At 48.5% G+C, this 71,661-nt stretch overlaps 1 protein-coding gene and 1 long non-coding RNA gene across 2 annotated transcripts; one reads left to right on the forward strand and one right to left on the reverse strand.

Annotated features, from left to right (window-relative positions):
• Positions 1–29,881: 29,881 nt before the first annotated feature.
• Positions 29,882–47,128, reverse strand: LOC121271092. The gene is made up of 5 exons (XR_005941669.1): positions 47,079–47,128; positions 43,063–43,186; positions 35,794–35,897; positions 31,895–31,963; positions 29,882–31,162 (listed from the first exon to the last, which is right to left on the reverse strand). It is a non-coding gene; the product is annotated as an uncharacterized LOC121271092 (long non-coding RNA).
• A 900-nt stretch (positions 47,129–48,028) lies between these two features.
• Positions 48,029–53,953, forward strand: LOC121271065 (claudin domain-containing protein 1-like). The gene is made up of 5 exons (XM_041176768.1): positions 48,029–48,108; positions 49,897–50,220; positions 50,777–50,884; positions 51,487–51,624; positions 52,884–53,953. Exons 2-5 carry the CDS (start codon positions 49,923–49,925, stop codon positions 53,105–53,107), a joined length of 768 nt encoding a protein of 255 aa, XP_041032702.1. The 5' UTR covers positions 48,029–48,108; positions 49,897–49,922; the 3' UTR covers positions 53,108–53,953.
• The last annotated feature ends 17,708 nt before the right edge of the window (positions 53,954–71,661 follow it).

The raw sequence follows: 71,661 nt of genomic DNA on the forward strand, positions 1-71,661 counted from the left end.
TGAGGGAGTGCTGCACTGTCGGAGGGTCAGTACTGAGGGAGTGCTGCACTGTCGGTGGGTCAGTACTGAGGGAGTGATGCACTGTTGAAGGGTCAGTACTGAGGGAGTGCTGCACCGTCGGAGCGTCAATACTGAGGGAGTGCTGCCCTGTTGGAGGGTCAGTACTGAGGGAGTGCTGCCCTGTCGGAGGGTCAGTACTGAGGGAGTGCTGCACTGTCAGATGTCCGCACTGAGGGAGCGATGTGCTGTCAAAGGGTCAGTGCGGAGGGAGTGCTGCACTGTCAGAAGGTCAGTACTGAGGGAGTGCTGCACTGTCAGAGGGTCAGTACTGAGGGAGCGCTGCACAGTCAGAAGGTCAGTACTGAGGGAGTGCTGCACTGTCGGAGGGTCAGTACTGAGGGAATGCTGCACTGTCAGAGGTCCGCACTGAGGGAGCGATGCGCTGTCAAAGGGTCAGTGCTGAGGGAGTGCCGCACAGTCAGAAGGTCAGTACTGAGGGTGTTGCACTGTCGGAGTGCCATGTTTCGAGCGGGAAGTTAAACTGAGATCCCAACTGCTCTCTCAGGTGGATGCAAAAGATCCCATGGCACTCATTTCGAAGAGGAGCGAAGGAGGTGTCCCTCCAGTAAACGTCACAAAAAGAAACAGATTTTCTGGGTCACTATCAGATTGCTGTTTTGTGGGATTTTACCGTGTGCAAATAGGAGGCTATATTTTTCCATGTTGCAAAAATGACAACATTTTAAGTACTTCACTGACTGTAAAGCACATTAGGATATCCTGAGGCTGTGGGGGATTTTATATAACTGGAAATCCACCATTCTTCTGATCTGAGAGATTAATTCATTTTAACAAACCATTTTCAAGAAATGTATTTTTATTCATTCACCAGGATTTGGGCATCATTGGCAATGCCAGCATTTGCTGCCCAACACTGACTGTCCTTGTGAATTTGGCAGTGAGCCACCTTCTGGGATACAACTGCGAAACTTGCTTGGCTACTTCCCATGCGGACATTGGGGATAGGACAGAATATTTGACTTGCAAGCTCTACAGCCTTCCCTATCCCTGTAACCTCCTTTGATCCTACAACACCCTATCTCTGCAACTTCCAATAGCCTCAACAACTCTCCCCATCTCTGTAACTTCCTCCAGCCCCAACAACCCTCCTTTTCCCTGTAACTATCTCTAGCCACTCCAATCATCACTATCTCTGTAACATTCCACAGCTTCTAAAACATTCCCTATCTCTGTGTCTTTTCCAGCCAATTACTGACTCTCCAACAGTATGAGGTTCCCTCAGTGCTGACTCCCTCAGTGCTGGCTCTCCAACAGTGCAGCACTCCCTCAGTACTGACCCTCCAACAGTGCAGCACTCCCTCAGTGCTGGCTCTCCAACAGTGCAGCACTCCCTCAGTACTGACCCTCCAACAGTGCAGCGCCTCCTCAGTGCTGACTCTCCAACACTGCTGTGCACCTTCAGGACTGCCCTGTCGACAGTGCAGCAATCCCTCAGTACTGACCCTCCAACAGTGCAGCACTCCCTCAGTGCTGACCCTCCAACAGTGCAGCACTCCCTCAGTACTGACCCTCCAACAGTGCAGCACTCCCTCAGTGCTGACCCTCCAACAGTGCAGCACTCCCTCAGTGCTAACCCTCCAACACTGCCGTGCACCTTCAGGACTGCCCTGTCGACAGTGCAGCACTCCGTCAGTACTGACACTCCAACAGTGCAGCGCTCCCTCAGTTCTGACTGACAGTAAAACGCTCCCTCATGTACTGACCATTTTGACGGTGCCATGCTCCCTCAGTACTGACCCTCTGACAGGGTAGCAATGCGGGTATTGATAACCAGAATGCCACAGGAAAAGAGAGAGCACGGAACAAAAGCAGAGTAGGAAAAAATGGTAAAGAATTAAAAGTTCTCTATCTGAATGCACACAGCATTCGTAACAAGATGGATTAATTGATAGCACAAATATAAGAGATATACGAGTATGATATGACAGTCATTACAGAGACAGGGTTGCAAAATGACCATAGCTGAGACATAAATATACATTTTTTATATATTCTTTATTTCAGAGAACAGGAAGGAAAAAAGACATTGGGTAGCTTTGTTAATAAAGGCTGAGATCGTTGCAACAGTGATCTTGGTTCACAATATCAAAGTTTAGACTCGGTTTGGACACAAATAAGAAATAGCAAAGGAAAGAAGTCACTGTTGGGAGTGGTTGGTTGACCTCCCCCCCACCCTGACAGTTGTTACAGTGGGGCGGAATATAAATGAAGAAATAATGGGGCTTGTAAGAAAGGTACTGCAATAATCTTGGGACATTTTAATCTTCATGTAGATTGGACAAATCAAATTGGCAATGGCAGCCGGGAGGATGTGTTCATAGAGTGTATTTGGGGCAGTTTCTTCGAACGATATGTCCTGGAACCAACCAGCAAACAAGCTATTTTACATGATTTGGTAATGTGTAATGAGACAGGATCAATTAATAACCTCTTTCTAAAGGATCTTCCAGGTAAGAAAGATCATAATGTGTATGGAATTTAATATTCAGTTTGATGGCATGGGAATATACATACAAATTAGGAACAGGAGTAGGCCATTTGGCTCCTTGACCCTGCTCCGCCATCTGATTTTCCATATTACTGCCTAAATCCTATAACTTTCCACCCCTTATCACCTACCTCTGCCTTAAAAATATTCAAAGACTCTCCATCCACTACCTTTTGAGGAAGGGTGTAGCAAAGGCTCATGACCCTCTGTGAGAAAAAAAATCTCATTTCTGTCTTAAATGGGCGATCCCTCATTTTTAAACAGTGACCCCTAGTTTTAGATTCTTCCATGAGAGGAAAAATCCTCTCCACATCCACCCTGTCAAAAGCCCTCAAGATCTTATGTGTTTCAATCAAGTCACCTCTTACTCTTCTAAACTCCCGTGAATACAAGCACATGTCCAATCTTCCTTCATAAGATAATCCACCCATTACAGATGTTAATCTAGTAAATTTTCTCTGATCTGCTTCCAATGCATTTACATCCTTCCGTAAATAAGGAGACCAAAACTGTACATGGAATTCCAGATGTGGTCTCACCAATGTCTTGCATAGCTGAAGTATAACATCCCTATCTTTGTGTTCAATTCCCCTCACAATAAACAATAACATTCTATTAGCCTTCTTAATTACTTGCTGTACTTTTTGTGATTCATGCACTAGGACACCCAGATCCCCCTGCATCTTACAGCTCTGCAATCTTTCACCATTTGGATAATAAGATTCTTTTCTATTCTTCCTGCCAAAATGGACAATTTCACATTTTTGCCAGAACTTTGCCAATTCACTTAATCTATTAATATCTCTTTGTAGCCTCCTGAGGTAATCTTCACTTACTTTCCAACTTCTCTTTGTGTCATTGTCAAAATAAAAGCAATCATATCTTCAGACCCACCATCCAAGTCATTTATAGCAATTGTAAAAAAAAGTTCAGGCCCCAGGACTAATCCCTGTGGCACACCACTCGTTACATCTTGCCAAGCAGAAAATGATCCATTTATGTCCACTCTGTTTCCTCTTAGCTAGCCAATCTTCTATCCATGTCAATACGTTACCCCCACACCATGAGCTTTTATTTTCCTGAATAACGTTTGATTCTGAAGGAGAGAATCTATCTCCACTTGAAGAGGCAAGGTTTGATCAGGGAGAGTCAGCATGGCTTTGTCAGAGGGAGGTCATGCCTAACAACTTTGATTGAATTTCTTGAGGAGGTGACCAGTTGTGTGGATGAGGGTAGTGCAGTTGATGTTGTTTATATGGATTTCAGCAAAGCCTTTGACAAGGTCCCACATGGGAGACTTATAAGAAAGGAAATTGCACTTGGGATACAGAATAATTTGATAAGGTGGATTTAAAATTGGCTTAGTTGTAGAAGGCAGAGGGTGATGACAGAAGGATGCTTTAGTGACGGAAAGCCAGTGTCCAGTGGCATACCACAGGGATCTGTGCTGGGTCCCCTATTACTCATCATTTATATAAATGACATAGATGACTATGTGGGGGGTAGGATTAGTAAGTTTGCGGATGACACAACCGGGTGGTTAGCAGTGAGGTTGAGTGTCTTGGGCCACAGCAAGATATAGACGGGATGGTCAAATGGCAAATGGAATTTAACCCTGAAAAGTGTGAGGTGATACACTTTGGAAGGAGTAATTTGACAAGGAAGTATTCAATGAACGGCATGGCACTAGGAAGTTCTGAGGAACAAAGGGACCTTGGAGTGATCTCTGAAGGCGGAGAGGCATGTTAGTGGGGTGATGAAAATGGCATGTGGGACACTTGCCTTTATCAATCGAGGCATAGATTACAAAGGTAGGGAGGTCATGTTGGAATTGCACAGAATCTTAGCGAGGCCACAGCTGAAGTACTGTGTGCAGTTCTGGTCGCCACATTATAGGAAGGATGTGGTTTCACTGGAGGGGGTGCAGAGGAGATTCACCAGGATGTTGCCTGGGAGGAAACATTTAAGTTATGAAGAGAGCTTGGATAGACTTGGGTTGTTTTCGCTGGAGCAGAGAAGACTGAGGGGTGACCTGATCGAGGTGTACAAGATTATGAGGGACATGGACAGGGTGGATAGGGAGCAGCTGTTCCCCTTAGTTGAACGGTCAGTCACGAGGGGACACAAGGTCAAGGTGAGGGGCAGGAAGTTTAGAGGGGATGTGAGGAAAAACTTTTTTACCCAGAGGGTGGTGACAGTCTGGAATGTGCTGCCTGGGAGGCTGGTGGAGGCGGGTTGCCTCATACCCATTAAAGAGTACCTGGATGAGCACTTGGCAAGTCATAACATTCAAGGCTATGGGATTAGGTAGGTAGGTCAGGCGTTTCTCATGTGTCGGTACAGACTCGATGGGCTGAAGGGCCTCTTCTGCACTGTGTGATTCTGTGGTATGGCACCTTATCAAAAACCTTCTGGAAATCTAAGTACAGTACATTCACCGATTCCCCCTTATCCACAGCACATGCTACTTCCTCAAAAAAAATGCCAATAAATTGGTTAAACGTGACTTCCCCTTCACAAAACCATGCTGACTCTGCCTGATTATCCTGAAATTTTACAAAGTGTCCTGCTATCATGCCTTTAATAATAGCTTCCAACATTTTCCCTGTGACAAATATTAAGCCAACTGGCCTATAGTTCGCTGCTTTCTGTCTCCCTCCCCTTTTTGAATTCTGTAACTCATTATTTTCCAACCTAAAGGAATCTTCCCTGAATCTAGGAAATTTTGGTCAATTAAAACCAATGCATTAACTATCTCACTCACCACTTCTTTTAAGACCTGAGGATGAAATCCATGAGGACCCCAGGACTTTTCAGAACAGAGCTCCAACAATTTGCGCACTACCAGTTCCCAGGTGAATATAATTTTATTGAGTTCCTCTCCCTTCCATGTCTTGTTTTACAGCTATTTCTGAGATGTTACTTTTAGCCTCTATGGTGAAGACTGGTGCAAAATTCCTGTTAAATTCCTCTGCCATACCCTTATTTTCCATTATTAATTCCCAAGCCCCACTTTCTATAGGACCAACAATCACTTTGCTAACTCTTCTTTTGTAAATATCTATAGAAACTCTTACTAGCTATTTCTATGTTTCTAGCTACCTTTCTCTAATTTTTCTTTCCTTGTTAATATTTTAGTCATTCTTTACCTTTTTTTATGTTCTGTCCAATCTTCTGACCTGCCACCCATTAGAACCATAGAAAAGGTACAGCACAGAAGGAGGCCATTCGGCCCATCTTGTCCATACCAGCCCAAGGACACCCAGGTGCCCTTTCTAATCCCACCTTCTTGCACCCGGCCCATAGCCCTGCAGCTTACAGGGCTTAAGGTGCAGATCCAGGTGCTTTTTAAAAGAGTTTAGAGTTTCTGCCTCTACCACCAACTTGGGCAGCGAATCCCAGACACCCACTACTCTCTGGGTAAAAAGGTTCTTCCTCATGTCCCCCCTACACCATCTGCAACTTATCTTGAATCTATGTCCCCTGGTTCTAGAATTCTCCACCAAAGGAAACAATTTTATCCTGTCCAGTCTGTCTATTCCCCTCATAATTTTGTACATCTCAGTCAACTCACCTCTCAGCCTTCTTTGTCCTAAGGAAAATAACCCTAAACTATCCAATCTCTCCTCGTAGCTACACTTTTCTAACCCTGGCACCATTTTTGTAAACCTCCTCTGCATTCTCTCCACAGCTATTACATCCTTCCTGTAATGTGGTGACCAGAACTGCACACAATGCTCTAGTTGTGGCCTCACCAGTGTTTTATACAATTCTTGCATAATCATATGGTTTTTCTTTAAATTTGTTACTATCTTTAACTTTTTTAGTTAATCACGGTTGGTGGATTCTCCCCTTGGAAATTTTTATTTTTGTTATATCTATTCTAATATCTAATGTATCTCTTCTGAGTATTCTGAAATATCCCCTTAAGTGTCTGCCAATGCATCTCTATTCACCTATCCCGTAACCTAATTTGTCAGTTCATTTTAGTCAGCTCTGCTTTCATGCCCTCATAATTGCCCTTATTTAAGTTTAAAGTACTAGTTTTGCCTTTATCATTCCTCATCCTGACCCAAACTGCTTCTACATCCTGGTTTTATGAATTTAGGTCATCCCTCTCTATTGTATTAATATCATTTGCCTTCTTTACCGCCTGCTGCACCTGTACACTTACCTTCAGCAATTGGTGTATGAGGACATCCAGGTCTCGTTGCACATTCCCCTCTCTCAATTTATAGCCATTCAGATAATAATCCGCCTTCCTGCTTTTGCTACCAAATTGGATAACCTCACATTTATCCACATTATACTGCATCTGCCATGCATTTGCCCTCTCACTCAGCTTGTCCAAATCACACTGAAGCATCTCTGCATCCTCCTCACAGCTCACCCTCCCACCCAGCTTTGAGTCATCTGCAAATTTGGAGATATTACATTTAGTTCCCTCATCTAAATCATTAAATATATTGTGAATAGCTGGGGTCCCAGCACCGATTCCTGCGGTACCCCACCAGTCACTACCTGCCATTTGGAAAAAGACCTACTCTTTGTTTCCTGTCTGCCAACCAGTTTTCTATCCATTCAGTACACTACCCCCAATCCCATGCGCTTTAATTTAACATGCTAATCTCTTACTTCGAAAGCCTTCTGAAAGTCCAAATAAACCACATCCACTGGCTCCTCCTCATCAACTCTACTAGTTACATTCTCGAAAAATTCTAGTAGATTTGACAAGCATGATTTCCCTTTCATAAATCCATGCTGACTCTGTCCAATTCAGCCACTGTTTTCCATGTGCTCAGCCATTAAACCTTTTATAATGGACTCTAGAATTTTCCCCACTACCGACGTCAGGCTGACTGGTCTATAATTCCCTGTTTTCTCTCTGCCTCCCTTTTTAAATAGTGGGGTTACATTAGCTACCCTCCAATATGTAGGAGCTGTTCCAGAGTCTATAGAATCTTGGAAGATGACTACCAATGCATCCACTATTTCTAGGGCCACTTCCTTAAGTACTTTGGGATGTAGGTTATCTTGCCCTGGGGAATTATCGGCCTTCAATCCTATAATTTCCCCAACACCATTTCCTTACTAATACTGATTTTTTTCAGTTCCTCCCTCTCACCAAACCTTGTGTTCCCCAACATTTAGCTAGATACGTTAATGACCCCTTCCATTTCTTTACTGATGTTGAAGAGTAGACTGATGGGGCGGTAATTGGCAGGGTTGGATTTGTCCTGCTTTTTGTGTACAGGACATACCTTGGCAATTTTCCACATTGCCAGATAGGTGCCAGTGTTGTAGCTGTACTGGAGCAGCTTGGCTAGGGGCGCGGCAAGTTCTGGAGCACAAATCTTCAGTGCTATTGCCGGAATATTGTAAGGCCCCACAGCCTCTGCAGTACCCAGTGCCTTCTGCCATTGCTTGATATCATGTGGAGTGAATCGAATTGGCTGAAGACTGGCATCTGTGATGCTGGGGGACCTGTGGAGGAGGCTGAGATGGATCATCCACTCGGCACTTCTGGCTGAAGATTGTAGCAAATGTTTCAGCCTTATCTTTTGCACTGATGTGCTGGGCTCCCACATCACTGAGGATGGGGATATTTGTGGAGCCTCCTCCTCCAGTGAGTTGTTTAAATGTCCACCACCATTCACAACTGGATGTGGCAGGACTGCAGAGCTTAGATCTGATCCGTTGGTTGTGGGATCGCTTAGCCTTGTCTATCACTTGCTGCTTATGCTGTTTGGCACGCAAGTATTCTTGTGTTATAGCTTCACCAGGTTGACACCTCATGTTTAGGTATGTCTGGTGCTACTCCTGGCATGCCCTCCTGCACTCTTCACTGAATCAGGGTTGATCCCCTGGCTTTTTGATGGTAATGGTGGAGTGGGGGATATGCCGGGCTATGAGGTTACAGATTGTGTTCGAGTACAATTCTGCTGTTGCTGATGGTCACCAGCGCCTCATGGATGCCCAGTCTTGAGCTGCTAGATCTGTTCAAAATCTCTCCCATTTAGCACGGTGGTAATGCCACACAACAGACTAACTAACAGGAGAAACAGAGTCGGAATAAATAGGTCATTTTCAGGTTGGGTTGGCAAACTGTGGAGCGCCACAGGAATCAGTGCTGGGGCCGCAAATATTTTCGATCCATATTAATGACTTAGCTGAAGAGACTGACTGCATTGTAGTTAAATTTGCTAATGGTACAAAGATAGGTAAGAAAGGAAGCTGTGAGGAGGTTATGAAGAGTCTGCAAAGGGAATAGAGATAGGTTAAGTGAGTGGGCAAACGTTTGAGAGATTGAATATAATGGGGATATAAGATTCTGAGGGGGCTTGACAGGGTAGTTACAGAGATGATTTCTCTCGTGGGAGAAACCAGAAATAGGGACCACAGTTTAAAAATAAGGGTCTCCCATTTAAGTTGGAGATGAGGAGGAATATCCTCTCTTTGGATATTCAGTAATCTTTGGAATTCTTTTTCACAGAGCAGCGATGGATGGGTCATTGAATATATTCAAGGCTGAGTTAGGCAAATGTTTGATCGACAACAGTTATAGGGGATGGGCAGAAAAATGGAGTTAAGACCACAGTCAGATCAGCTATGAACTTACCTAATGGCAGAGAAGTATTGATGGGCCGAATGGCCTACTCCTACTCTTATTTCTCATGACCTTTCGGGGACGGTTAGCTCAGTTGGCTGAATGGCTGATTTATGATGCAGAAAGATGCCAACAGCAGGGGTTCAATTCCTGAACTGGCTGAGATCATCCATGAAAGCCTGTGTCCTGAGGTGTGGTGACCCTCAGGTTAAACTTGCCACCAGTTGTCTCTCTGATCGGCTGACAGTGCAGCACTCCCCCAGGACTGATCGGCTGACAGTGCAGCACTCCCTCAGTACTGACCCTCCGACAGTGCAGCTCTCCCTCAGTACTGACCCTCTGACAGTGCAGCACTCCCTCAGTACTGACCCTCTGACAGTGCAGCACTCCCTCAGTACTGACCCTCCGACAGTGCAGCACTCCCTCAGCACTGACCCTCTGACAGTGCAGCGCTCCCTCAGTACTGACCCTCCGACAGTGCAGCTCTCCCTCAGTGCTGACCCTCCGACAGTGCAGCACTCCCTCAGTACTGACCCTCTGACAGTGCAGCACTCCCTCAGTACTGACCCTCTGACAGTGCAGCTCTCCCTCAGTGCTGACCCTCCGACACTGCAATGCTCACTCAGTCCTGAGTTATGGGGTTTGTGTCTCTTAAAGGTGGGAGGTTTGAAGCCACAAACATTTGGCTCAAAATAGTTTCTCTCTCTCTCTCTCTCTACAGATATATATATAATATATATATAGAGAGAGAGGCTGGTTAGATGTAGCAAGGTTGAATTGAGCAGATTCAGGCTGATTTTCAAATTAAAAGCTGCAAAGCAGCACTAGTCCAGGAAAACAGAACAAGCAGCTCTTTGGCGTGGCCTTTAACCTGTAATAACCTCAGCAACAGTAAGACGCTGAAAAGAAATCTGTTCAGTTAAGATTTTTGCCATTGGCAAGGATTGATCAGCATCTGAATAAGTTTGCATGAGGTGACGCAGGTTGTGGTTAACCTGAAGTGAATTGTGAGTGGGGCCTTTCTATCCTGACATTAATCACAAGTCCCGCTGAGGCCTCTGTGTGGGAGTTTTGAAAGAATTCAAAATTAGATGTGAAAGTTCACAACCGAGGTCGCCATCCTGTCATTAGGGGCAACAGAAGTAGGGCGAGAATGGACCCTGCACGTCACACACCACCCCGCCCCCCCACCCCCCCCAACCCTGACCCCCGACCCTGCCCCATCATTCCATGGGCCTCAACTGGACCTCAGGGCTACTTTCCCACTCGGTCTCCCCCCCCCCCCACCCACTTCTTGATTCGCAAGGAGTCCAAAAACCTGTCTGTCCCGGTCTGAAAGATACTCGACAGCGGAGCACCCACAATCCACCGGGATAGGGAATTCGAAATATTCGCCATCCTTTGAGCAAAGAAGTTTCTCCTCGTCCCAATCCTAAGTGATTATTCCTTATCCTGAGACTATGTCCCCGTGTTCTGGATTCCCCAGCCAGGAGAAACATCCTCTCAGTGTCTACCCTTTCATGCCCCTTCGGAATATTGTTTGCTACAATGAGATCACCTCTCATTTTTCTGAATGTCAGAGAACATAGGCCCGATTTACCCAGCCTCTTATCTTAGAAGAGCCCTCTCATTCCAGGGACTAATCTTGTGAAGATTCACTTCAACACGCAGATGAAAGCTTAGCACAGCGCTCTCTCTATACGCTGTCTCACCATGGCCCTGTAAGATATTAGTTACTCTTTTACTTCAATTCCCTCGCCATTGTGTTCCTGAACCAAATACAGACAAGTCCTTCTGAACATCAATATATCGAAGTTTTCTTCTGTTCTGCTTTTCTATTCCAACTACCAAAGTGGATAACCTCACACTTCCCCACGTTATAGTCCATCTGCCACCTTTTTGTCCACTCCTGTACCTATCTATATGTCTATGCAGTGTCTTTGTGTCCTCCACACAACCTATACAGAGCTTTGTTCTGTCAGCAATACATTACTCTTTGTCTTTTTGTCTAAGTCATCAATAGAAATCGAAAAGAGCGGGGATTCCAGCACTGATCTTTGCTGGAAGGGTCATGAGGACTCTTTTCTTCTCTGCCGATGCTGCCAGACCTGCTGAGTTTTTCCAGGTAGTTCTGTTTTTGTTTCACTGCACTCCTGTCAGTCACAGACTGCAAACTTGAATATGCCTCATTTGCCCAAACTCACTGCTCACTGTCCATTAACCAGTTCACTATCCACGCTATAGTATTATCCCAAAATCCATGAGTCCTTATTTTGTGTATTAACCTTTCGTGTGGCACCTTGTCAAATGCTTTTCTGAAATGCAAGAAAACGACATCCTCTGCTTTGCCTTGATCCACACAACTGATCACCTCAAGGTGCTCAGGCTGTACTGAGGGAGCACTGCCTGGTCAAAGCTTCAGTGCTGAGGGAGCGCCGCACTGTCGGAGGGTCAGTACTGAGGGAGCGCCGCACAGTTGGAGGCTCAAAGCTGAGGGAGCGCCGCACTGCCGGAGGGTCAGTGTTGAGGGAGTGCTGCACTGTCGGAGGGCCAGTGCTGAGGGAGTGCCGCAATGTCGGAGGGTCAGCACTGAGGGAGTGTCGCACTGTCGGAGGCTCAAGGCTGAGGGAGAGTTGCATGTCGGAGGGTCAGCACTGAGGGAACGCTGCACTGTCGGAAGGTCAGCACTAAGGGAGTGTCGCACTGTCGCAGGCTCAAGGCTGAGGGAGCGTTGCATGTCGGAGGGTCAGTACTGAGTGAGTGTTGCACTGTCGGATGGTCAGCACTGAGGGAGTGCTGCACTGTCAGAGGGTCAGCACTGAGGGAGCGCCGCACTGTTGGAGGGTCAGCACTGAGGGAGCGCTGCACTGTCGGAGGGTCAGCACTGAGGGAGCGCTGAGAAGCACTTTCTGTTCAATGACCTGTCAGGTCATTGTGAAATATCCTGACTTGAAAGAGGAGCAGAGAATACCTCCTCGATGTCCTGGGGTCAATCCTTCGCCACCAACTAATATCAATTAAATCAATGGGCTAGCCATTATCTCACCGTTGTTTCTGGGAGCTTGCTGTGCGCAAATTGGCTGCAATGTTTCCTTCACCACAACAGTGATGATGCTTTAGAATTACTTTATTGACTGCAAGGCGCTTTGAGACATCCTGAAATGGTTGAAGGCGCTCATGTGTCTGGCTCCTGTAAGTCCTTGAGTTCATTAGGTCTGGGTTCATTAGGTCTGGGTTATAAATACCTGTCACTGTGGCCCACATCACAGAATCAATGTATAGCTGCTGACCCTCCGGAGAGGGAGGGATACACACCGAGTAGAGGATGGCCTTCAGGACAAGTTCATGGGGTCTTCTGAAGACCATGGATTCTCCCCTCCTCTTTGAATTCCACCCCCACCCCAACCCTTCCCATGTGCCAGTCTGTATCTTGTTTCAGGTTTCTGCTTTCAGACAGGGCTCACCTTTACTCTGATATCAACGCATTCTGCTATTTCGCTTTCAGACAGTGCAAACCGTTATTCTGCTTCCAACACCTACTCTAAAGGCTCAGTGCTTTGTGCCTTCAACGCCATCACTACCACTTCCTTTGCCCTGTTCCAAGACATCTTTGTCACTTAATCTCCCCCCTGCCCTCTAACCTATCCCTGACCTTCTCTCTTGCTCCACCTGCCCCTCTCCACTTTATTCAACAGCATAAAATCCATCACATCCCACCTCTCTTCAGCTCTGAAGAGGAGTCCTGTTGGACTCAAAACATTAACTCTGTTTCTCTCTCTGCAGATGCTGTCAGACCCGCCGAGCTTTTCCGGCACTTTCTATGTTTTTATTTCACGTGGCCTTCTCCCGTTTCTCTGCTCCTAACGATGAGATAGTTAAGCCAGGACTCCTGTCTATCCTATTCAGGTCTACCTTATGCAAAGGGGACTCACATCTGTACAATGCTTTCACAACATCAGGACATTCCAAAGAGCTTCTCATTCTCCGACCTTAAGGATCCTGCAGCCACAAGGACATTCAGGAAACGGTTTCCTCACAGGCCAACTACCCTCCTTCAATCACCAAAACAAACCAGGTTTTAACTGCTGTTTGTGAGATCTTGCTGTGCCGTGTTCAGTTACCCTTACGGCAAATCAAGAGCGAGCCCCTGGGCCCAAAGTGCTTTTGACCACACCTTGATGCGTCTTTTTAAAATTCATTTATGGGATGTGGGCTTCGCTGGCTGGGCCAGCATCTACTGCCCATCCCTAGCTGCCCCTTGAGAAGGTGGTGGGTGAGCTGCCTTCTTGAACCGCTGCAGTCCCCGTGCGGTGTAGGTACACACACGGCGCTGTTAGGGAGGGAGTTCCAGGATTTTGACCCAGTGACAGTGAAGGAACGGCCAATATATTTCCAAGTCAGGATGGTGAGTGACTTGGAGGGAACTTCCAAGCAGTGGTGTTCCCCATGCGTCTCCTGCCTTTGTCCTTCTAGATGATAGAGGTCGCAGGTTTGGAAGGTGCTGTGAGTATGGGGCTGTGTTGGCTCCCCCCAATAATGTGAAATTTAAACGGCAAATGCCGGAAATATTCCGCAGGTCAGGCAGCACCTGTGGACAGAAAAACAGGGTTAACGTTTCAAGTGGGTGACCTGTCATCAGGATCGGGAAAGGTTGCAGAGATGTAAGTCTAAATCCTAGCATTGATTAGGGGACACTGAACAGATCTCCCTTTTCTCTAGGAGAGAGAAGGATAAGGGCTGACATGATGGAGTCTTTAGCATTACGAACTGGTTTAATAGGGTAGATGGAGAGAAGATGTTTCCACTGGTGGACAAGACCAGAAACGGGGTCATCAATATAAGAGAGTCACTAGTAAATCCAATCGGGAATTCAGGAGAAACTTCTTTACCAAGGGAGTGGTGAGGATATGGAACTCATTACCATAGGGAGTGGTTGAGGTGAATAGTATTTAAGGGGAAGCTGGATAAGCACATGAGGGAGAAAGGAATAGAAGGATATGATGATGGGGTGAGATGAACAGCGGGAGAGAGGAGGCTTGTGTAGAGGATAAACACCAGCATTGACTAATTGGGCCTGGCTTCCTGTATAAATACTTAAGTACAGAGGTGGGTATGGGGGAAAGGAACAATAGCTCTGTGAAAGGGTGAAAGGTGGGAGTGATTAACTGACAGAGGGGATGATGGTACAAGGTGAAAAGGGATGGCGATGGGGCAATTAAAGAATAACACCCAGGGTGCTAGGGTGGTGGATGCAGCACAAGAGGCATTAGTGGTGAAGGTGGGCAGGAGGAGAGACACCTGGGCTCCACAGACTGGGTAGGGGAACCACAAGGAGCTCCCTCAGGAGGGAGTGGGAGCAGGCTGTTACACGTTGGAACCCTGTACAATGAAGTCCATGCTTCGGTTTGTAAGTGTGAGAGTGTAAGTGTGGAAAAGATTAGGTATTTTTCTTAGGTGTATAAGAACTGGTTTACACCAGTGTAGCGGGGAGGAAATGGGGAGTCTGCCCTCTTGTGAATCAACCTGCGTTGAGGAAAAGAGTGGATCCAAATTCGTCCTTTACTCAATGAACGGATAGAGACTTTAACACAGGCGACCAGCGAAGTCAGCTCCTGGAGTCTGGACCCCAGGCCCCAGTGGCAGCACCTGGAAGACTAATAATCTCATGCTAGTGGTCAAGGTCAGCGAACATCTCTCCACACGACCTCTCCGACCCACTGCACACCAACCTCTCACACGGCTCATTGTACCACAGCCCCCGCTGCTCGCCCAGCAGCACTCCCCGGCTCACACACCCACCACCCTCGCGCATCTACCAACACTGCCTCCGCTTCCCTACAAGTTTTCAGCTATGGCAGGTAGTTCAGCCAAACGCAATACCCACACAGTCACTGGCCTTCCATCCTCAACTCCTGAAGGACAAGGTGGCAAGAGGAGATCTTACAGTGGTTGCTGCCAGCGATGGAGAATTTTGGCGATGAGGAAAGATCGGATAAGCTGGGGTTGTTTTCCCTTGGAAACGAGGCTGAGGGTAGTTTGGTTGAGGTGCATAAAATTACATGGAGCCCAGAGAGAATGGACAGGAAGAAGCTATTTCCCTCAGCATGGAGGCCAATAACCAGGGTCCATAGATTTAAAGTAAATGGTGGGAGGATTAAAAGGGAGCTGAGGATATAATTTTTGGATTTCCAAAATGCATTTGACAAGTGCCAGGTAAAAGCTTTGTCTGACAAGGACTCATGGGGGTTGGAGAGGGCCGATGGCGCAGGGTGTGATATATTAACGTGGAGAGAGAAGCTTGGCCAACTCAGGAAACAGGGAGTCGGGATAACCCGGTCACTTTCAGCGCGAGAAGCTTTAACTGGTGGAGTCACACCGGGGGGTCATTGCTCAGGCCTCAACTACTTACCATCGATATTAGCGATTCGAATGGAGGGTCCAGGTGTATTGGAGCCAAATTTGCTGACAACACGGAGGTAGGCAGGAAAGCAAGTTGTGAAGGGGATGCAAGGACTCCGCAAAGGGATATAGACAGGTTAGGTGAGTGGGCAAAAAAAAATGGCAGATGGAGTGTGATGTGGCAAAACGTGAGCTCATCCACTTTGGCAGGAAGAATAGAAAAAGTAGACGATTATTTAAATAAATAGAGTCTGCAGGATGCTGTGACACAGGGATCTCAGTGGCCTTGTACATGAATCCCTTCATGTTAGCATGCAGGAATAGCAAGTCATAAGGGAAGAAAATCCTTTTGATGCAAGGGGGATAGAGCATAAAAGTAGGGATGTCCTGCTATGACAGTCAGGACTTGGCATTAGTGAGACCATGCAGAGAGGAATGTGTACAGTTTTGGTCTCCTTATTTAGGAGGATTAGGCTTGCATTGAAGGCAATTCAGCGAAGGTTCACTAAGTTAATACAAAATCAAAAATTGCTAGAAAAACTCAGCAGGCCTGACAGCATCTGTGGAGAGGAATACAGAGTCAATGTTTTGAGTCCATAAAACTCTTCATCAGAACTCAAGAGAAATAGAAATGTGGTGAAGTATAAGCTGTTTAAGGGGTGGGGGGGGGGGGGGGGGGGGGGGGGGGAACAGGTGGAGCTGGATAGGGGGCCAGTGATAGGTGGAGGCAAAGGAGAGATTGTCATATACAAAAGGTCGAAGGGGTGTTGACAGTGGTGATATTCGCTAAAGGATGTGCTAATGGGGACAGTAAGGGTAGAAAACAGGATGAACAAAGTACAGATAGCCCTAGTGGGGGTGGGGTGGGGGGAAGGGATCGAAATAGGCTAAAAGGTGGAGATAAAACAATGGATGGAAATAAATTTTAAAAATAATAATAGAAATAAGCAGGAAAAGAAAAAAAGAAATTTAAAAATACATAATAATTATTTGAAAAAGGGGGATCGGAAAGGGGGTGGGGATGGAGGAGAGAGTTCATGATCTAAAATTGTTAAACTCAATATTCAGTCCGGAAGGCTGTAAAGTGCCTAGTCGGAAGATGAGGTGCTGTTCCTCCAGCTTGCGTTGACCTTCACTGGAACAATGCAGCAAGCCAAGGACAGACATGTGGGCGTGAGATCAGGTGGAGTGTTGAAATGGCAAGCGACAGGGAGCTCTGGGTCATTCTTGCGGACAGACCGAAGGTGTTCTGCAAAGCGGTCACCCAGTCTACGTTTGGTCTCTCCAATGTAGAGGAAACCGCATTGGGAGCAACGATTGCAGAGGCCAAATTCAGGGAAGTGCAAGTGAAATGCTGCTTCACTTGAAAGGAGTGTTTGGGCCCTTGGACGGTGAGGAGAGGGGAAGTAAAGGGACAGGTGTTGCACCTTCTGTGGTTGCATGGGAAGGTGCCATGGGAGGGGATTGAGGTGTCAGGGGTGATGGAGGAGTGGACCAGGGTGTCCTGGAGGGAATCCGTGGAGGCTGGATCATTGATTATATTCAAGGTTGAGTTGACAGATTTTTGATAGACAAGGGAGTTGAGGGTTATGGGAGGCAGATGGGAAAGTGGATTTGAGACACAACCAGATCAGCTGGCAGAGCAGGCTCCAGAGGCTAAATCCTGCTCCTAAGTCCTGTGTTCCTAACTGTTCGCAGTACTCTTAAGTTGGTCTTCATAGGTTACAGGTTCATAGGACTTCCCTACTTTTCAATCCTATCTCTCTAGAAATAAAAAAAAGTGCTTGGTTTACTTTTTTAATGGTTTTGCTAACCAGTGGCATAATGTTTAGTAAAAGCAAAACACTGGGGTGCTGGAAACCTGAAATAAAAGCAGAACGTGCTGGAAAAAACTCAGCAAGTCTGGCAGCATCCGTCGAGTGAGAAGCGGATTTAATGTTTCGAGACTAAGATCCAAAGAAGAGTCATTTTGGACGCGAAATGCCCAAATTTTAGTGACTGATGTATTTATGCTTTGTGAATCCTTGTTCTTTGACTCCACTTCCATTTGCACCTTTCAGGTAATAAGAAACCTCGCTATTCTTCCAAAACGCGCTGCCCGATAGTTATCTGTGCTGAACTTTTTTGGCCAATGAATCCCCATTCTGCAAGTTTATTAACGTCCTCCTGTAGCTTGATGCATTCGTCCTCCTCAGTATTGACTATCCTTCCTCCCTCCCTTCCTTCATCATCTGCAAATTTAGAAATGGTGTTTTTGACTCCAGAGTCCAAATCTTTAATGTGAACTGTGAATAGCAGTGATCCCAATACTGATCCACGGGGAACACCACTTCCCACCTTCTGCCACTCTGAATAACTACCCTTCACTCACTCAGCTTTCTGTCCTGTAGCCAGCTTGCTATCCATTCTGCTGCTTGTCCCCTGGCTCCACAGACTCTCAACTTACACCCGTAGTCCACTGTTACATACCAGGCCTTTCAGAGTGCAGTCAGAGGGTCAGTGGAGTCAGGGGGTCAGTGAAATTAGGGGTCAGTGGAGTCGGGGGTCAGTGAAGTTAGGGGTCAGTGGGGTTAGGGGTCAGTGGAGTTAGGGGGCCAGTGGAGTTAGGGGTCAGTGGAGTTAGGGGCCAGTGGAGTTAGGGGGTCAGTGGGATTAGGGGTCAGTGGAGTTAGGGGCCAGTGGAGTTAGGGGGTCAGTGGGATTAGGGGCCAGTGGAGTCAGGGGGCCAGTGGAGTCAGGGGTCAGTGGGGTTAGGGGGTCAGTGGACTCAGGGATCAGTGGAGTTAGGGGGTCAGTGGGGTTAGGGGCCAGTGGAGTCAGGGGGCCAGTGGAGTCAGGGGTCAGTGGGGTTAGGGGTCAGTGGAGTTAGGGGCCAGTGGAGTTAGGGGGTCAGTGGGGTTAGGGGTCAGTGGAGTTAGGGGCCAGTGGAGTTAGGGGGTCAGTGGGGTTAGGGGTCAGTGGGGTCAGGGGTTAGTAAAGGGGGTGGGGTTAGTGGAGTCAGAGGTCAGTGAGGTCAGGAGTCAGCGGGGTCCGGGGTCAGTGGGGAGCCCTAATCAGCAACATTGTCGGTTACAACATGAACGTAATACTCGGCCCGAAGATGATCAAAGAGGCGGGGCCTGTGGCCGGCTCCATTCAGAGAGCCGGGGGGGGGATCATTCCTAGCTCTCCCCCCCCCCACCCTGCCGGGTGGGGATTTATGTGAACAGTTTCCCGGGACCCGACATTAGGATTGTTGACTTACTCCAAGTCCTTCAGGGGGAAAAAAACAGCTTTTGACCCGGCTTTTCCTGGCAGTCATTATTCCTCACACCCTCCCCGCTAATTCACTGTGACAGTGGGACAGTCCAGCCCCGCCCCCTAACTCACGGTGACAGTACAGCCCCGCCCCCAACTCACTGTGACAGTCCAGCCCGCTCCCCCCCCCCGCCACACCTTTATTTGAATATTGTAAATTTTTCATCATTAAAGATCGATTCTCGGGGGCCAAAGAGAAAAACTTATTCACATTTCAAATGGTTTCATTGAGAATAAAGCCAGAGTGTGGTTCCTGTATTAAAGGGGTTCAGACAGTGTCTAGACCCCTGGGGCTGTACAGCTCACAATAAATGTATCATAACTGTATTGAAGCACCTCAGAGAGCAACATGACGTTTGTCGATAGCTCCAATCCCATTGCACTGTCTGCAAGGACCACATTGAAATGACTGGAACATTCATTCATTGTATTGAAGCTCCTCGTCATCCATGTGTAAAAGTTGAATCTGATTGTACTTTTTGTGATGGCCATTTAGAGATGTTTTGTAATGTTCTTCCAGAGATTTTATGAATGAAAGATGTATCTAAAGTACCCACTGACCCGGGGGGGGGGAGTTGGATCACTTCCGATTTCTCCTCCTCTTGGCGGGGGTCGGGGGAAGGAGGGGCTTCAGATCCCTCTCAGAAAATACTGCAAATATTCAGCAGTTCCGGCAGCATCTGTGGAGAGAGAAACAGTTGACGTTTCGAGTCCGTGTGCATCTTCTTCAGAGCTTTCCTGACAGAGGCTGGGTCGTTATTCCCACCTCCCCCCATTCTAACTCAGTGCCACAATGGGACAGCCCAAACTCGCCCACAACCTGGAGATTTCCAGCATCCCCAGCATTTTGCCTCGACGATCTGCAGATTTTGTGCCGATCATGTCAGATGGTATCGAAAGCACGTGACTGTCTTTCCGCGGCTCAGTCCCAGTTCACATCCATGTCTCATTGAAAAGGCAGCACCTCCCACAACACAAACAAAAGTAGCTGGAAAAGCTCCGCGGGTCTCACAGCATTGGCGGAGAGGCGGACAGAGTTGACGTTTCGAGCCCGTATGACTCTTCATCGGAACTAAGGGAAAATAGAAATGAGATGACAGAGATGGGGTTGTAAGGGCTGGAGGATGTTACAAACACAGGGAGGGTTGGAGGAGGTTACAGAGTTCGGGAGGGTTCCAGGGGCTCATACAAATAGGGAGGGGATGAGGAAGGATTTGAAAACAAGGATGAAATTTATTCTATAAACGGAGGAGTTGCTGGACCGGGAGCCAGTGTAGGTCAGTGAGCGACAGGACGGTGATGGGTGAACGGGACTGAATGTGAGTTAGTTTCCAGGGGTAGTAGGTGGGAGATCGGCCTGGAAAGCATTGGAATCGTCCACTCCGACCCCTCCCGGCACCGGGTGCTCAATGTTCTCTTCGCCTTGCGAGTAGCTTCAGCTGTTTTTGCTGCGGTTTCCCCCACTGTTTGACCTTTGGCGCGTTCCTCTTCGCCTGGCGATGTGTCTGAGTGGGAGTCGGATGTGCTGCACTCCGAGGATGCGCTGCCTTGCTCGGAGTCTGACGATGCCACCATCCTGGAGTCTTGTCCAAACTGAGAGACAGTGAAAAGCTGACTCCCCTCACCAGACCTGCAGGGATTTCAAACCAGGATGTAGTGGGAATCGGATAAGGCAGCAACGAATGAGACACTGCCACTAACAATCTGGCAAAAACAACAAACACCTACATAAACTGGCAGAACACAGCCGAGGGAAGGTCTGCTGTGCAGCGAAGGACAGACAGAGCACACGAGCGAGAAAGAAAGACAGAGACAGACACAACTTCCCTTTTGAAAGTTCCCATTGAATCTGCCTCCACCGCCCTTTCAGGCAGCACCTTCCAGAACACAACAACTCACTGAGTGAAAAAAATTCTCCACATCTCCCCCACTCTGGTTCAATTACTGATTCTCTTCAATTTTTGTCCCTCTGGTTACCGAACCTCCTGCCACTGGAAACAGTTTCTCCTCATTTACTCAATCGAAACCCCTCATGATTTTGAACACCTCGATTCAATCTCCCCCTTAACCTTCTCTGCTCTAAGGAGAACAATCCCAGCTTCTCCAGATTCTCCATGTTCTGAAGACCCTCATCTGCCCTGCACCCTCCCTAAGGCCTTGACATCCCTCCTAAAATGTGTGGCAGTCGGAATTGGAGACAATTTTCCAGCTGGGGTGGATTGTGGATTAGATGAGACTGCTTTGCTAAACCATCCAGGTGAAGACTTACCTGCAGCACACCTCCTGGGGATCAATCCACAACAAAATCTCTTTGGGAAGTCTCAACTGGTTATATTTTAGGTCACAGTTTTGCCAAGCAACAAGGATGGGTCTGTTTTCTAATACAAAAATAAAAATACCTGGAAAAACTCAGCAGGTCTGGCAGCATCTGCAGAGAGGAACACAGTTAACGTTTAGAGTCCGTATGACTCTTCAACAGAACGAAGTAAAAATAGAAAAGAGGTGAAATATAAGCTGGTTTAAGGGGAGGGTGGGATAGGTAGAGCTGGATAAAGGGCCAGTGATAGGTGAAGATAACCAAAAGATGTCATAGATAAAAGGACAAAGAGGTGTTAAAGTTGGTGATATTATCTAAGGAATGTGCTAATAGGTGACATTAAGGGTAGAAAGCAGGACGAGCAAGGTACAGATAGCCCTAGTGGGGGTGGAGTGGGGGGAAGGGATAGGCTAAAAGGTAGAAATAAAACAATGGATGGAAAAACATTTAAAAATAATGGAAATAGGTGGGAAAACAAAAATCTATATAAATTATTGGAAAAAAGGGGGATCGGAAAGGGAGTGGGGATGGAGGAGAGAGTTTACAATCTGAAGTTGTTGAACTCAATATTCAGTCCGGAAAGCTGTAAAGTGCCTCGTCGGAAGATGATGTGCTGTTCCTCCAGATAAGAACAAAAAAATTGCGGATGCTGGAAATCCAAAACAAAAACAGAATTACCTGGAAAAACTCAGCAGGTCTGGCAGCATCGGCGGAGAAGAAAAGAGTTGACGTTTCGAGTCCTCATGACCCTTCGACAGAACTTGAGTTCGAGTCCAAGAAGAGTTGAAATATAAGCTGGTTTAAGGTGTGTGTGGGGCGGGGGGGGCGGAGAGAGATGGAGAGAAGTGGAGGGGGTTGGTGTGGTTGTAGGGACAAACAAGCAGTGATAGAAGCAGATCATCAAAAGATGTCACCAACGATAGAACAAAAGAACACATAGGTGTTAAAGTTGGTGATATTATCTAAACGAATGTGCTAGTTAAGACTGGATGGTAGGACACTCAAGGTATAGCTCTAGTGGGGGTGGGGAGAGCATAAAAGATTTAAAAATATTTTAAAATAATGGAAATAGGTGGGAAAAGAAAAATCTATATAATTTATTGGAAAAAAACAAAAGGAAGGGGGAAACAGAAAGGGGGTGGGGATGGAGGGGGGAGCTCAAGACCTAAAGTTGTTGAATTCAATATTCAGTCCGGAAGGCTGTAAAGTGCCTAGTCGGAAGATGAGGTGCTGTTCCTCCAGTTTGCCTTGGGCTTCACTGGAACAATGCAGCAAGCCAAGAACAGACATGTGGGCAAGAGAGCAGGGTGGAGTGTTAAAATGGCAAGCGACAGGGAGGTTTGGGTCATTCTTGCGGACAGACCGCAGGTGTTCTGCAAAGCGGTCACCCAGTTTACGTTTGGTCTCTCCAATGTAAAGGAGACCGCATTGGGAGCAATGAATGCAGTAGACTAAGTTGGGGGAAATGCAAGTGAAATGCTGCTTCACTTGAAAGGAGTGTTTGGGCCCTTGGACGGTGAGGAGAGAGGAAGTGAAGGGGCAGGTGTTGCATCTTTTGCGTGGGCATGGGGTTGTGCCATAGGAGGGGATTGAGGAGTAGGGGGTGATGGTGGAGTGGACCAGGGTGTCCCGGAGGGACCGATCCCTACGGAATGCCGATAGGGGGGGTGAAGGGAAGATGTGTTTGGTGGTGGCATCATGCTGGAGTTGGCGGAAATGGTGGAGGATGATCCTTTGAATGCGGAGGCTGGTGGGGTGGTAAGTGAGGACAAGGCGGACCCTATCATGTTTCTGGGAGGGAGGAGAAGGCGTGAGGGCGGATGCGCGGGAGATGGGCCGGACACGGTTGAGGGCCCTGTCAACGACCGTGGGTGGAAAACCTCGGTTAAGGAAGAAGGAGGACATGTCAGAGGAACTGTTTATGAAGGTAGCATCATCGGAACAGATGCGACGGAGGCGAAGGAACTGAGAGAATGGGATGGAGTCCTTACATGAAGCGGGGTGTGAGGAGCTGTAGTCGAGGCAGCTGTGGGAGTCGGTGGGTTTGTAATGGATATTGGTGGACAGTCTATCACCAGAGATTGAGACAGAGAGGTCAAGGAAGGGAAGGGAAGTGTCAGAGATGGAGCACGTGAAAATGATGGAGGGATGGAGATTGGAGGCAAAATTAATAAATTTTTCCAAGTCCCGACGAGAGCATGAAGCAGCACCGAAGTAATCATCGATGTACCGGAGAAAGAGTTGTGGAAGGGAGCCGGAGTAGGACTGGAACAAGGAATGTTGCACATACCCCATAAAGAGACAGGCATAGCTGGGGCCCATGCGGGTACCCATAGCCACACCTTTTATTTGGAGGAAGTGAGAGGAGTTGAAGAAGAAATTGTTCAGTGTGAGAACAAGTTCAGGTTCTGGCACTACCACTACTCTCCTCTGTCCGGCTGAACTTGTTCTCACACTAAACAATTTCTCCTTCAACTCCTCTCACTTCCTCCAAATAAAAGGCGCGGCTATGGGTACCCGCATGGGCCCCAGCTATGCCTGTCTCTTTATGGGGTATGTGCAACATTCCTTGTTCCAGTCCTACTCCGGCTCCCTTCCACAACTCTTTCTCCGGTACATCGATGATTACTTCGGTGCTGCTTCATGCTCTCGTCGGGACTTGGAAAAATTTATTAATTTTGCCTCCAATCTCCATCCCTCCATCATTTTCACGTGCTCCATCTCTGACACTTCCCTTCCCTTCCTTGACCTCTCTGTCTCAATCTCTGGTGATAGACTGTCCACCAATATCCATTACAAACCCACCGACTCCCACAGCTACCTCGACTACAGCTCCTCACACCCTGCTTCCTGTAAGGACTCCATCCCATTCTCTCAGTTCCTTCGCTTCCGTCGCATCTGTTCCGATGATGCTACCTTCATAAACAGTTCCTCTGACATGTCCTCCTTCTTCCTTAACCGAGGTTTTCCACCCACGGTCGTTGACAGGGCCCTCAACCGTGTCCGGCCCATCTCCCGCGCATCTGCCCTCACGCCTTCTCCTTCCTCCCAGAAACATGATAGGGTCCCCCTTGTCCTCACTTACCACCTCACCAGCATCCACATTCAAAGGATCATCGTCCGCCATTTCCGCCAACTCCAGCATGATGCCACTACCAAACACATCTTCCCTTCACCCCCCCCATCGGCATTCCGTAGGGATCGCTCCCTCCGGGACACCCTGGTCCACTCCATCATCACCCCCTACTCCTCAACCCCCTCCTATGGCACAACCCCATGCCCACGCAAAAGATGCAACACCTGCCTCTTCACTTCCTCTCTCCTCACCGTCCAAGGGCCCAAACACTCCTTTCAAGTGAAGCAGCATTTCACTTGCATTTCCCCCAACTTAGTCTACTGCATTCGTTGCTCCCAATGTGGTCTCCTCTACATTGGAGAGACCAAACGTAAACTGGGTGACCGCTTTGCAGAACACCTGCGGTCTGTCCGCAAGAATGACCCAAACCTCCCTGTCGCTTGCCTTTTAACACTCCACCCTGCTCTCTTGCCCACATGTCTGTTCTTGGCTTGCTGCATTGTTCCAGTGAAACCCAATGCAAACTGGAGGAACAGCACCTCATCTTCCGACTAGACACTTTACAGCCTTCCAGACTGAATATTGAATTCAACAACTTTAGGTCTTGAGCTCCCTCCTCCATCCCCACCCACTTTCTGTTTCCCCCTTCCTTTTGATTTTTTCCAATAAATTATATAGATTTTTCTTTTCCCACCTATTTCCATTATTTTTAAATATTTTTAAATCTTTTATGCTCTCCCCACCCCCACTAGAGCTATACCTTGAGAGCCCTACCATCCATTCTTAATTAGCAAATTCGTTTAGATAATATCACCAACTTTAACACCGATGTGTTCTTTTGTTCTATTGTTGGTGACATCTTTTGACGATCTGCTTCTATCACTGCTTGTTTGTCCCTACAACCACAAAACCCCCTCCACTTCTCTCTCTCTCTCCGCCCCCCCACCACACACCTTAAACCAGCTTATATTTCAACTCTTTCTTGGACTCGAACTCAAGTTCTGTCGAAGGGTCATGAGGACTCGAAACGTCAATTCTTTTCTTCTCCGCCGATGCTGCCAGACCTGCTGAGTTTTTCCAGGTAATTCTGTTTTTGTGCTGTTCCTCCAGATTGCGTTGAGCTTCACTGGAACATTGCAGCAGGCTAAGGAAGGACATGTGGGTGTGAGAGCAGGGAGGTGTGTTGAAATGGCAAGCGACAGGGAGGTCTGGGTAATGCTTGTGGACAGACCGAAGGTGTTCTGCAAAGCAGTCACCCAGTCTGTGTTTCGTCTCTCCAATGTAGAGGAAATCGCATTCGGAGCATCTGTTCATCTGAATGCATCTACCAGGGAGAAGGAAAAATATACTGAAGGATTCAACGAAAGGAGGGCAGACATTAGGCTATCCAGAACCCTACTGGCCCTTTTCCTAACTTGTGCCAAGTCTTGTTCACCCTTCACCCCATCACTTACTGACATACATTAGCTCCAAGTCCGACAATGCCTCCATTTTTAAACTTTCATCCTTGTTTTCAAAACCATCCCCACCCTCTCCCTGTCTCTGTAACCTCCTCCAGCTCCTACAACCCTCCCTATCTAGGTAACCTCCTCCAGCCACTACAACCCTCCCTATCTAGGTAACCTCCTCCATCCCCTACAACCCTCCCTATCTCTGTAACCTCCTCCAGCTCCTACAACTCTCCCTGTCTCTGTAACCTCCTCCAGCTACTACAACCCTCCCTATCTATGTAACCTCCTGCAGCCCCTACAACCTTCCCTATCTCTGTAACCTCCTCCAGCCCTTACAACCCTCCCTATCTCTGTAACCTCCTCCAGCTCCTCCAACCCTCCCTATCTCTGTAACCTCCTCCATCCTCTACAACCATCCCTATCTCTGTAACCTCTTCCAGCCCCTACAACCCTATCACTGTAACGTCTTCCAGCCCCTACAACCCTCCTTATCTCTGTAACCTCCTCCAGCCCCTACAACCCTCCCTATCTCTGTAACGTCCTCCAGCCCCTACAACCATCCCTATCTCTGGAACCTCCTCCAGCCCCTACAACCCTCCCTATCTCTGTAACCTCCCCCAGCCCCTACAACCCTCCCTATCTAGGTAACCTCCTCCAACCCCTACAACCCTCCCTATCTCTGTAACCTCCTCCAGCCCCTACAACCCTCCCTATCTCTGTAACCTCTTCCAGCCCCTACAACCCTCCCTATCTCTGTAACCTCCTCCAGCCCCTACAACCATCCCTATCTCTGGAACCTCCTCCAGCCCCTACAACCCTCCCTATCTCTGTAACCTCCCACAGCCCCTACAACCCTCCCTATCTCTGTAACCTCCTCCAGCCCCTACAACCCTCCCCCCTATCTCTGTAACCTCCTCCAGCCCCTACAAACATCCCCAGCTCTGGAACCTCCTCCAGCCCCTACAATCCTCCCTATCTCTGTAACCTCTTCCAGCCCCTACAACTCTCCCCATGTCTGTAACCTCCTCCAGCCCCTACAACCCTCCGAGATCCCTGCGCTCCTCCAATTCCGGCCTCTTGACCATCCCCCACTTCCCTCAGGTGCAGGCCCACCGCTCAAAGATTAGCAAAAGGCGCAAATGACAAAGGTCCTGGCCAGCAGAGGGATCGGATACCTCACTGGCACTGAGCTGTGCCAACCCTGTGCTTAACTGCTCCGTTCTAACACCCATGGGCATGTCTACAAGCGGCTGAGCTGTGTTTGAGCATGCAAGGTGTGTGTGTACATGTGTGAGCGAGGTGTGTGTGTGAATGAGTCAGAGAGAGAAATATTGTTGTGTACAACATTCACTACTCACGTGTGTCTGTGTGTGCGTGAAAAGCTCACATGCCCATGTGTGCTTGTAGGGTTTGCACTGCTGATTCTGTGGGTCTGTGTATACTTTTATATATAATTGAAGCAGTCTCTGTATTATAAATCTAAAAACTCAGGTATCTTTGAAAATATGAGGTGTGTCCACATTGCTTGACAAGTGATTGTTATTTGTCGTGTTTGCAGGGGGAGAGTGAGACATTGAACTGAAATATCCCAGAGTCCCGAGTCATATGTATTTGTCTATCTGGCTAGTGGAATATTTAATGTTTTTGTACATTTCTTTTATTTCCTGCTCCTGATCACTCTCCATTCGCTCCTGTTGAAATCTCAGAGCCTCTCTTGGGTAAGAAACTTAACAGTGATGCCTGTCATAGCCGAATAGCCCATCTACATCCACTGAGTGAGGCTCCAGGAGATGCCTGGCGAATGGGTTGCTGAAGACATTAGGACAAACTCTAGCACAAAAAGAGTGTGTTTTCTGTGCAATGTGTATTGGGCAATTTAAATTAGATAAATCCGAAAATTGTTTAAAAGGGATTTAGGGAATTGTTTCCTGATGATGAGGTGTTGAGGAACAAGACTGGATCTCTGGGATTTTTTAGCTGCTGTTCTCCCCTGATGTGGGAATAGTTATTCCCATGTTCCTGTATCTTTCTCCCAGGCTGGGGAAGGGTCTCCATCTCTGAATGGCCCCCTGAATCAGCTTGCTGTGTTCATTCATACCAAAGGCCACGGTGTGTCAACACAGTGATCCCCTGGTCCGCTCTCCTGCTGCCACTGCCCATTCCCACCCTCAAACAATGACTGGTGTTTCCACCCCAGTAACCCGGAAGCCCCTCACCTAGGCCCTCACCCAGTTCATGTCTCTCCAAGTCTTTACAGATGTTAGAGAAATATCACAGTGGACCAACACAGTGTAACTGCTCCCCAATTGGTGAATGGGAGAAACTTTTATAAAACTCAGTATTTATTGACCGTCAGTTAAGTGTGAGTTAAATGGCCAATTCTGAATGTCTCATTCACCTGCTTTGCCCTGTTCTGTGTGTAAAATAAATTAAACCACTACGTTCAAACAACATTCACAGGGTGCTGTGAGTTTTTGTAAAGATCGGAATACTGATTTCCTCCTTTTGGACACCTCCGTGTGTTCACTGGCTGAGGCACTTTGGGACTTTCATGAAGCAATTCTGGTCACTTGCTGGGATGGGGCAGGGTAGTGGTTTTTATTTTATTCATTCACAAGATGTGGGCGTCATTGGCTGGGCCAGCATTTATTGCCCGTCCCTAATTGCCCCTTGAGAAGGTGGTGGTGAGCTGCCTTCTTGAGCCGCTGCAGTCCATGTGGTGCAGGTACACCCATGGTGCTGTGAGGGAGGGAGTTCCAGGATTTTGACCCAGCGACAGTGAAGGAATGGCTGATATATTTCCAAGTTAGGATGGTGAGTGGTTTGGAGGGGAACTTCCAGGTGGTGGTGTTCCCATGTGTCTGCTGCCCTTGTCCTTCTAGATGGTAGTGGTCATGGGTTTGGAAGGTGCTGTCGAAGGAGCCTTGTTGAGTTCCTGCAGTGCATCTTGTAGATGGTACACACACTGCTGCTACTGTGCGTCGGTGGTGGAGGGAGTGAATGTTGGTGGATGGGGTGCCAATCAAGCGGCTGCTTTGTCCTGGATGGTGTCGAGCTTCTTGAGTGTTGTTGGAGCTACACTCATCCAGGGCAAGTGGAGAGTATTCCATCACACTTCTAACTTGTGCCTTGTAGATGGTGGAGAGACTTTGGGCAGTCAGGAGGTGAGTTACTTGCCGCAGGATTCCCAGCGTGTGACCTGCTCTTGTAGCCACAGTGTTTCTATGGCTGGCCCAGTTCAGCTTCTGGGTGGAGGGAAGTCGCCAATCTCTCCCCAATTCCAGGGGTGGAGGTCCTGCGGAAGAATTGACCTGAATCCCCAAAGGAGAACAGCTGGTGACACAGGGTGTTCATCCAGTGAGAGTCCTGACCACCAAAGCCACCAACTGCAGCTGCACTGGGAACTTCTCCAAGATCATGTTCTACACTGATGACAGTAAAGATCATGGAAGGCAGAGAACCTTTGTATAAACTTAATAGTGTGCAAAATATAATTGTCAGTAAGTACCAATACATTATTGAACTTATTCAGTAGAATAAATAAATGTCCCGAAAATACCAAATTGGTCAATTCCTTCTGATCTCCTGTCGATTTTGACATTTTGAAACTATCATCTCAGACTCACTGATGACAAGTTGGTGACAAGGACTCATGGTCAGTGGGAAGTGATTCTGATTTCAATCCTGAACTACGAATCTCCCCAAGGAAGCACCGAGCGGTCTCCTTATTTAAGGAAGGATGTAAATGTATTGGAAGTAGTTCAGAGAAGGTTTCCCAGACCAATACCTGGAATGGGCGGGTTGGACAGACTCGAAGGGTAAGAGGTAACTTGATTGAAACAAATAAGATCCTGAGGGGTCTCGACGGGGTGGATGTGCAGAGGATATTTCCTCTGGTGGGAGAATCTAGAACTAGGGGCTAATGGATTAAAAATACGAGGTTGCCCATTTAAGACAGAAATGAGAAATCTTTCTCTCAGAGGGTTGCCTGTCGAATCAGAATCCCCTCCAACTGGGGAACGTATGAAATTAAAAATCCAGGCCCACAGACCTGTTTTGTCTTCATTTTGGAGTGATAAAATCCAACATTTTTTTTTGGAACAATATACTTTATTCATAAAATATCTGAAAGAACATCACAAGACATTTCAAAATAGCCATCACAAGAAGTGCAATCATGTTCCAGTTTTCCACATGGGTCATGAGGTCTTTCAATAGAATCAATATCACAGACATTTCAATATGGTCACGACAGAGAGTCAGACAGTGCAAAGCTATTCAAGTTATCGACATACATCATGTCACTCTGAGGTGGTTCAGTAGAATTATGACACATTTAGTATTCACTGTGTACATTCCATGTGAGTCATATAGCCCCAGGGGTCTATACAATTCCCAGACCCTTGGTGCACTCTGGCTGAAAGGTCTCAGACAGCGACCTCTCCCCATTGCAGTTTTGAGGTGGCTGCCCCCAAGCAGTTTTAAAGAGGGTCTGAAAAGGAGAGGTTTAGGGAGGGAATTCCAGAGCTCAGGGCCCAGGCAGCTGACATCACAGCCGCCAAAGGTGTAGTGATGGAAGTCCGGGGATGGTCAGGAGGCCAGATAGATGAGCACAGGCACCTCAAAGGCTGTCGGGAAAGGAGGAGTTAAAAGGGTTAAGGAGGGGCTGAGGCCATAGAGGAATTTGAAGAGGGGGATAAATGTAGGTGAGTGAGCAGAGGGTGTGGTGGGTGAACAGGACATGGAGTAAGTTAGGATATGGGGCAGCAGAGTTTTCGATGAGCCAAAGTTGACAGAGGGTCCATGATGGGTATCCGGGCTCAGGGAGCATTGGAATAGTCAATGTGAGTGGTAACAATGATATGTTGCAGGGTTTGAGCAGCAGATGAGCTGATACAGGGTCAGAGACAGGGGATGTCACAGAGCTGGAGGGAGGTAGTCTTAGTGATGGAGAGGAAATAGGGTCGGAAATTCAGCTCTGGTTCAGCCTCAGTGGACAGGGGGGTTGATGGAATCAGTGACTGGGGAACAGAGCAAGGATCAGAGGGTGGAGAAAAGTCAGACGAGAGAGGCCAAGGGGATTTTAGGTGTCGGCTGGTGAGTTGTTTGGTACAGAGAATTGGCGAGTGTCTGTGTGATAGAGGGAGCCGCACATTGTTGCTCTTCACCGTCAGTTCAGCAGCTCGAGGGTGACAACAAGCTGGAAGTGACTGAATAATGCAGCACTGAAGCATCCCTCACAGCTCGAAGTGTATCGCTGTATACAATATTTCCACAACACTAAAATGTAATAATACAAAACTAGAATTAGCCACGGGAGCTGTGGAACATTCTAGAACTCACCATCTTTGTCGCTTTCAGATCGGAAAACCAGTAATTATAGCAACGGCAAAAACAAGAATTCAGATTCCCAATCCCACTCTTGCTCCAGTAGTGAGTCCAGAATCTAGAGACAGAATGAAGCCATTAACAGAGCTGGGACACACTAACAAATCTAACAGAAGAGACCTTCAGCACCTAATGCTTAAAAACCATCCCCAGTACAAACAAATCCCTGGTTAATTCCAGTCCTGGAGGAGTGTAGGAGGCTAGATACCAACAATCTCACACACACACACACACCAGGCCACCTCATAGCTCCCTGCGCGCGCACACTGTCCCAAAATGTGATGAATTCGAATAGAGATAACTGGACATTGACCAGCAGCAGTGGCCCTTCAATTAAACCCAACAGCCCACTGAAATACAACGGAAATTTTAAAATAATATGCAGATCGGGAAAGCCAGGGGATTGGGTGGAATGCTGGTTTACACCCAGGTCAGTATTACTCTCCACTGACTTTGATCAGTGTTACACTGAGTCCAGTCAGTCTCTGCAGTTAAAATTCTACCGAGACCCTCCACATAACAATTCCAGAAACATTAATGCTAGTGGGAAGCAGGAATCTGTTCTGTAACTGAGGGGCAGGAAGTTGAGACTCAGAAACAGAAATAACAATTCCAGGTAGTTTAAGGACCAATTACAGGTAACAGTGACCCACATCATTCACACTCTCAAAATCATTCTTTGGTTAAATAACATGCAGCATTTCAAACCTTCCAATGTTACTACCTGTCTCTGCAGCATGATCAAATGTAAGAGCTGAAAACACATGCAGTAGTTTAGAAACAGATTTACCTGGTACAGGCATGGTCGGTACAGGTGTGGTTGGTACAGGCGTGGTCGGGACAGGTGTTTGAGGTCGCTCTAAAGAAAACATCATGTGTTTAGTATTGTGTGTGAAACAAACTGCAGAAATGTTCAAAGACTCTGTTGGGCTTTAGGGAAACACATCCTGGGAGGAATGAGACTCGGATCAAACTGATCGGGAAGGATCAGGAACAGGGTCGGCAGAGTGAAAAATCCGACAGGATTGCACTAACAGTGGGGTGGGTGGGGGGGCGATGTGTGTGTGTGTGTGTGTGTGTGTGTGTGTGTGTAGAATGGAAGTTTTCCAGAGTTACCCTGAGCAGGATCATTCCCAGCAGCCTACGTCCCACTGTGGAGAGAATCCCTGCAGGATCCTGGGTCTACTGGGATACACTTTCAAGGTAAGTGCACTGGGCCTTGTAAAGGCTGCTGGAGAGGTGCGATGGGCCCCATCTCCTGCACCCCAACATCTGGAGACAGATGGAGCATGTTTCTGGAGAGTGAGTGCAGCTTGACAGCTCCGTTAATTCCTTCCATCACCCAGTTTGACACCTCTGTCCTTCAGGGCTCTGTCAGTGGTGGTTTTACTCTTCCACCCTTGGTGATGGACAGTGACGTCCCCACTCAGTACATTCTGTGTCCTTGTTACCTTCAGTGCTTCCCTCAAGTGGAAGACTACTGATTCATCAGCTGAGGGAGGGCAGTACTGATCATCAGCAGGAGGTTTCCAGGCCTGTGTTTAACCTGAAGCTGTGAGACTTCATGGGGTTCAGAGACAAAGTTGAAAATTCCCAGGGCCACTCCCTCCGGACTGTATACCACTGTGCCCCCACCTCTGGTGTGTCTGTCCTGCTGGTATGACAGGACATAGCCAGGGATGGTGTTAGAGGTGATAAAGGGCCTTTTGCACCACCAGCCAAGCTACATCTTGGTGCTTGTTGGAAAGTTCTGGCGATGAGGCATTCTGTCAAATGACTTTGACAGTCTGCGCGGGGAACCATCCCACAGGATCCACCCTCTCCTTTTCCCACAGGGCCTTAAGGACGTCATATGCCGACCACTGCCTGATGGACTTGTGGTCAAAGGTGTTTCTCTGCATAAATTTCCCCACCAGGGACAGGTGGAATGGCACGGTCCAACTACTTGGACCGCGGCAGCGTGGCCAGACCCATCCTTCTCAACACCGGGGACAGGTAGAGCCTCAGCACGTAGTGACACTTGGTGTTTGCATACCGAGGGTCTACGCACAGCTTGATGCAGCCGTACACAAAGCTGGTGGTGGTCTGGTTCGTGTACTAAAGGGATTCAGTCAGATAAACCCAGAGTCTGGTTCCTGTATTAAATTGGGTCAGTCAGATAAATCCAGAGTCTGGTTCCTGTATTAAAGGGTTTCAGTCAGATAAACCCAGAGTCTGGTTCCTGTATTAAAGGGGTTCTGTCAGTTGATGGCGCCACCAAGTGAGCAAAGGCTGGTATTACAGTGAGACATCTGAGCAACTTTGATAACAAGATTTGCATTGATATAGCACCTTTCACGCCACAGGATGTCCCAAAGTGATTTATAACCAACAAAATACTTTAATACTTACAAAAAAAATAAGATACTGACAGTGAACTGAGGTGCTTTTGAACTATTCTAATGCAGGAAATCCGGCAATGAATTTGCGCACAGCAAGCTCCCACAAATGCTGGGTCAGGACAAAAGCAGATCATCTGTTTTTAATGATGTGTGTTTAGGGATAAATATTGGGCCCAGGTCTCTGGGAAAACTCCCCCTGCTTAACTTCCAAATAGTGGCCCTGGGATTTTTCTCATTTCTCTGAGAAAACAGACAGGGCTTCAGTTTAACGCTTCATCCAAACAGCATATCCGACAGTGCGGCTCTCCCTCAGTACTGACCCTCTGATAGTGCAGCACTCCCTCAGTACTGACCCTCTGACAGTGCAGCACTCCCTCAGTACTGACCCTCTGACAGTGCAGCACTCCCTCAGTACTGACCTTCTGACAGTGCAGCACTCCCTCAGTACTGACCTTCTGACAGTGCAGCACTCCCTCAGTACTGACCCTCTGACAGTGCAGCACTCCCTCAGAACTGACCCTGACAGTGCAGCTCTCCCTCAGTACTGACCCTCTGACAGTGCAGCACTCCCTCAGCACTGACCCTCTGACAGTGCAGCACTCCCTCAGTACTGACCCTCCGACAGTGCGGCTCTCCCTCAGTACTGACCCTCTGACAGTGCAGCACTCCCTCAGTACTGACCCTCTGACAGCGCAGCACTCCCTCAGTACTGACTCACCGACGGTGCAGCTCTCCCTCAGTACTGACCCTCTGACAGCGCAGCACTCCCTCAGTACTGACTCACCGACAGTGCAGCTCTCCCTCAGTACTGACCCTCTGACAGTGCAGCACTCCCTCAGCACTGACCCTCTGACAGTGCAACACTCCCTCAGTACTGACCCTCCGACAGTGCGGCTCTCCCTCAGTACTGACCCTCTGACAGTGCAGCACTCCCTCAGTACCGACCCTCTGACAGTGCAGCACTCCCTCAGTACTGACCCTCTGACAGTGCAGCACTCCCTCAGTACTGACCCTCTGACAGTGCAGCACTCCCCCAGTACTGACCCTCCAACAGAGGGCTGCAGGTATCTACATATCAGCCATGACTCAGTGGGTAACACTCTCACCTCAGAGTCTGAAGGTTGTGGGTTCAAACCCCACTCCAGGCTGTTGTGGTGGAAGGTGAGGACAAGGGGACTCCTAATGTGGCCTTCAGAGGCAGGGGTGGGCTGAGAGTGTAAGTGCAGGAAATGGGATGGGGCCCTTGCTAACCACAGAGTCAGGGAATCAGTTGAAGGAAAAGATCAGCTGTACATTCAGAGCAGATGTTACCAAGTGGGAGGAACTTGCAAATGGTATCATTGTGGGATTCTAGTGAGTATTCTTTGATTAGGAGATCCCCAGAAACGGAGGCAGAGAATTTGAGGAAGGCAAGAGTTGGTAATGGACTGTGTGACAGTGAGGAAAGGGTGGAAAATGAAAGCAGAGTTGAAGAAATTTTCCAGCTCAGGGTGAGAGTCTAAAGCAGCACCAATCCTGTCATCGTCACCAAACGAAGCAGGAAAAGAGGTGGGGGAATAGGGCCCCGAGTAGGACTGGACCAAGGAAAGTTCCACATATCCTACTAAAAGGCCGGCAGAGCTAGTGTCCACGTGGGTGCTCATAGCTCACACCTTTGATTTGGAGTGAGTGAGTGGAATTAAAGGTGGGAACAAGTTGAGACAGGAGGAGAAACTGGCAGCCAAAGAGAATTTGTGTTTTGGGGGGATGCAACGTAACTACATTTATATTAAAAGAGCATTTTTACTTGAAAGTAAGGTGTCTGCAGTTCAGCTGTCTGGGTCTCAAGCTCTGGAAAACTGATCTCATTTTCTTCCTCTGTCCTAATATCTCCAGATATGACTTGGTATCAAATTCTCTTTTATAATGTTCTTGTGAAGCACGTGGGACGTTTATATAACACCTTTAACATTATAAAATGCAACTCGTTCTTCATGACAAGGTTCAGGAACAGGTCTGGATTCCTGTCATTATTCAGTTGCTATCTCGATGTGTGAATACTATTTCCATGTTCATGTATTTTCTGTGTGTCTGTGTAAGGGTCTCCACCCCTGAAGAAGTTGAATTGCTCTGTTTGTTCATGCTAAAACCATTCCTACTCCCCCAAGGAAAGTGAAGGGAACTCACACACTCCCTCCCTCCCCTTCCCCTAACACCCCAATCACCAGAAGGGCTGACTGGATGATCATTCCTGGCCTCCGGAAGATCCCACAATCACAGACACCAGTCTTCAGCCAATCTCATTCACTTCTCACATCAGGAGACTTACTGCCTGCAGACAGCAGCACCTCTGTTCGGGCAGTGACTACCAGAGTCATTAAACATCAGACTGTAGATCCATTCATTTCAGCATCGGTTTATCTTTAGTCAGGCCTTGGATCAAAAACAACATGTAGCAAAGTAACAAATATACCTAAAAAATGTATAGACACATACAGAAAATGTTTACGTTAGAAATTCTATACATCCTTTGTCAAATGTGACCACTCATTGTTTGGAGTAAAAACTGCATATAAAAAGGGCAAGATTAAAATATACTGAATATATCTGCATCATTTCTGGCAAGAAACAGTTTCAATCTGTGAACCATATAGAATCTGAATTCTGGGTGTAAAACACTTGCTGACAATAATGTCGTTGCTGGTTTTTGCCTAGCGGATGCTGCTGCAGAGTGAGTTTCTGAAGCCTCTTCCCATGTTCATTACTGTGGGAGCACCATCACTACAGGGGCTGCAGTGGTTCAACTAGAGGTGGACAATAAATGGGGCCCTGGCACACTGAGAACAAGTGAATAAATTCATCAGAAACTGCCTGACGTTCCCACTCACTCATCAATAGGATATTTTGCAAGTTACCATCTCATACAGGGAGTGATCAACGGGTTACACAGCTAAAGATGGTCCTGTATTGTTCCTGGGACTGGGTTTGGACACGGTCTGTAACAGGAATGCTGAAAGATAATGCAGAGAATGAAATACTGAGACAGTTTTTCTAGTAAAGGGATAATAGTTCTCCTGGGAGTGTCCCTCCTGAGATTGTTCTGGTCAGAACAGTTGGTGCAAAGTGGGAAGTGATTGTTGATCTCAATCCTGAGCTCAGTCTTTCCACCAGGAATCACTCGATAACCACAATACTGGGCTGATTTTCCCCTCCCTGATCCAGGCTCAGTGCAGTGGAAACTCAGTGCTGGACAGTCCCCTTCCCCAGAAGGTTTTGTCCTCCAGCCGCTCCATCCTGATGCTCAGGTGCTGTTGTCACAAGGCCCCATCCTTCACCTGAACAGGTCACCTCTGTCAAAGGGACACTGCAAGATGCTTCATTCTGATTGATCTGGTGTCTATTTTGTTTCCTAGGACAGAAAATCCAGCAGAGTTCAGGTGACATTAAAAGAATCCAGCACTTTGGACAAGCATGTAAAGGAGCCATTCAGGAGCACAGACCGATTAAATTACATTCAACATCCTGGGAGCCAATGGCAGCTGGAAAATGGGTCACAGGAGCTGCACAGTGATGGAGCACAGAGTGTAGAGGAGAGGAGGCTCATAGGGGAAGCAATGGGCAAGAGCTGGATGCTCCAAAGGAGCTGTGCTGACCGACAGTGGGAGAGAGCTAGAGGATAAAGTTAGAGAATCCTGCAATAGTTCCTCCTCCCACTGTGAGGGGTGTACGTGGGGACAGGCAGTGAGCACGGAGATGTGGATATTGAGTGAAACAAGGGAATCTGAGATGGCCTTCCCAGTGACTGAATCATCTAATATCCTGATTAAAGGGCGGTGGTTTGAAAAGTGTAGGAGGAGACTGAACAACAACAACTTGCATTTATATAGAACCTTTAACAGAACATATCCTAAGTGCTTATGCAACAAAATTTGGCACCGAGCTACACAAGGGTTCAGGCAGTGAGGTCAGCTTTATGGAGCAAATGGTGCTGTTGGGAGGTAAGGAATAGAGCGACAGACACAGACAGGCAGAGGTTGAGGGAGGGAATTCCAGAGTTCAGGCCCAGGCAGCTAAAGGCTGAGCCACCAATGATGTAGCGATGGAAAATCAGGTATTCTGAAGACACCGGAATTGGAGGAGTGCAGAGATCGGAGGGTTGTGGGGCTGAAGGAGGTTACACATGGGGAGGGGTGAGGCCACGGAATGTTTGATAAAAGGGTGAGAATGTTAAAATCTGACTATCTCAGTTCTGAATAAATTCAAGGATGAACAGCGGCAGATTTACAATCAAACCCTTGTGGCACGAAGTCCCCCAAACGACAGGGGAGTGAGGGGGGAAGAGGGGGAGATACCAAAATGAGTGGGTGAGTGAGTGCTGAACTGTTGGAAGTGCTGTCTTTCAGCTGAGATGTTAAACTGCCTGCTTGGCTGTCTAGCAGCCTCCTGTGCAGCGAAGTGTTCGGGCACAGCACGCTGAAATTATTCACCGAAAACCGGCTTCTGGTTGTCTGGGCTGTAGCTCGGCTGGCGGGGCACAGCTGCCGTTCTCTGTAGCAGGAAAAGCCTCGTATCTGGTCGGTGACTGCGCCTCAATCCAACATTGCAGGAGGTGGGTGCAGGAGGCCCAGTGTTCATCGGCAGGTTTCACCATTTTCCCGGGCTCGGTTGGTGTCGGTAACCCAATATAGTCCCGCTGGGGGCTCTGCTCTTTCCAACGAGCCTGACCAGGATCACACATGTGGTTCTGGAGGAAAAGACTTCAGACCACAGGCGTGAAAAATCCCACTGAAATCGATGGGAAATGAGCCAGCGGGACAAGGCAATTCTGTTACTGGCAAACCGCAGCCTCGTTTCCCGTGGGGTTTCTTGACATTTGTCCCGATGCATTCAGACGGCTGCCGGGAGCCTCCCCTGGTTTTGGCACCGTTTGACGCCGCTTGTGCCCCACCAGCACCTTCCGACGCAGCAAAATGTCCAGACACAGGTCGCCAAAATGATTCACCGATACCGCTTTCCGGTCTCTGGGTTCTAGCCTGGTCAGGCAATGCACCGTGGGCAGAGCACAGCTACCATTTTCCATAGCCGGCCAAGCCATTAGACATAGGAGCAGAAATAGGCCATTCAGCCCATCAGGTCTGCTCTGCTGTTCAATGGGATCATGGCTGATCTGATAATCCTTAACTCCACTTTCCTACCTTTTCCCCATAAGCCTTGATTCCCTTACTGGCTAAAAATCTATCTCAGCCTTGAATATATTTAACGACCCAGCCTCCACAGACCTCTGCAGATTCACTACCCTCAGAGAAGAAATTCCTCCTCATCTCTGTATTAAATGGCCGACCCCTTGCTCTGAGATTAAACCCTCTAGTCCTAGACTCTCCCAAAAGGGGAAACAACCTCACTGCTTCTACCCAGTCAAGCCCCCTAAGAATCTTAAACAAAAACAGAATTACCTGGAAAAACTCAGCAGGTCTGGCAGCATCGGCGGAGAAGAAAAGAGTTGACGTTTCGAGTCCTCATGACCCTTCGACAGAACTTGAGTTCGAGTCCAAGAAGAGTTGAAATATAAGCTGGTTTAAGGTGTGTGTGGGGCGGGGGGGGCGGAGAGAGATGGAGAGAAGTGGAGGGGGTTGGTGTGGTTGTAGGGACAAACAAGCAGTGATAGAAGCAGATCATCAAAAGATGTCACCAACGATAGAACAAAAGAACACATAGGTGTTAAAGTTGGTGATATTATCTAAACGAATGTGCTAGTTAAGACTGGATGGTAGGACACTCAAGGTATAGCTCTAGTGGGGGTGGGGATAGGGGGACCCTATCATGTTTCTGGGAGGGAGGAGAAGGCGTGAAAAACATGATAGGGTCCCCCTTGTCCTCACTTATCATCCCACCAGCCTCCGCATTCAAAGGATCATCCTCCGCCATTTCCGCCAACTCCAGCATGATGCCACCACCAAACACATCTTCCCTTCACCCCCCTTATCGGCATTCCGTAGGGATCGCTCCCTCTGGGACACCCTGGTCCACTCCTCCATCACCCCCTACTCCTCAACCCCCTCCTATGGCACAACCCCATGCCCACGCAAAAGATGCAACACCTGCCCCTTCACTTCCTCTCTCCTCACCGTCCAAGGACCCAAACACTCCTTTCAAGTGAAGCAGCATTTCACTTGCATTTCCCCCAACTTAGTCTACTGCATTCGTTGCTCCCAATGTGGTCTCCTCTACATTGGAGAGACCAAACGTAAACTGGGCGACCGCTTTGCAGAACACCTGCGGTCTGTCCGCAAGAATGACCCAAACCTCCCTGTCGCTTGCCATTTTAACACTCCACCCTGCTCTCTTGCCCACATGTCTGTCCTTGGCTTGCTGCATTGTTCCAGTGAAGCCCAACGCAAACTGGAGGAACAACACCTCATCTTCCGACCAGGGACTTTACAGCCTTCCGGACTGAATATTGAATTCAACAACTTTAGGTTGTGAGCTCCCTCCCCCATCCTCACCCCCTTTCTGTTTCTCCCTTCCTTTTTTTTTCCAATAAATTATAAAGATTTTCCTTTTCCCACCTATTTCCATTATAAAAAAAACCCCACTAGAGCTATACCTTGAGTGCCCTACCATCCATTCTTAATTAGCACATTTGTTTAGATAATATCACCAACTTTAACTTTAACACCTATGTGTTCTATTGTACTATTGTCGTTGACATCTTTTGATGATCTGCTTCTATCACTGCTTGTTTGTCCCTACAACCACACCCCCCCCCCCCACCTCTCTGTCTCTCTATCTCTCCGCCCCCCACACACACACCTTAAACCAGCTTATATTTCAGCTCTTTCCTGGACTCGAACTCAAGTTCTGTCGAAGGGTCATGAGGACTCGAAACGTCAACTCTTTTCTTCTCCGCCGATGCTGCCAGACCTGCTGAGTTTTTCCAGGTAATTCTGTTTTTGTTTTGGATTTCCAGCATCCGCAGTTTTTTTGTTTTTACCCTTAAGAATCTTATATGTTCAAATAAGGTCGCCTCCCATTCTTCTAAATTCCAACGAGTACAGGCCCATCCTACTCGACCTCTCCTCATAAGAAAAGCCCCACAAGCAGCTGTTGACCATGTGTCAATCCCACTGTCCATCCCGGAGTTATGGCATGGAAAGTGGTACTTAGTCTCTGTGCCATCCTGCAGCCGGGCAGACAACCAGAGGCAGGGCACTGGCACCGCACTGCGCAGCTCAGTCTGCAGTTGTACTCACCACTTGAGCAAGCTGATCCGATCGTCCGGCCCAGATAAGCAGCACTCGGTCTCTGCACAGCTCGAGAGAGAGCCAGTGATGGGGCATTGACACCGGGCTCTGCAGCTCCCACAGCCCTTCCACCTGCTGTTTAAAGTGAGCCGATCTGGCTTCCCACCCTGGAGTTACAGCCTGGAAAGTGGGACCCAGTCTCTGCGCTGTCCCAAGGACGGGCAGAGAGCCAGCCACCAGGCACCAGTGCCCGAGGTCGCAGCTCGCCGGGTACCGGTACCCAAGTCCGCAGCTCACCGGGTATCAGTACCCAAGTCCGAAGCTTACCGGGCATCAGTACCGAAGTCCGCAGCTAGCCGGGCACCGGTACCCAAGTCCGCAGTTCACTGGGCATCAGTACCCAAGTCCGCAACTTGCAGCTCACCGGTTATCAGTACCCAAGTCCGAAGCTCGCCGGGCACCGGTACCCAAGTCCACAGCTCACCGGGTATCAGTACCCAAGTCCGAAGCTTGCCGGGCACCGGTACCCGAGTCCGCAGCTCACCGGGTGTCAGTACCCGAGTCCGCAGCTCGCCGGGCACCGGTACCCGAGTCCGCAGCTCACCGGGTGTCAGTACCCGAGTCCGCAGCTCGCCGGGCACCGGTGCCCGAGTCCGCAGCTCGCCGGGCACCGGTGCCCGAGTCCGCAGCTCGCCGGGCACCGGTGCCCGAGTCCGCAGCTCGCCGGGCACCGGTGCCCGAGTCCGCAGCTCGCCGGGCACCGGTGCCCGAGTCCGCAGCTCGCCGGGCACCGGTGCCCGAGTCCGCAGCTCGCCGGGCACCGGTGCCCGAGTCCGCAGCTCGCCGGGCACCGGTGCCCGAGTCCGCAGCTCGCCAGGCACCGGTGCCCGAGTCCGCAGCTCGCCGGGCACCGGTGTCAGAGTCCGCAGCTCGCCGGGCACCGGTGCCCGAGTCCGCAGCTCGCCGGGCACCGGTGCCCGAGTCCGCAGCTCGCCGGGCACCGGTGCCCGAGTCCGCAGCTCGCCGGGCACCGGTGCCCGAGTCCGCAGCTCGCCGGGCACCGGTGCCCGAGTCCGCAGCTCGCCGGGCACCGGTGCCCGAGTCCGCAGCTCGCCAGGCACCGGTGCCCGAGTCCGCAGCTCGCCGGGCACCGGTGTCAGAGTCCGCAGCTCGCCGGGCACCGGTGCCAGAGTCCGCAGCTCGCCGGGCACCGGTGCCAGAGTCCGCAGCTCGCCGGGCACCGGTGCCAGAGTGCGCAGCTCGCCGGGCACCGGTACCCAAGTCCGCAACTCGCAGGGCACCAGCAGCCAAGTCCAAAGCTCACTGGGCATCAGTACCCAAGTCCGCAGCTCACAGGGCACCGGTACCCAGGTCCGCAGCTTGCCAGGTATCAGTACCCAAGTCCACAGCTCGCCGGGCACCGGTACCCAAGTCTGCAGCTTGCCGGGTATCAGTACCCAAGTCCACAGCTCACCGGGCACCGGTACCCAAGTCTGCAGCTCACCGGGTATCAGTACCCAAGTCCGCAGCTTGCCGGGCACCATTGATCACAGGATTGAGTCCGGTGAACCTTTGTTACACTCCCAAGGCACATACAACCTGCCTTGGATAAGCAGACCAAAACTATACACAGTACTCCAAGTTTGGTCCTATCTATGCCTTATATAAACTTCAGCAAGACTTCCTCGCTCTTCTACTCGAAACCCTTACAATAAAGGCTAACATCCTATTTACCTTCCAAATCATCCGCATGTTAACTTGATCCCTCCAAATGTCTTTTACTGATCTCTCGCCTCGTAAAAATATTCTATTTTTCCGTTTTCCAAACAAAATTCACAATTCCCACATTATACTCCATCTGCCTCCATTTTTGTCCAATTCCTTCAACGGCCTATATCTCTTTGCAGCCTCTTTGTATCCTCCTCAGTTTACTTTCCCAATGAGCTTTGTATCATCAGCAAAATTGGACATATTACACTCCATCCCCTCACCTCAGTCATAGATCTAGACTGTGAATAACTGATGATTCAGCACCAGTTACATTGTGAGCACTAATCTTGTGGAACAGCCTGCTGTGTGGCACCTGATCAAATTCCTTCTGAAATTCCAAATATATTCCTCATCCACTGGATCCCCCAGAGGGATAATATTTGTTCCTTTTCAATCCATGGGGAATGTTCAGCAGCTACAGGATGACAAGCTGAGAGTGAATGAATAATGCTGCTCAGTGATAGGGTGGATTGAAGCATCCTCACAGCTCAGGAAATAGATAGCTATAGATGTCAGCAACATTTAAGAGAACATTATAAAACAAAAACAGGATTAAAATAGAAACAATGAAACATTCTTCAACTCACCATTTTTGTTGCCTTTGGAATATGCAAACCGCAATTCCAGAATGCAAAACTCCACAAAAAAAACCAACCGGAACTCCAATTCCAAATCCAAATCCAAGCCGTGCTTGCGTACAAAGTACAGGACCTAGAGACAGAATGAAGACATTAGCAGACTGGGACACACTGACAAAACTAACAGCAGAGACCTTCAGCACTGAGTGTTTCAGAATCAACCCCAGTACAAACAGATCCCTGGGTTAATTCTAGTCCTGGAGGGATGTGGGAGGTTAGATACCAACAATCGCACACACACCAGGCCACCCCACAGCTCTGTGCACGCACACACTGACCCACAACGTGATCGGTACATGCTTTCCAATAGAGTTAACTGGGCACTGACCAGCAGCAGCCTCCCTTCAATTAAAGCCAACAGCAAGCATGTAAATAAATAACGTTATTGGCCGGGAATGCCATGAGGTTGGATGGGTCACCTGTTTGTACCCAGATCAATATGACTCTCCACTGAATTCAACGTTGACGATTCCCGGGGTCACTCCCTCCCGACTGTATAGCACTATGCCCACACCTCTGTTGGGTTTGTGCTGCCGGTAGGACAGGAAACGTCCAGGGATGGTGATAGAGGAGTCTGAGATGTAGGGTTGATTTTGTGAGTATGACTATGTCACACAGCTCTCCCAACTTGGACACTAGTCCCCAGATGTTAGTGAAGGTACTTTGCAGAGTTGACTGGGCTGGGTGGGTCTTTGTTGTTCCCTGATTCTATACCAGTGATCCGTTCAGTTTTATTCTGTTTTTTCTTGTCTCATGATTTGATACGAACTGATTGAAGTGGCCAAGCAAGTCAGAGGACAGTTAAAAGTCAACCAGGTTTGTGTGGGACTGGAGTCACATAGAGACCAGACTGGGTAAGGATGGCAGGTTTCCTTCTCCAAACGGACATTCGTGAACCAGTTAGGGTTTTACAACAATCCAACAGCTTCAGGGTCATATTTATTGGGACCAACTTTATATTTCCCAGATTTTAAATTTAAATGCAGTTTATTAATTAAAGTGCCATAGTGGGTCTGAACTCACACTGCCTGGATTATTAGTCCAGGCCTCTGGATCACTAGTCTAGTAACATAATCACTGCACTACCAAACCCATAACTCAGAGATTAAATACAGAACACCTGAAACAGAAACCTCTCACCTCTTACAGAGAGATGGATGTGATCAGTGTGCTCCCAGTGTAACCCTGCATCTGTTCTCTTGTAAATCTGACACTGGTCTGACTTCCTGAGGTCAGGGATTAGAACTGACCTTGTTCCAGTTGATCGCCGAACAGGTTTGTTCTGGTTCTGAACCGTGGGCCTTGCCCTGTCAATTCACCGTTCCCATTGAGAAATTTCACACTCAGATATCCCCCCAGGCTACCAGTAAATCTGAGATTGGGACTTTCCCTTTGTAGGTACAGGGCAGCACAACCTGTTCCCCAAGGAGTCCAGAAACTGGCACAGGCGAGTCACCAGGAAAGATTGAAAGTATTTATCCACAGATATAACTCAGTATATTCTGTGTCCTCGCTACTCTCACTGCTTCCTCCAAGTGGTGTTCAGCATGGAGGAGCACTGATTCATCAGCTGAGGGAGGGCAGTAGCTGATCATCAGCAGGAGGTTTCCAGGCCCATGTTTGACCTGAAGCTGTGAGACTTCATGGGGTTCAGAGACAAAGTTGAGGATTCCCAGCGCCACTGCCTCTGGACTGTATACCACCGTGCCCCCATCTCTGGTGGGACTGTCCTGCACCTGTACCTGGGATTTAACAACAATCCAACAGCTTCAGGGTCACTGTTATTGGGACCAAATTGATATTTCCAGGTTTGTATATAAAGAACTGAATTTAAAATCTGAAATTGCCATGGTGGGATTTTAACTCTTATCCTCTGGGTTACTAGTCCAGTACCATAACCGCTGAACTACCGAACCCATTCAGAGATTAGATACAGAATACCTGAAACAGAAGGATGGATGCTATCAGTTTGCTCCCTTACATAAGCTACAGCTATCCGCTTGTAAACCTGACACTGATCCTGGTTCTGGTCATCAGATTTCCTGAGGTCAGAGATCAGAACTGACCAGTTGCCTTGTTCCAGTTGATCTTTGAACAGGTTTGTTCTGTTTCTGAACTGTGGACGTTGTTCTGTCAAGTCTTCGTTCCCAGCAATGAACTTTTGTAAATTTTCATTCTTGGATGTCTCCCAGATTACCAGTAAACCAGAGACTGGGATATTGCATTTGTAGGTACAGGGCAGCACAACCTGCTCCCCAAGGAACCCAGCAACTGGGACAGGCGAGTCACCTGGAAAAGGTTGGAAGTATTTATCCACAGATATAACCTCCCTGCTGGTACATTACACCCAAGCTTCACATGGTTACACTGTGATGTTCGATTTACAAGAAGCACTTATCAGTAACTCACTGCTTTCATTTCTGTGGGAAGGTTAAAGTTCAGGCATTAAGGGTCTTCAACTAAAACCAGCTGGAGATTTGTAAGCACAGAGCAGCTAGACAGCACTTTGAATCATGTGTTCTCCCAGCATGTGGACAAATGGAGAACATATCAGGATATTGGTCACCTCCCAAACAAAAACAGAATTACCTGGAAAAACTCAGCAGGCCTGGCAGCATCGGTGGAGAAGAAAAGAGTTGATGTTTCGAGTCCTCATGACCCTTCAACAGAACTGGTCACCCCGCCTTGGGAGAAAAATCACAGACTGGGGGTGCACAATGTGAGATGGAGCTCAGGAGCAGAAAACTGACCCTGAAATGTAAAGAAAGGAACGGGCAAGGGAGGGGGTTCCCGAGGAGGTGGAAAGTGTTTTGGACAGGTTCAGGGGACAGTGACGGACGAGTGCACAGTGTGGGGGGTGAGGCAGCACCTGATTGTCTGAAAGGGGTCGAAGCAGTGTGGACCCTCATCTCCCTCCACCGCTAACGTGTCAGACCTTGCTCCTGCCCCCAATATGGCCAGACTCTGTCCCCTCCTAGGACCCAAAGCCCAGTCCCCAGACCTGATGGCCCGACTCCAAAACAATTCCCAGTTCTATTTGATCCCAGTAATGTCCCAGACTCCTGGTCCCAGTGCTCAGGACCCCATCCCAGGCCCATTGGATCCCAGTCAGCCATCCCAGTGTCACTGAGAATTGCTCAGTGTCCACATCCCACAGTTCACATCCCAGGGGTCAATCCAAAGACATCAGCTGCCTCCCTTTCAGCTCTCCTGATCATGATGGTGTTGGCGCGAACCCACTGTGTCCACTCCCTCAATGGCCCCACTTGCAGTACACACAGCTCCTTAAAGCAAGATGAATTCCTGATTCCCCCACCCTTTGATCACTGCTGAAATGTTCCAGCAGTCACAGCACTTACCTGAAACAGCAGCAACAACATTGACCAGCTGCAGCAGTAGTTTCTGTAAGTTGTGTCTCTGCCACAAGAAAACATAGTTACCCTGTGTTACAGCAGACACTCCCTCTCCCACAGCTCCCGGTTCCCGATCCGGTTTTCACCGAGGGACACGCAGCTCCTTTTCCATCTATTTCAACCAACCCTCCCCCCCTACCCTGGATAAAGAGTTGAATCCCAGTGAAGATAAAGGAAAGTTTCCCCCCGGATCCACCTCCCTCCCCCCCGGGTGTGAGACACTGACAGTATCTGCAGCTCCTTTCCATCCATTCCCCGAGAGAGGGATCCGCACAGAGTCAGGGACAGGGGGGAACAACAGGGGAGGGAGGAACGGGTTAGAAACACAATCCCGGAGCGAGAGAAATAAAATCCGTGAGGATTAACAATAACGGGATGGAATTGAAATCAGTAAAACATCAAAATCAGGACACTAGTGACGTGATCCAGAATTCCCGTGTGTTATAGCCACTGGTCTTTGTATTCCAGCCAATGGGGTGGACGGTGGAGAATCTGCTGAAGTTCCCATTTGGCCGCTCCCACTTTAAATAACTCAAACAAAAACAGAAATACCTGGAAAAACACAGGATGTCTGACGGCATCTGCGGCGGGGAATACAGTTAACGTTCCGAGTCCGTATGGCTCTTCAACAGAACTGAGGAAATATAGACATGAGGTGCAATAGAAGCTGGTGGGGTGGGGGTACGTGGGACAGGTAGAGCTGGATAGGGGGCCGGTGATAGGTGGAGGCAAAGAAGAGATTGCCAGAGATGTCACAGACAAAAGGACAAAGGGTTGGAGGCAGTGGTGATATTATTGAAGGAATGTGCTAATGGGGACATTAAGGGGAGTAAGCTAGTGGCAGATGGCCCTAGTGGGGGAGTGGGGTGGGGAAGGGATTGAAATGGGCTCTAAGGTGGAGATAGAACAGCAGATTAAAATAAATTTAAAAATAAGTGGGAAAGAAAAATATATTTTTAAAAAATAGATAAATCATTAGAAAAAAGGGGGGTGGGAATGGAGGAGTTCATGGTCTGGGGTTGTTGAACTCGATATTCAGTCCGGAAGGCTGTAAAGTGGCTAGTGGGAAGATGAGGTGTTGTTCCTCCAGTTTGCGTTGGGCTTCACTGGAACAATGCAGCAGGCCAAGGACAGACATGTGGGCAAGGGAGCAGGGTGGAGTGTTAAAATGGCAAGCGACAGGGAGGTCTGGGTCATTCTTGCGAACAGATCGAAGGTGTTCTGCAAAGTGGTCATCCAGTTTAGGTTTGGTCTCTCCAATGTAGAGGAAACCGCGAATATCCGGTCACAAGCAGATCAAAACCAATACCCATCCCTTCAAAATGGCGGAAGGAGGGAGCGGGGGACAGAGAGAGAGAAAAAGAGAGAGGCGTCACGTGACAGGGGAGCGTGCGTGTGGACGGGATGACGCCATCGCAGGAGAGGCGGTGCCGATGGTTAGTGACGTCACAGCGGAGGCGGTGCTCGAGCCTGGGGAGGGCGGGGAAAGGAACGGGATGACGTCAGGAGTCGCCGGAAGTGGCCCGCGCCGGACCGGAAGCGGCGGTGGTGGTAGAACGCTGGAATCTGCACTCATTGCGGGGTAATGCAGGGGTTTGGAGGGAGGTTGGCGCCCCGGGGGTGGGGGGAGGAATAGGTAGAGGGACTCAGGGTGGGGGGAACCAGAGAGGCGGATGTGAAATAACCCACGGCCGCTCCTCCACCGTCCCCCTCTCCCCCCTCCTTCCCCCCATCCTCCACCCCCCCCCGCCCTGAGGGAGCCAATTTGCGCACAGCAAGCTCCCATAAGCAACCACGTGATAATGATGTAGAATATTTGCTTTTTTTGTTCTGCACATTGATTGAGGGATAAAACATCGGCGCAGGACACCCGGGCGGGGGCGGGGGGTAACCCGTGGGATCTTTTATGTCCAACCCAATGGGAAGGCGGGTTGCGGGCATGGAGCCCTTGGTTTAGCGTCTCAGTTGAAAGACGGCGCGCCCCGACAAGAGCAGTTCTTCCCCTTGCTCTGCATTGCAGGGTCGTCCCAGGTTTCTGTGCTCGAGTCCCCGAGTGGGACCCAAACCTGAAACTACGTGGTTCAGAGGCAAGGGCTCTCCCTGCTGAGCAACGGCTGATACGTGAATTATCCCTCAATCAATGAAAAAAATCTACAGACAGTACCCAGTCTGCACAAAGCAAAATCCCATGGCCAGCGTAATGTTCATGGCTATGGGATCTTGCTGTTTGCAAATCGGCTGCTGTTTGTGGCATTGCAGCGGCAACCTATATTCATATATTGCACCTTTAATGTAATGAAACGTCCCAAGGCTCTTCATGGGAGTATTATGAAACGCAATATGACACCGAGGCACAGAAGTAAGGGGTCAGATGACCAAAAGCTTGGTGAAAGAAGGAGGTTTCATAAAGGAGGAAGGCGAGACAGTGATATGGAATAGTCAAGTCTAAAGGTAATGAGAGCATGGGAGTTTCAGCAGCAGATGAGATGAGACAGGTGTCGTCAGGTGATGATACAGAGGTGGAAGTAGGCAGTCTTAGTGATGACAGGCATATGTGACTAGAAGCTCATCTTGAGATCAAATATGACACCAAGGTTGGAAACAGACTGGCTTAATCTCGTACTGTTGCCAGGGAGAGGGATGGAGTCCTTTTGAACTGAAGTATTGAAGTGACTATGAAGTGCTTTGGAACATCCAGAGATCAAGAAAGGCACCGTAGAACTGGGAGCGCCTGCCTCCGCTGGGTCACTCGAGTCCACTTCTGTCCCTGTGCACCCCTGGCTGTCTCTGTCTGCCTCTAACTCTCCTGTCATCCAAGCACTTTATCTGGGATTGATGACTATTCCCTTCAGGATCAGGAGTGGGGCTGTGTTGCTGGGGGGGGCGTCGAGTTATAAAAGAGAGATTGGGAGAGGGCAGCTCAGTATCTTATTGAAAGAACTGACTGATTGCGCTGTCAGAGAGAGTGAGGGGTCCGACTTAGGAGGGAGACAGACATAGAGATGATGTTAATTGGTCCATGTGCTGACTGGAGCAGGGGACAAGTCTGTAGTGTGGGATATCTGGGACAGAATGGTGGCAAACATAGTCACGGAAGGTGGGAGTGCATTGAGGGAATATCTATATCTGCAAGCACCTCTCTCTGTATCATTGTCCACTCCCTGCATCATGACTAGTTGCTGTATTTACAAACCCATTTGGCGGCCCCCTCTTTCTCCCCATCCCACTCTCTCTATCGCGCTCTCTCTCCCTTCCACCCCCCACTCCCTTTCCGCCTCTCTCTCTCCCTTTCCGCCCCTCTCCCTCTCTCTCTCTCTCTCTCTCTCTCTCTCTCTCTCTCGTATTAAGCTCCCTTTCTTTGCTCTCACAGTTGGCATAAGTTGAAGCGCTGGTGTGATGGTGGACAACCGTTTTGCCACGGCGTTGGTAATTGGCAGTGTCCTGGCCCTGATCTCGGCAGTGTACATTGCTGCTGCCATTGGCACTGATCACTGGTATGAGTACCGGAGCCTCTCCGAGCCGAATGATACTTACCTGCACTCCATTGCTCCGGCCAGCGAGGAATTTAAGACTGAGGACGTTGACGAGTACATGTACTCACGGGCTCTCTACAGACACAATGGCACCATTGGCCTCTGGAGAAGATGTATTCGCGTCTCCCATGAAGGGCACTGGTTCAAACCCCCACCACAAGGTTCGTACACAGTTTCAGCTCGCTGTCTGTTCCTCTTTCTGCCAGGATCACCCCCCTGTCTCCCTCTTTCCTGCCCTGCCTCCCCCGGTACCTACTTTCTGCATCTATACCCTATAAAGTTTACACCACAAAATGGGGGACATTTGCCAGTTGACAAACTGTATCCAGTCTAATCCCACCTTCCTGCACTTGGTCCATAGCCTTGTAGATCACTATTCTTTAACTAGGTGGTAGAGTGCTTTTTAAAAGAACCAACAGCTTCTGTTACTTCCAGATTCCTATCAATGTCTAGGTGAAAATTTCATCTGAAGACATCCTGGGGATATGTTTCATCTGGGCCTGTTGATCGATCGAATTTCCAAGAGCCAATTTCTTTGTTGCCTCTTTTTTTCATAATGTTAATTCCATCCAACATTCCTCCATGACTACATCACTGGCCCCTCTTCTCTGGTGCTTTCCCCTCCCCCCTCTCTCTCTCTCTCACGTTCCCCCCCACCACCCTTGCACAAATGCAGTCTTAATTGTTGATTTGAATTGTCTCTGCCTCGTATTCCAGATGGGGAACAGGGTGCACTGTGTGTCAGCTTCTCTCTAAAAGACCAGTTCACACCCAAGTACACGCAGATCGGAAACCACAACAGCGGGATTGATTATGTGAGAACCTGTGAGTTTGCTTTTCTCTTCCTCCATGTGTTGCCTGCAAGACAAAGCTTATTCTCCAAATGCTCCTCCTTTGTCAACCTCCTCTGATATTCAGAATTATCATGGATAAGCTCCCATGTAAACATGACGCAGTATTTACACTCTGCCACCTCCAGCACAGTGGGTGGGCAGTTCCCAGCTGCTTGGGCCTGATGCAGAGAAACAGGTAAAGGACATTTAGTCCTTCAAATCCGTTACACAGGAGCAGGAGGAGGCCTTTCAACCCCTCGAGCCCATTACACAGGAACTGAAAGGGGCCATTCAGCCACTCGAACCTGTTATTAGAGGAACAGGATGAGGCTGATCATCCCCTCAAGCCTGTTACACGGGAACAGGAGGAGGCCTTTCAGCCCCTCGAGCCCATTACACAGGAACAGGAAGAAGTCATTCAGCCACTCAAATCTGTTACGCAGGAGCAGGAGGTGGCCATTTGGCTCCTCCTCCTCCTCAGACAACATGAAAATGGTGTTCGTTTGTGACCTGCATCTACCTCACCCTACAAGTGTTAGAGATCTCACTTTCTTTGTCTCTCTCTCTCCCTCTTCTCTCTTTCTGCATGTACAGACCTGAGCCGCTGTCAGATCCTGCTTCCATTCATCAGCCTGGGGCTGATGTGTTTCGGGGCGCTGATCGGACTGTGTGCATGCTCCTGTCACACCCTCTATCCAGCCATTGGCACTGGAGTTCTACATCTCCTTGCAGGTAAAGTTTAAAGACAATCTCTCCTTCTCGCCTGGCTATCTAGGTCTCATCTGCACCCACGTGCAAGCCCACCAGCCCAACTCTCCCTCACTACTGACCCTCGGACGATGCAGCGCTCGGTCCCTGCTGACTCTCCCAAGGACCTTCAGACAATGCAGCACTCACTCAATACTGACCCTCGGAGGATCTGGCACTCCATCGTCTCTGGCACTCTGGCAGCGCGCCAGCCCCTCGATCCTGGCCCTGGGATGGCCCACCACCCCCTTCCTCTCATTCCCGAACCCTCCCTGGGGCAGCCCGCCACCCCCTCGCTCCCCACCCCCTCCCTGGGGTGGCCCACTTCTCCCTTTGCACTGCACCAGAGAATCAGCATCAATGTCTGTGATGAATTCCTGGAGTGAGACTTGATCTTCTAACATTGAGCCAAATTTCTTCCTTTTTTGTTCGTTTGTGGGTGGGTGGGACATGGGCGTCACTGGCTTAGCCAGCATTTGTTGCCCATCCTTCATTTCCTCTTGTCTTCGAGTCACCCTCATCGCTGAGAGCTTGGAGTCACATCTAGGCCAGGCCCAGTTAGGATGGCAGATTCCCTTCTCTAAAGCACATTGTTTCAGTGATGCCCTTTATTCGATTCTGAACATTCAGAGATTGTATTCCAAATATTAGTGTCTCTGTCAAGGTGGTTGTCCTGTGCTCTCGGATGTTGGTTCCCTCTTTTTAACTTTTTAAAAAAATTCCTGGGATGTGGGCGTCGCTGGCTAGGCCAGCATTTATCGCCTATCCCTAATTGCCCTTGTTCAGAGGGCATTTAAGAGTCAGCCACATTACTGTGGGTCTGGAGTCACATGTAGGCCAGACCAGGTGAGGACAGCAGATTTCCTTCCCTAAAGGACATTAGTGAACCAGATGGGTTTTTCTGACCATCGGCAATATTTTCGCGGTCATGAGACATTTAATTCTGGATTTTTATTGAATTCAAGTTTCACCCTCTGCCATGGTGGGATTTGAACCAGGTTCCCGGGACACTAACCTGTGTAAAGTTGATTTTGTAAGGAGAGTTGACCCATTGTAGACCAAACCAATCACTGAGAATGTTGGGTAACCAACAACCTGTATTGGGTTACGCTTATGCAAAATGGCAACTTGTGATTTTTTTCATCCAGATTTCTGAGCTTTTGAGATGTTTGTCTTTTGAGTTCCATGATGTTGAAGTTGTTGTTCCTGCTGTTGTGACCTTCTCTCTGCTCTTCCTCTGCCAGGAGCCTGCACACTTGGTACCGTGGCCTGTTTTGCCGCCAACGTTGAGCTCCTCCATGTCAAGACTCGGGTCCCGGAGCTGTCTCCGAACGGAGACTATGGCTGGTCTTTCTGCCTGGCCTGCGTTTCAGCCCCTCTGCAGCTCATGGCTGCTGCCCTCTTTATCTGGGCAGCCCGAACCGATCGGACAGAATACAGCAGAATGAAGATGTACCGTGTAGCGTAGCTACGATCTCTCGTGTAGCTACGAGCTCACTCTGCCGCTGACCTATATGGACATGCACGTAAATCATGTTTGGAAATTTCATTGCTGTAAAGGAGCTGGTTCCTGATCCTTCCCTCCACACTATTCAATCATGAAGGCCACGTCCCAAACTATTCCCATCGTTCCTGCCTCATGCCCAATCACAGTTCCCAGAGCTCTCTCTCTTTCACTTTCCACCCCTCCCACACGCAACATTGGTGAAGAATTCCCCATCTCTAGAGCACCTCTCGCAACCATAGGATGTCCCAAAGCACTTTACAGCCAATGAAGTCCTTATTTTGAACAGTGTTCGCTGTTATACCGGAAATGTGGCAGCTAATCAGTGCATAGCAAACTCCCACAAACAGCAATGTGATAATGAGCAGATTATCTGCCACTTTAATGATGGTGTTTCAGGGTTGAATAGTGGTCCCCAGGGAGTTCTCCCCACTTCTGTTCTTCAGTAGTGGATGCAGGGCTTCCCCTGTCCACTTGAGAGGGCTGATGGTTCTCTCCCCCCCTCCCCTCCCCATGTTTACGGCGTCATCCTGCCAGACACTGTAGTGCTGTATCACTCCTGTCCCTGAAACAGTGCAGCTCTCACCCTCAGTACTGACCTTCTGACAGTGCACCACTCGCTCTCTCTCGGTACTGAGCCTCTCACCGTGCAGCGCTGCCTCAGCAATGAACCACCAACTGTACAGTTGTCCCTCAGTACTGATCCTCCGCCTGTGCAGCGTTTTCTCAGTACTGACCCTCTGCCTGTGCAGCGTTCCTTCAGGACTGACCCTCCACCTGTGCAGTGTTCCCTCAGTACTGACCCTCTGCCTGTGCAGCGTTCCCTCAGTACTGACCCTCCACCTGTGCAGCGGTCCCTCAGTACTGACCCTCCACCTGTGCAGCGTTCCCTCAGTACTGACCCTCCGCCTGTGCAGTGTTCCCTCAGTACTGACCCTCCACCTGTGCAGCATTCCCTCAGTACTGACCCTCCGCCTGTGCAGCGTTCCCTCAGTACTGACCCTGCGACTGTGGAGCGTTCTCTCATTACTGACCCTCCGCCTGTGCAGCGTTCCCTCCGTACTGACCCAGCGACTGTGGAACGTTCTCTCAGTACTGATCCTCTCTCAGTGCAGTGTGCCCTCAGCCCTGACCCTGTGACATTTCAGCAATTCCTCGGTACTGACCCACCAACAGTGTAGCACTCCCTCAGCCCTGACCCTTTCACGGTGCTGCACTGCTTCAGCACTTGTTCACGTGGGGCTCAAAAACAGGAACTTCTGACTCAAGTGAGAGAGAGGGAGCGAGTTCTTCTCACTGAGCTATGCTGACGCAAAATCCTATTGTCGTGAATTTCTGTTACCAGCTTTCTAAGCATGTTTGCTGCTGGCCAGCTGAGAACCAAATTCTGTTTTTGTCATCAATCTTCTGCTCTTTGACAAAAGCCTCCAAAACCCATTTTCCTTCAGACTCGTTATTTTTTATTTGTCGTAACCAAATTTTCTTTTGGCATGTTAAAGGGATGTCCCGAATAAAGTTGTGGCTTTTATGAATGAGGAGATGAGGGAAGTGGGTCATGGGCTCAGTGCCGTGCTTTTTGGGAATGTTTGTGTTGGGGGTGGGGTGGGACTGGTGGGGCCACGAACATTATAGGCAGGCATGAAAAGAGTGTGTTAATTCGACGTGGGATCCCCCAGGACCCTGACAGGTGAGCGAGCTCCTTATTTGTATCATAATCTGTGTGAGAAATAATGGTATTTAATAACTTGTCACGTGAATGTATTTTTTATGATAATCCCCCTCCCCATGCAGTGCAATCTATAAGTTATTGAAATAAAAACAAGCATTTATATTGAGCCTTTAATGACCTTAAGATGTCCCAAGGTGCTTTATAGCCAATGAAGTTTTTAAAATATATTTTAGTAACTTGTAATGTCATCATGCCATCCAATTTGCACACACAAGATTCCACAAGCAGCAACGTGATAAGAGGTAAATCCAGTGTGACTCTTTTATCAAGGCATTCAGAGGAGTGGGTGTGAGAGACAGGAGGATTGTGCACGAGCCAGTTTGTGAATTGTACTGAGATTGACATAGAAGGGTTGAGGCATTAACTGAACTGCGGGCAGTACATTGAAGCATGAGGAGGCCATTCAGCCCTTCAAGCCTATTTCTCCATTCAATGAGGTCATATCTGCGCCATGACCTAACTCTGTACCACCTGCTTTACCCCCATATCGCTCAATACCTTTTGCTGACAAAATCTATCGATCTCCGTTTTAAAGTTGAGAATTGATCTAGCATCAATTGTCGTTCGTGGAAGGGAATTCCAAACCTCTATCACCCTTTTGTGGTGTTGAATTGTTTCCTAATCTCACTCTTGAAAGCAAAACAACCCAGCTGCTGGAGATCTGAAATAAAAACAAAAGGTGCTGCAAAAGCTCAGTAGGTCTGGCAGCATCTGTGGAGAGAGAAACAAGTTAAATTTCGAGTCCGACATGGCTGTCATATTGAGTCATATTGGACTCAAAATGTTAACTCTGTTTCTCTCTCAACGGAGGCTGCCAGAACTTGAGTTTTTCCAGCACTTTTTTTTGACTTCGTTCTTGAAAGGTCTGGCTGTCATTTTAAGAATCATTGAATGGATACTTTTTTATTGCAAAAGTATGATTTATTCATAAAATATCTGAAAGAATATTGCAGAACAGTTCAAAATGTCCATCACAAAGTGCAATGATATTCAAGTTTTCTACATCAATCATGTTGCATTCGGGTGCTTCATTCGCATAAAAGGAGCATTACCGATATTTCAAAATGGCCATTACAGAAAGTGCAATGGTGCCTGAGTTGTCCATGTGGATCATGTTGCATTCTGAGGTGCTTCAATACCATTGCGATGCATACAATTTTCACAGCATGCATTCAGTGTGAGTCACAGCCCGAGGGGATCCATACAATTCCCTGCCCCCGTGCTGAACTATGGCGGAAAGGTCTTGACCAACGACCTTTCCCTATTGTGCCTCTGCGGTGGCTGCCCCAAACTTTAGTGCATCCCTCAGTGTGTTGCCCTGGGCTTCGGAATGTGCTTGGTCAGGTACAGCTGTTTGCGCTGGAAGATCAACAAGTTTTGGGCAGACCAAAGAGCATCTTTCACCGTGTTGATGATCCTCCAGCTGCAATTGATGTTTGTCTCGGTGTGTGTCCCTGGGAACAGCCCATAGAGCACAGAGTCCTGTGTCACAGAACTGCTCGGGACGAACCTCAACAGAAACCACTGCATCTCTCTCTAGGCCTTCTCTGCAATCAGGAGGTGGACAACGGTCTCTTCCCTACCACAGCCACCTCGAAGATGATGTGCAGATGGGGTAAGACTCCTGGCATTTAGGAAGGATCTGACAGGAGGGCCTTTCTCACCAGCAGCCAAGCTACGTCTTGGTGCTTGTTTGAAAGTCCTGGCAATGAAGCATTCTGCCAAATGACTTTGACAGTCTGCTCAGGGATAGGATCCACCATCTCTCTTGCAGGGCCTCTAGCATGTTATGTGCAGACCAATGCCTGATGGACTTGTGGTCAAAGATGTTTCTCTGCATAAATTCTTCCACACAGGACAGGTGGTACAGCACAGCCCAACTACTTGGAGCATTCCATGGCAGTGTACTCAGGCCCATCCTTCACAACTCCGGGGACAGGTAGAACCACAGCACGTTGTGACACTTGGTGTTTGTGTACCGAGGGTCTACGGGCAGCTTGATACAGCCAAACAAAGGTGGCCATCAGGATGAAGGGCAATGTTGGGCACGGTTTCCCCTCTATCTAGAGGTTTGTAAATTGTGTCCCTGTGAACATGGACAATTTTCAACCTTCAGATTAAGCGGAAGATGGATTGGGTGATCACCGTGGCGAAGGAGCGAGGAATGGGCCAGACCTGCGCCACGTACAGCAACACCAAGAGTGCCTCACACCTGATGACCAGGCTCTTACCCGCAATGGCGAGGGAGCATCGCTCCCACATGCCAAGTTTTTCTTCACCTTCCAGTTTCTAATGCACGCCCAGGTCCCTCTGAACCATATCCCCAACATCTTCAGGCATTTTGTCCTGATGGTGAAGGGGACAAAGGTACAGTTAGCGCAGTTTTCAAAGATATGGCCTCACTTTTGCCATTAGTTATCTTGCACCCAGGGCCAGTTCAAACCGATCATGGATGTTGATCAGTCAGCACATCGGCAGTGGTTCTGAGCAGAAGATGGTGACATTGCCCATGTACAGGGCGGCTTTCACCTGAGTGCCTCCACTGCCTGGGATTGTCGCTCCTCATGCCCGAATCCTTCTTGATGCACTCAGCAAAGGGTTCAATGCAACACATGAACAGGACAGGGGAGAGAAGGCAGCCCTGCCTGACTCCTATATTTAATTGGAAAGCTTTCTGATTCCTACCCAGTGATTGAAACTGCGCTACTAATGTTAATGTAGAGCAGTTGGATCCAATTGCAGATTCCCTCCCCAAACCCCATTTTGGAAAGACCATCCACCCAGTAGGTGTGCAATACCCCGCCAAACGCCTTCTCCTTGTTTAGGCTGTTGAGGTAGATGTCCACACCCCTGTCCCGTACAGAGGCAATAATATCCCTGAGTAGTGCAAGGCTGTCAGAGATCTTCCTGCCTGTGTACAGCGCAGGTCTATTCAGGGAGGATCACCAACTCTAGAGCAGATCTGACCCGATTGGTGGTGACTTTGGGTAGAATTTTCATTCAATGGATACAGCACAGAAGGAGATCATTCCTCCGATTGTGTGCATGCCTGCACAATGCAACAGCAACTCACCTATTCGCACGGCCCCACCTTTTCCTTGTAGCCCTACAAATATTTTATCTTATAATTATACACTTCTGAAGTTCTGCTCGATTCAATCTGCCTCCACATGCTCTCAAGTCAGGCATCCCCAATTCTAACCACTCATTGCATGGTTATTTTTCTCCGTCATTATTATTTTGCCAATCAGCTTAAATTGGTGTCATCTGGTTCTTGATCCTTCCAATGGGAACAGTCTTCTTCATCTACTCTACCCGGATCCCTCATGGTTGTGAATACCTCATCAAATCTAATCTTACATTTTTTTTCCTCCAAGGGGAACAGTCCCAGTTTATCCTGAATTCTATTGCTTATATTCTAGTCCTTTAGGTCCTATTGTACAAAGGGTGCACACTGCAGCCACTGCACTGGTGGTGGAGCGGGTGATTTTTTAAGGTGTTGGATGGGGTGCTAATCAAGTGGGCTTCTTTGACCTAGATTGTGTCAAGGTTCTTGAGCATTATTGGAGTTGCACTCTCAGATTAACAGAATGGTGAAAGCACAGAAGGAGAACATTCAGCACTGGCTGAAGGAGCAATTTATCATTATGCCACTGACCAGCCTTCTTCCCCTTAGCTATGCACATTCTAACTTTTTATATGATAATCCAATTTCGTCCTGAATGCCTCGATTGATTCTGCTTCCACCGCACACTCAGGCAGTGCAAACAGACCCCAAACACAAGCAGTATGAAAAAAAAAACTCATCTTCAGGTTTCTATTGTTCATTCAGGTAAGTGGAAAGTGTTTTTATTAATCTTTCTTGGGATATGGGCGTCACTGGCCAGGCCAATATTTATTGCTCATCACTAATTGCCCCTGAGAAGGTAGTGGTAAGCCGCCTTCTTGAACCGCTGCAGTCCATGTCATGTAGGTACACCCACAGGTCTATTAGGGAGGGAGTTCCAGGATTTTGACCCAGCAACAGTGAAGGAACAGCGATATAGTTTCTAGTCAGAATGGTGTGTGGCTTGGAGCAGAACTTGCAGGTGTTGGTGTTCCCCTGCATTTGCTGCCCTTATCCTTCTAGGTACTAGAGGTCATGGGTTTGGAAGTGCTGTGAAAGATCCATGGTGAGTTGTTGCAGTGCATCTTGTGGTGCACACTGCTGCCAATATGTGTCAGTGGTGGAGAGAATTAATGTTTAATGTGGTGGATGAAGAGTCAATCAAGTGGGTTTTGTCCTGGATGATGTCGAACTTCTTTAGTGTAGGAGCTGCATTCATCCAGTGAAATGGGGAGTATCCCATCACACTTCTGACTTGAGACTTGTAGATAATGGACAGGCTTTGGGGAGTAAAAAGATAAATTATTTGCCACAGAATTCCCAGCATCTGACCTGCTCTTGTAGCCACAGTATTTATATGACTGGTCCAGTTCAGTTTCTGGTCAATGGTAACCCCCAGGATACTGATGGAGGGGGATTCAGCAGTGCTAATGCCTTTGAATATTGAGGTGAGATAGTTAGATTCTCTCCTGTTGCAGATGGTCATTGCCTGGCACTTGTGTGGTGTGAGTGTTACTTGCCGCTTAATGACCAAAACCTGAATGTTGTTCAGGTCTTGCTGCATATGAACATGGATTGCTTCAGTATCTGAAGAGTTGCAAATGGAGCAGAATATTTTGCAATCATCAGTGAGCATCTCCACTTCTGACCTCATGATGGAAAGAAAGTAGTTGATGAAGCAGCTGAAGGTGTTTGGGTCCAGGACATTACCCTGAGGAACTCCTGCACTGATTGCCTGGAACTGAGATGATGGATCGCCAATTGCCATAACCACTTTCCTTTGTGCTAGGTTTGACTTCAATCAGTAAAGTATTTCTCCCATGATCCTCATTGACTGCAGTTTTTCTAGGGCTCCTTGATGTCACACTCAGTCAAATGCTGCTTTTATGTCAAGGGCAGTCACTCTCACCTCACTTCGAGAGTTCAGCTCTTTTTCCTATGTTTTGATCAAGGCTGTAATGAGGTCAGCAATGGAGTGGCCCTGGAGGAGCCCATACTGAGCCTCAGTGAGCAAGTTATTGCTAAGCAACTGCCCCTTAATAGCACTGATGAGGACCCCTTCCAATACTTTGTTGTAATTGGCTGGGTTGGATTTGTCCTGCTATTTGTGCGCAAGACATAACTGGTCAATTTTCCACTTTGCCAGGTAGATGCCAATGTTGTAGTTGTACTGAAACAGTTTGACTAGGGGCGCAGCAAGTTCCAGAGTGCAAGCCTTCAGCACTATTGCTGAATGCTGTCATGGTCCATAGCCTTTGCAGTATTCAGTGCCTTCAGCCATTTCTTGATATAGCATGCAATAAATCGAATTGGCTGAAGACGGGCATCTGTGATGCTGGGGACCTCTGGAGGAGGCTGTGATGGATCATCCACTTAGCACTTCCTGCTGAAGTTGGTTGCAAATGCTTCAGCCTTATCTTTTACACTGATGCGCTGGGCTCTTGCATCACTGATGAGGGTATTTGTGGAGCCTTCCCCTCCATTTAATTGTTTAATTGTCCACCACCATTTGTGATTAGATGTGGTTAGACTGCAGAGTTTAGATCTGATCCATTGATCGTGGGATCACTGAGCTCTGTCTATTGCATGCTGCTTCACTGTTTGGCTTGCAAGTTGTATTGTTTTGTAGCTTCGCCAGGTTGACACCTCATTTTTGGTGCTGCTCCTGGCATGCCCTCCTGAAATCGTCATTGACCCAGAGCTGATCCACAGGCTTGATGGTAATGGTAGAGTGGGGGATATGCCAAGCCATGAAAATACAGATTGTGGTTGCATACATTTCTGCACTGCACTATTGGAGGGTCAGTACTAATAGAGTGCTGCACTGTCAGAGCGCCGCCACTGTGGGAGCGCTGCACTGTCATGGTACCAGTACTGATGGAGCACTGCACTGTCGGAGGTTCAGTGCTGAGGGAGCATTGCACTGTCAAATGGACAGGACTGAAGGAGATCTGCATTTTCAGAGGATCAGCACTGAGGGAGTGTTGCATTGTCAGATGGTCAGTGCTGAGGTAGCACTGCACTGTTGGAAGGTCAGTACTGAGGGAGCGCTTCACTGCTGAAAGCACATTTTTAAAGTTTATTTTTATGAGATTTAGGCATCACTGGCCGGGCCAGCATTTATTGCCCATTCCTAATTGCCCTTGAGAAGGTGGTGGTAAGCTGCCTTCTTGAACCACTGCATTGGTGTAGGTACACCCACAGTGCTGTTAGGGAGAGAGTTCCAGGATTTTGATCCCAGCGACAGTGGAGGAACGGTGATATATTTCCAAGTCAGGATGGTGAGTGACTTAGAGAGCAACTTCCAGGTGATGGTGTTCCCATGTGTCTGCTGCCCTTGTCCTTCTAAACGGTAGCTGTCGTGGGTTTGGAAGGTGCTGCCAAAGGAGCCTCGGTGAGTTCCTGCAGTGCATCTTGTAGATGGCACACACACTGCTGCCACTGTGCATCGGTGGTGGAGGGAGTGAATGTTTGTGGATGGGGTGCCAATAAAACAGGCTGCTTTGTCCTGGATGGTGTCGAGCTTCTTGAGTGTTGTTGGAGTTGCACTCATGCAGGTAAAGGTAGAGCATTGCATCACACTTATGCCTTGTAGATGGTGGATGCTGCCAATTATCTGCTGCTTTCCTGCACCACCACATTGCCCATATTTTGTAATGCAATGCTTCACTGGTTATGAAGTGTTGTGGCACATTCTGAGCTGCTGAAGGCATAGGTGTAATGGGCAATCGTTTCAAACTGGCTCCTTCAGTGGTGGTTCACTGGATAGCAGCTTCACATCTGTGCCAGAATGTGCTGGGTTCAACTCCCCCTCCAAAGACTTGTAATACAAATAGTCTCGGCTGACACTTCAGGTGTGAGGATGTATTGTGGGATCTTACTGCACGCCGGTTGGCTACTTTGATCCCTTTGTGCTGAGACTTCAGAAAGTTTGTGTTGTGTTTCAATTGGGCTGAAGGCCTGAGCTGGTGATAGCTAGTATATAAATGCAAGCCGTGATTGTGTTTTATTTTTGAAAGCTCATTCCAAGCCAGTGACCCCTAACATAACAAAGGACACTGGCAGCAGATGGATGGGAACACCACCACCTGCATGTTCTCCTCCAATCCACACACCATCCTGACTTGGAAATATATCACCATTCCTTCGCTTTTGCTGGGTCAAAATCTGGTAACTCCCTCTCTAACAGCACTGTGGGTGTACCTACATGGACTGCAGTGATTCAAGAAGGCAGCTCACCACCACCTTCTCAAGGCCAATTGGTGTGGGACTGGGGGTGAAGGGGAGAAAATGAATACATGCCTTGCCAGGGCAACCATAAAAGAGTAAATAAAATGTTGTTCAGTTAATACTTGTTCCTGCAATTATCTTGACGTGTAAGATAAGGGTCCCATTCTAACGTTATCGCTAATTGAAGGTAAATGACAGTTGCCAAACTGCCTGAATGATTTGCAACGTGACCAGCAGCAATGTCACAGAAAGGACATTTTCCTTACTTGTTTTTGGTTTTGCTGGCAAGGCATGCATTTATTTGCACACCCCAACCCTAATCTTGCACCAATTGCAAATGAGAAGGTGGTGGTGAGCCTGCTAATCCTCCCCCCCCACCTCCCACGCCCCCCCCACCCCCCCCCCCCCCCCCCCCCCCCCCCACCACTTGGGTTTATATGCAGCCATTCTCCCAATCTCCCACAGAAGGAACCAGGTTGTGACCAGCAGCAGACATGGCCGCCTTAACTATACTGTTCCTGATCCTTGCTCACTTCCATCATAGTCTCCAAGGCTGTGGTAAGTCATGGCTACCCCTCCACCATCACCTGCCCCCCGCCGGGCTAAAACTCATTCCGACTCGGATGAAAGTTAAAGGGTGCGATGCACCCCATTTTCAAACGGGAACGAGGGATTTCAGTTAAAGTGGAGACGCTAGAGAAAGTGGGATTGTGCTCCTTAGAGCAGAGAAGGTTAAGGGGGGATTCATGAAGATAGAGTAAACCAGGAGAACTGTTTACAGTGATTGTAAACCTTGAAGGGAATCAGCTATAGAACCAGAGGAGGCACGAGGAGGCATGTTTTTGCACAACGGGTTATTGTGATTTGAAATTCTCTACCCAAAAGGGCAGTGGAAACAGACTCAGTAGCAATTTTCAGTAAAGGAGTTAGATAAAGAGCTGAGAGGGGAATTGTTGGTTGGATTGTGTAAGCAAAGGTCTGAAGAAGAGGTGAGTTGTAAGCTGCAGCCCAGGGAACAGGATCATTTTCTTTCAATCTGTCCCTTTGCCATTGCTTGTGTTCAAACATCTTCCAGCACGTCAGGGAACAGCATTCGAATACCTGGAGCATCTTCTGGCTACAAATCTGGACGACCAAAATCCCGACCCCAGTGTGTTCGTTGCCCTGCGTCTGGTGAACTACCCACTCGAGCAGAAGCTTGTAACAAGTCTCAAGAAGAACGTTCTCAAGAATAGTAAGAGAGGGGAGATTGTACAAGTCATGTGGGTTAACGGGTGGAAAAGCAACAACACACGTCCGCATATCTCTAATCACAATTGCAATTGACATTGTAACTCCAGTTTTATGTCGGAGCGTCATTGCTGAGGGAGCGCTACACTGTTGAGGGTTCAGTACTGAGGAATCCCTGCACGGATAAATGATCATTAATGAGGGATGGCCCACTAAGATTTTCAGTACAGAAGGAGAATCACACTGTCAGAGGGTTAGAGCTGAGGGAGCACTGCACTGTCGGAGCGTCAGTGTTGAGGGAGAGCTGCACTGTCGGAGGGTCAGTGCAGAGAGATTTCTGCACTGTTGGTGGGACAGTACTGAAGGAGTGCTGCACTGTCAGAAGGTCAGTAGACGGACCGCTGCACTGTCAAAGGGTCAATAATGAGGGAAAGCTGCACTGTCGGAGGGTCAGTAATGAGGGAGTGCTGCACTGTTGGAGGGTCAGTGCTAAGGGAGTGCTGAATTGTCAGAGGGTCAGTACTGAGGGAATGCTGCAGTGTCAGAGGGTCAGTACTGAGTGAGCAATACACTATCAGAGGTCAGTACGAAGGGGTTTGTGCACTGTTGGAAGGTCAGTACTGGGGGAGTGCCGCGTTGTCGGAGGGTCAGCGCTGAGGGAGCGCCGTGCTGCCGGACGGTCAGCGCTGAGGGAGCGTCGCACTGCCGGAGGGTCAGCGCCGAGGGAGCGCCGCGCTGTCGGAGGGTCAGTACTGAGGGAGTGCTGCACTGTCGGAGGGTCAGTACAGTGTTGTCAGTAGTTCCTCAAGGTGCAGCTACTTGGCATGTGCAATGGGAGAAGCGCCCACCCCAGATTCCATTCGTTGACATCTTGTTGTTTTTAATGTCCTCCTCTGAGCAGCTGCGGATCTGACCAGTGGGCAGCTGAGCTTATACGTGCTGGCTTTGATCGCCTCCTGTGAAAACACAATGAACGTGAAGATTAATGAGGCGCAAACAGCTCCTGGTACCAACCTGGGGAAGCTGCTGTCTGAAAAACTTGGCCAAGAGATGAAAAGTATTGGTAAGCAGCAGGGGAGCGGAGTGGGCGGAGGGGTAAGGGGGGTGGGAGTGCTGGCGATGATAAAGACAGTGGCGGGGTTGGGGGTGGGAGGCTGGGGGATGGGGAAGTGGCCTTTGGCTCCATGACCATGTTCTGCCATGCACTGATATATTTTCGATGTGATCTGTTTGCATATAACTTTGGCCCATACCCCTTCATATCTCTGGCTGACAAAAATTCATCAATCACAGATTTAAAAAGTAATAATTGATCAAACATCAATTTGATGTTTGTGGAACAGTGTGCCAAACTTCTACACCCTTTGTATGCAGAGGTGCTCCCCAATTTCACTCTGAATATCTAGTTCTAACCCAACCCCACCACACTGCCCCATCCTATATACCTCAGCCAGTCAAAGTGTGTTCTCTCTATCTAACTTTTTGGTTTCCCCCAATATCTAATAGAAACATTTTGATCAAATCCCCCTTTAAACTTCAGTACATAGAATTACTGGTTTGGTTAACCTCTCCCCTAATTTAACCTGGCGAATCAGACTGCTTCCCAACTCTGCCAGTGCTGGCTGCCGACTTCACATTTTGCATTCGTGGTTAGCTTTTAACCTGTCCCACCTTGAGGGGACAGCTTCCGTTCGATTTTAAGTCACACTGAGCTTGATTGTAACAGGCTTAAGCATCGCTTTAAGGGAAAGTCAGCTCCCTCACCTGGATGAGCCTAATCCGCGGATTATGCAATGGATTTGTGAAGATGCCAAAGCTTTAGGAATGGTATTTAACAGAGGGGTTCCAAGGATGTGGGTCTCCAGTTCATGTGCAGAGACTGGAGAAGCTGGGATTGTTCTCCTTAGAGTGGTGAAGATTAACAGCGAGATTGAATCGAGGCATTCAAAGCCATGAGGGGGTTTCGATGGGGTAGATGAGGAGAAACTGTTTCCAGTGGTAAGAAGCTTCAGAGGGACACCAATCACAGACTATGGGCAAAAGAACCATGATGAGGAGCAATGTTTTTACACAGCTAGTTATTAGAAGCTGCAATGAGCTGCCTGAAAGGGCGATGGGAGCCGATTCGAGAGTAACGTTCAAAAAGGGGATTTGGATAAATAATTGAAGGGGAGAAATTTGCGGGGCTATAGAGAAAGAGCAAGGGGAAATGGACCAACAAGGTAGCTCTTTCAAAGAGCTGGGACAGGTGTGATGGGCCAAATGGCCTCTTGATGTGCTGTATTACTCTATGTAATGATAAATCTTAGTCCTACTGCTAAGAAATGGTTGTGAGTCAGCCTGCAAGGCATTGTGTAGTGTGGTTTGGGAACAAATGCTCGAATGCCATTCAGATAACCTACCCCCCACCACCCACCCTGATCCCACCCCCATTCCCCCACAGCTTTCTAGATCTGAGAATGGGGCCCTAATGTTATTTCCCATCCTTTGTTCCTAGAGCTATATGGTCACCCAGTTACTACTTACTACCAGGTTGGGTTGGCGATGCTTGGACTTTGCAGACAGAATTACTCCATCAGTAAGAGCGATGTCAAGATGTTTGCCCAGGCTGCAATGCATGACGGACTTGCTTACGGACAGCAATTCTCAGTGGGTGAGTAAAACAGACAGGGAGAGGCAAGTGGGTGGAGAGACAAAGGGAGGGACAGATAAATCACGAGAGAGAAAAACTGAAATGGAATGGGAGAGAGAGAGGGAGAGACATAGAGAGAGTGAGAAAGAGGGAGAGAGGGGGAAAAAAAGGAATGAGGAGGGAGCAATGAGGAATGGTTCAAGAAGGTGGCTCCCCACCACCTTCTCAAGGGCAATCGGACCCAGCCGGCGATGCCCACATCCAGTGAAAGAAGAAAAGAAATGACCTGGGGAGAAGGAGGAAGGGTGAGAGATTGGGACACACAGACACATACACACGGACACACACACACACACACACACACACACACACACACACACACACACAAACACAGTGCATACTGCATCAGGTACTTGCACACACAGACACACACACAGACACAGACATATGCAGACTTTGCATACTGCAGCAGGTATCTGAACATGCACAGGCACACGCATAGACACACAATAACACACACACACACCCTCACACATGGGCGCACACACAGACAGACACAGACGCACAGACGCACACACGCACAGACACACACTCACAGACAGAAACACACCCCCCCCCACACACACGCATGCACACACACACAAAGACAACACAAACACACACACACACCACACACATCACACACGCATTCATTGAGGGACAAAATGAGAGAGATACACAGACAGGAGGAGGGGCATTCTGAGAAGGAAAGAGAAAAAACGAGAGACAGGGAGAGAGAAGGACAGATTAGCAGAAGGAAGATAGAGAGACATGGGGACTGGAATAAAACACACTGTCTCTCCTCAAGATATGGGCTGTGTGTGCCCTTTAACCTTTCTGTCTCTCCTCTCAACACAGGGATGGTGGAAAACACTCTCTCTCTCTCTCTTTCTAGAACACGGCAAGGTGTCCCCTTTAACCAGTCAGCCCCTCAACTGTTCTTGAGCTGCTAGTTCACCTTTACCAGTCTGTCTCTCCTCCAGATACGGGTGCAGTGGCTGCCCTTGCTTTAACCTGTATGCAGCAGCAATACTACCTGCCAGCTGACACCATCAAGAACGCTGAAATAAAGCTGCTCATGAAGATTTTCTGTGCGAAGAACACTCGGGGGATCATTGGGGATATCTACAGCACTGGGCTAGCCATGCAGGTAAGCTGGTCAGCATTCCATACCCTGTGTAACATTGGCATTGCCAGGGAAAGCAGGGAAAGACAGAGGGTGAGAGGAGAGGTGGGGATAGGTGGTGAGAGGTAGATAGATGGAAGGAAGGAAGGGAGAGAGAGAGAGAGAGAGAGTGAGTCAGAGAGAGATATTGGGAGAAAAAGGGAAATGTGGAGGGGACGAGAAGGGAGAGTCAGAAGGAGAGTATTGAAGAGGGAGAGTATTGAAGAGGGAGAGTATTGAAGAGGGAGAGTATTGAAGAGGGAGAGTATTGAAGAGGGAGAGTATTGAAGAGGGAGAGTATTGAAGAGGGAGAGTATTGAAGAGGGAGAGTATTGAAGAGGGAGAGTATTGAAGAGGGAGAGAATTGAAGAGGGAGAGTATTGAAGAGGGAGAGTATTGAAGAGGGAGAGTATTGAAGAGGGAGAGTATTGAAGAGGGAGAGTATTGAAGAGGGAGAGTATTGAAGAGGGAGAGAATTGAAGAGGGAGAGAATTGAAGAGGGAGAGAATTGAAGAGGGAGAGAGAGAGTGATAAAGAGTGAGAAGGGAAGAGGGAGATGGAAGAGACAAAATGGAGGGAGGGAATGAGTGAGATGACAAGGAGAGAGACAGAGCGGGGAGCGAGTGAGAGAGAGGGAGGGGGAGAGACTGAGATAAGGAGAGGGTGATGGAAGAAGAAGTGGAGAGAGAGACGAAGGGAAATGGAGATAGAAAGGATGGGAGAGACAGCTGGGAAGAGAGATAGTGGGTAAGAGGGACAGATGGAGCCAGGAAGAGGGAAACGGGGCAATGGAGATTGAAGATGGGGGAGAGACTTCAGTTGTGGTCCAAGCAATGTATATGGAGACCAGAACTGTGCACAGTGCTCCCAGTATGACATAGCTTGACAAATCTTCTCTGCCTTTCAACTCTGTTCATCCAGAAATGAATGCAATGCTTTATTTTAGCTGCCTAACAGACTAACTGGGGCAAAAACATTAACCCTGCTCACTCTAAGTGGTGTAGGGAAATCTCCCAAAGTGTTTCACAACAGCAAGTATGAAGCACAATTGAACACCAAGCCTATAAGGGCATATTTGGGCAGAAGACAAAAAGTTTGGTCAAAGAAGAGAGGATTAGTGAGAGAATTCCAGCGCTCAGGGCCTAGGCAGCTGAGGGCATAGCCACGAAAGATGTAAAAAAAAATTACTTAGGGGATGCTGAACAGGCCAGAGTTAGAGGGATGCACAGATCTCTGATGTGGCAACTCCAAAATGTTACAGAGATAGGGAGAGTTGTAGGGGCTGGAGGAGGTTAAGGGAGAGTTGTTGGGGCTGGAGGAGGTTCTGGAGATAGGCAGGATTGTAGGGGCTGGAGGAGGTAACAGAAGTAGAGAGCATTGTAGGGGCTGGAGCAGGTTACAAGATAGGGAGGTTTGTGGGGGCTGGAGGAGGTTACAGAGATAGGGAGGGTTGTAGGGGCTGGAGGAGGTTACAGAGGTAGGGAGGGTTGTAGGGGCTGGAGGAGGTTACAGAGATAGGGAGGGTTGTAGGGGCTGGAGGAGGTTACAGAGATAGGGAGGATTGTAGGAGCTGGAGGAGGTTACAGAGATAGGGAGGGTTGTAGGGGCTGGAGGAGGCTACAGAGATAGGGAGGGTTGTAGGGGCTGAAGGAGGCTACAGAGATAGGGAGGATTGTAGGGGCTGGAGGAGGTTACAGAGATAGGGAGGATTGTAGGAGCTGGAGGAGGTTACAGAGATAGGGAGAGACGAGGTTTAGAAATTGAAAAATGTGGCATTTCCAGTGTTGGAGCCAGTGGAAGTCAGTGAGAAGAGGGTGATGAGTGAATGGGACTCTGTTTGAGTTTAGACACAGCCAGCAGAGCGTTGATGGCCTCCAGTTGTTGGAGGGTAGAAATTCGAAGGCCAGTCAGGACAGTGTTGGAATAATCGCCCATATATGTCCATACGTCTGAAAATTTGAATTAACAGCAGGAGTGGGCCATTCAGCCCCTCAAGCCTGCTCTGCCCTTTGATAAAACCATGTCTTCTCTGATTGTGGCCTCAACTCCACTTTCCTGCCTATCCCAGATACCCCTTGACTCCCTTGTCAATTAAGAATCCACTGAACTCAGTGGTAGAAATATTCATTGACCCAGCCTCCACTTCTCTTTGTGGAAGAGAAATCCACAGACTACTGACCCTCTGAAACAATTTTAAAAAAGGTCCTTTCATCTCCAAATTAAATGGGAGACCCATTAGTTGTATACTGTGCCCTTTAGTTGTCGTCTCTTCATAAGGGGGAACCATCCTCTCCGCATTCACCCAGTCAAAGCCCTCAGCATCTTATATGTTCAATAAGATCGCCTCTCATTCTTCGAAACTCCAATCGATACAGGTTCAACCTTCCAACCTTTCTTCCTAAGCTTCATCTTGGGAATAAGTGAAATGAACGTTCTCTGAACTGCTTTGAATGCAATTGCATCATTTCTTCAGCAAAAAGACCTAAACTACAGTGCAACCCAGATCTGTTTTCACCAGCTGTAGCGAAGCTTCCTTAATTGTATATTCCATTCCTCTCACAATGAAATACAGCATTCCATTTTCCTCCTGAATCACTTGCTGTGTCTGCATGCTTAGGTTTCAGAGTTAAGAAGGCAAATGGAATTTTGGCCTGTATTGCCAGGGGGTCAGAGTTAAAAAATAGGGAAGTCTTGTTAGAACTGTATAGGACATTGGTGAGGCCACACGTGGAGTACTGTGTACAGCTTTGGACCCCGTATTTAAGAAAGGACATACTGGCATTCGAGGCAGTTCAAAAGAGATTCACTAGGCTGATTCCTGGGATGTAGGGGTTGGCTTATCAAGAACAGCTAAACAGGTTAGGCCTTTATGCATTAGAGTTTAGAAAAATGAGGGGTGATCTTACTGAAACGTACAAGATTCTGAGGGGGCTTGACAGGGTAGATGTTGAGAAGATGTTTCCACTAGTGGGGGAATCTCGAACTAGGAGACATAGTTACAGGGGCTGCTCATTTAAAAGTGAGATGTGATGGAATTTCTTCTCTCAGAGGGTAGTGAATGTCTGGAATTCTCTACCCCAGAGAGTTGTGGAGGCTAGATCACTGAAAGCATTTAAAGAGGAGGTAGATAGATTTTTGAAATATTGCGGAGTCGAGGGCTATGAGGAGCTGGCACGAAAGAGGAGTTGAGGCCTGGGGCAGATCAGCCATGGTCTCATTGAATGGAGGGGCAGGTTGAAGGGCCGAATGGCCTACTCCTCCTATTCTTTATGTTCTTAAAACACATACATATTACCTTCAGTTTCTAGCGATGGTATGAAATCGACAATGTTTCCCTTCTCCACCCTAATCGAAAGCTGCTGGTGTGGCTCATTTCTCCCCAGCTCTGGCCAGTGGAGAACCCTCAGCCAAACTTGAGAAAGGTTATTTATGAACCTGTTAATGTGGGGTTAGTGCTCACATGATAGGGATCATTGTGTAATGCAGAGAGGTTCAGCAGCAACATGTGACGACCACTCTACCCATCCCTCTCCTTTTGCTCGCAGGCTCTCATTGCCAATCCCCAGCTTGTTCCCTCCGAAGTGTGGAACCGTTCAAACACCCTGCAGGAGGTGCTGAGAGAAGTCAGTGCGGAAGCTTTCACAAATGCCATAATGGCCGCACAGATCTTGCCTCCGATACGGGGCAAGACATACTTGGACGTAGACAAGTTGCCCTGCAATTGGGCTGTTGGTAAGTTGAGTTGTGCATCAGTTGGATTGGCCATGGCAGAACATTGGATTCCGGTAAGTCTGAGTCTCTCCTTTGATTCAATGTCAGAAAGACATGGGCCTGCGTCCCGCACTGCAGGGACTTGAACCCTTTGACCCAGGCAGTATTGAGGGAGAAGCAGTATTGAGAGAGCACTGCACTGCCGAAGGGTCAGTACTGAGGGAGTGCTACACTATCGTAGAGTCAGTACTGAGGGGGTTCTGCACAGTCGAAGGGGGAGTACTGAAGGAGTGCTGCACCGTCACAAGGGCAGATCCGAGGACATGCTGTACTCTTAGATGGGAAGCACTGAGGGAGCACTGCACTGTCAAAGAGGCAGAACTGAGGGAGCCATGCATTGCTGGAGGGCCAGTGCTGGAAAAGCGTTGCACTATCAGAGAGACAATATTGAAAGAGCAGTCACTGACGGAGGAGCAATGCTGAGGGAGAGTTGCACCATTTGTGGGTCAGCACTGAGGGAGCACTGCAGTGTTAGAGGGTCAGACGGAGATAGCTAGATCTTCTCTTGTTGGAGATGGTCCTTACCTGGCACTTGTCTAGCACAATAGAAACCTAACACTTATCAGCCAAGCTTAGGGGTTGAAAGAAGTTACAGAAATAAGGAACATTGTAGGGA

The sequence above is a fragment of the Carcharodon carcharias genome, chromosome 29 (genome assembly GCF_017639515.1).
Source record: "Carcharodon carcharias isolate sCarCar2 chromosome 29, sCarCar2.pri, whole genome shotgun sequence".
In the NCBI taxonomy this organism is placed as follows: Eukaryota; Metazoa; Chordata; class Chondrichthyes; order Lamniformes; family Lamnidae; genus Carcharodon; species Carcharodon carcharias.

Excerpts from the sequence above, each read along its gene's own strand:
- LOC121271065 (XM_041176768.1), top strand. The coding sequence starts at position 49,923 with ATGGTGGACAACCGTTTTGCCACGGCGTTGGTAATTGGCAGTGTCCTG. Across the intron at positions 50,221-50,776 it reads GTTCAAACCCCCACCACAAG|ATGGGGAACAGGGTGCACTG; the intron begins GTTCGTACACAG and ends CTCGTATTCCAG. Across the intron at positions 51,625-52,883 it reads AGTTCTACATCTCCTTGCAG|GAGCCTGCACACTTGGTACC; the intron begins GTAAAGTTTAAA and ends TTCCTCTGCCAG.